We start from the raw sequence: 69,491 nt of genomic DNA, 5'->3' as shown, positions 1-69,491 counted from the left end.
AGTAGCATGATTAGGAACACTGCTGCTAGCATTATGTTGGCCAGTTCATGCATTTGCCAGGGTGTTAATTAGCTACTCATTATTTGGGATTTCTGCCACTAAATTCCTTGCAGGTTGACTCATACTGCTATTTCTTGTAGCGACATAATGTGCTTTACGTAATGAAAACACTAGATGGCGCAAGAGCTTCCGTGACGTCAGTTTTCATTCAATATATTCAGACTTTCATTCCATATATTCAGATTTTCATTCTATATATTCAGAGTTCATTCAATATATTCAGAGTTCATTCTATATATTCAGAGTTCATTCAATATATTCAGAGTTCATTCTATATATTCAGAGTTCATTCTATATATTCAGACTTTCATTCAATATATTCAGAGTTCATTCTATATATTCAGACTTTCATTCAATATATTCAGAGTTCATTCTATATATTCAGACTTTCATTCAATATATTCAGACTTTCATTCAATATATTCAGAGTTCATTTTATATATTCAGACTTTCATTCAATATATTCAGACTCTCATTTTAATATATATATGTAATATTTCCTAAATGGCATTCCATAATATATATATATATATATATATATATATATATATATATATATATATATATATATATATATATATATATATATATATATATATATATACATATATATATATGTATATATATGTATATATATATATATATATATGTGTGTATATATATGTGTGTAAATTATACATGCAATAATATAGGTGTACACAACACTATTTTTCCAAGAAACATTTGAAAAGAAAAAAGTAAAAGATCAAATAGCATTTTTGTGCTTTGCTCCGAGTATTTATGGATCTGTCAGGTTTCCGATATGTGTCCCCCCCAATAGTAAACTCCTTCCTACGCCCTTGGTTATAGTGGTGATACTGGCAGGGCTGTGGTGTTTGAATTTCAGCTGGTTGAGCAGACTGGTTGTGTTGCAGATGCTGCAGAAACCACTGTGGAGCAAATCTGTGTTCATTACCTGGTGGTCGTGCCCCAGTGTTTTACTTGTCGTGGGGCCGACAGACATGAAGAAAAAGCTGGGTCTCTGTTCCCTCCTGGGTCTTTTTTTTTTTTTTTTGGTGTGCACATAATTGTTGCTCAAGTTTTTCCACTTCTTTGTTCATTCCAATAGTTTCAGCAACTCCCTACAGGAATTTGTTGACATTTGTGAGTCCTTATATCAATGCTATGATCATTGTTCCTTATATTGAGACAATGACTGTTATTTTCACGGTGATAAATAAAAAAAAAAACTGCATCGTAAAAGTAGCCGGAAGTGCACGGGAGGAACAGATGGGTACTGAACAGGCCAATCATGATCATAGTGGGCTTTGTTGCCCTGATTCCTCTGCAGGTGATCAGTTAGCTGTTTTACAACTACTCTATCAAGAGAGAAAAGGAAGGTTGGAGATTGACCTACAGTAGCTGCTCTGCACTGTGTTGTCACATGGTACTGAAGAAGATAATAGAGGAATTATATCCTTGAAATAAACCTCTGCAATGATTCCTTGTAGTACTTGCTGTCCATTATCAAGATGCTCGTCAAGGTCTTAGGAGAAATTTAAGATGATGTAGAAACAAACAAACAAACAAACAATTAAAAGAAAAAGTCTCAGGGTATCATTGACCAATGCCTGAAACATGGCTGGAGCATTTGTGTGGCCAAAATGCATGACAAGATATTTGAAGTGGCTAAGAGGGGTGCTGATGTCTGTTTTCCATTTGTCTGCTTCCATGATCTTGACTAAATTGTATTACAGAGATCTAGTTTTGTGAAGACTGTAGCATGATGTATTGGTTTGAAGGCCAAAGAGATTAAAAGAACTGGATATTTATATATTTATTTTTTTACAGTGATTAGTTCCCAATAGTCTATGCACAGGCAGAGTTTTTGTGTTCCTTTTCCACAAAAGTAGAAGCCAGCCTCTACTGGAGATGAAGATGGATGAATGATATCTGCAGCAAGGGACTCCGTATTTCTCCATGGCCTGGCACTCCAGACCACAGAGGTTGTATCAATGACTTGAGGGAAGTGGAGAGCCCAGGAGAAGATCAATGGGACAATCATGATGAAGGGACGATGAGGTGGCAGGGACATGGCTTTTTCTTCACTAAACACAGGTATTCAGGAAGGACTAGTGTCAGGTCTGGTGGTGCTGGTGGAGATTGCTGAGTGATGGGAGGTGATGGTGCAATAGCTGAATGTAAACAATGGGATGAGCGGTAAAGACTCATTATGTGTTTCGGTTTCCAATAATTTGGGGATTATGGGTTTCAAACCAGGAAAAACCCTAAAATCAGTGGATTGCTGGGGGACTGAAAAACTAGGAAATGAAGTGACTTTCAGTGATTGCTAGAAAGTACAAGATTAAAGGCTTTTAAGCACCGGGCACATAAAATTTGTGCAAATGTTTCGTGTGTTAAAAATGTTTTTTGGACTCACCTATTCTTAATGCAGCCATTCACATCGACCACATAATTTCACAGGATGAATTTGCGATTTTTTTGATTTTAAGATCTATCAAATAAATAGTATTTGTTTATTTGAATATAGATCTATCAAATAAACAGAATAAACAGATCATGCAAATAAACAGTTATCCTATTTATTGGCAGTAATCCTTGTAAATCCCATTCAGATTGTCCACGGGGACTCTAATTGTTGTAACTCATAGTTGACTTACAACGAGCTACAACACCATGAACAGTGGTAAAGCACATGTCTGTGTGATAATAACCATGTTCTAACAAAGACATGTTTGGGAGTGGAAGGCAGGTACACCTGTACAGGTCTAACACCATACCTGGATCAAGTTACAGACAAATGTTTGGTGGGCCCTCCGCAGCTTGTTTATATAATTAGGGTTTTTTTTTTTTTTTCTTCAGTAAGCAGGCATATCACACAGGAATGTGGACATACACAGTGCACAGTACCTTAAAATGAACAGTAACAGGCCACACTTTTTACACTTAGCTCAGCACATAAACACTGAGGAACCAGACCAGACTGTAAACCCAGCATACAGAGGTTCAGTGAATGTGGTGTTGAAGGTGTGGAGGTGGATCAGAGTGTCAGAGGAGACTCTGTAGAAGGACAGAGTACCAGCAGGACAGTCCACATACACTGCTACTCTGTTAGAGTCAGAGGAGGAGGAGGAGATGAATGTTTCTCTGTTATTGTGACAGACAGAGTAGCCAATAGTATCAGAACAGCTCAGACTCCAGGACTCATCATTAAATCCAAACCAACAGTCAGTATTGTTTCCGCTTCTTCTGATTCTTCTGTAACTCACTGATATATAAACCCCTCCTCTCCACTCCACCTCCCAGTAACAGCGACCAGTCAGACCATTTCTGCACAGCAGCTGAGGATGCTCAAATCTGTCTGGATGATCAGGATATGGCTGGTACATCTCCACACGTGTCACCTTCCTGTTGTTATCAGACAGTTTGAGGTATCTGTTCACTGTGTTTGTGTCGATTGTGAGTTGACAGGAATCTGATGGAGAGAACAAACACAATCCATCATCTGTTCATTGATTGACACTTTGGTGATGACTCCTGACATCAGAGATGTGAATGAGTGATGTGACCGTTTGAAGATGGTTGAATGTGTGCTGCTTTGTTTTCATCAATCACATTAAAAACACACTTACACTTCCTCAGACCTCCCAGTGTGAACCACAGGACTCCAGCAGGCTCCACCCTGAAAGGAGGAGGGGGGTCAGACGAGCACAGTCTCTTTCACACATGGACATTACATCGCTCTCATACACATACTGTGAGACACTGATAAAGGAACTGTCCAACATTTGGTCTCACTCATGCTGTGATGGTGTGTTAACACATTCATGTTTTCATTGAGGTCACTTTTTATTTCTTTGTGTCGACCCCTGACAGCTTAGTTCTTCACTTTTGTGCTTTATTCATTTTTCCTAAATAGAGTAAATTTGTTTTCCTTTTTTGCATACATGTGTATTACAGTGTAAAATTTTTGAGCCACCCCTCATTTCTTTTTATTTTGTCTCCAAGCAGCTGGACTTTCTTGTATTTTTAAGTGGTTTTGAGCAACATTTCTCCAGACTTTCTGAAGATCTTTCACAAAGTTTTTCTTTGGATGTTGGCTGTTTTTCACTCATTTCAGTCCAACTATTTCAGAGGAATCTTTTTTTGTTTATGAAGCTGCTTCACACTGACCAATCAACCTAGCATGAATAGACACCTAACTCAACGGATGAACCAGTGTTGTATCCACACACAACAAAGAGACAATTTTTGTCTTTAGGGACTTTGTTACCAGCAACCTGTTGCAATAACATACAATTTGTTCCCATTTCTTTTGTTTAATCAATGAAAAATTCCATATAACAGATAACAGAGTTTGACAGGCATGAAATAGTATTGCACTAACAAGGTGATATCCAAAGAGCTGTTAACTGAAAACTTGGCACTCAGCTTGGTGTGCAGGACATCATGAAAACAAAAAACTGAGGAAACCAGACAAGCACAGGAAAAAAGAAGTGTGAGGCTTAAAACCTATTTACAGCAGATCAACAGTATCTGAAAGTCTTCAGTCATCAGCAAAGACCTGACACAGGACGCCTAATTATGGTAATTCAAAGTGCGTTTGATCAGACGTCTCAGCGGTGTTAACCAGCTGTTCACAGAAGGTCACAGGTGCATCAGGTGCGATCGCCGGCTGTTATAGGGTTAAAATCTTGGCAATAAAGCCTTTCAAACCAACCCAAACAGCCTTCTCATGTTCCTCCATCCAGTGTTATGTTACTCCCCTCACCCCTAGACCTTGCTTGAGATAACATAACTGGGGGCTCATATCCAGGATCTCTTATCCCAGTACTGGATGGTGAAAGTTTGGAGGCTTTTGTTTATGGTGACTGGTTGGTTGGTGGGTTTGCCATCAGTGGTGAGTATGGCAACTGGTGCTTTTCTGAAAGAACCTCCTTGGGAGGAATTACATCTGCGTAGAAAAGATGTTCTGTTGTCCATTGCAGCACATTTTAAATTAGATGTGGGTAAGCAAATGCTAAAGAGTCATTTGAAAAAGGTGGTTTTGAACAAACTGGGCCAGGAGGGGTTTCTTATTGGGTTTGATTCACTTTGTTCTTCAGCTTCTCCTGATCTATGGATTCACAACTGAAATGTGCATTGCTGGTGATGGATGGGGAATTGCCTACTGTTGGGAAACACCTAGAATTCCAAAAATAACCACTTCATCTAGTTTTGTTAGTCCCTCTCACTCCCCTGGATTGAAAGAGAAGTACTTCTCAAGGTACGCTTAGCAAGATTGCAGTTTGTGGACAAGCCCAAGCCTGTCAGGCAGAGTTTGAGCTTTGTAAGCTGGAGCTAGAGGTAGAAACAGAGAAATTCCTTAAACTCCGGAAACTGGAGCTGGAGTTGCAGAGTGATGAGGAAATAAGGCTGCATCAGCTAGAACTACAGGCACAGAGTTCTAACACTGTTGTTCAGCCTCAGCCTACATCTGTTATGGCTGGTTCAACACTACGTAATTCAGTCGCTTCCACCACAGGTTCTCCTGCAGGGTCTATGACTTCTTCAGCCAGCCCAGGTTCATGCAATGTGAGTAAACAGATTGTGTTGTGCCAATGTTTGGTGAGACAGAGACTGTTTGAACATTTTGCTACTTCATTGCATTGGCCCAAAGAGATTTGGCCTCTGCTACTTCAGTGCAAATCGGTAGGAAAAGCCCAAGAAGTGTGCTCAACTTTATCATTAGAGGATAGGTTGCAGTATGTCATCAAGTCTGCCATCAAGTCTATGAACTGGTGCCAGAAGCATATAGATGGCGTTTTCAAACTCATGAGAAGGCTACAAATCAAACTTTTGTGGAGCATGAGTTGGTACTAATGGAAGACTTCCAAAAATTATATTACTGAAAAGAAATTTTGTTCACTTGAAGGCTGCTGCAGTAACAGCTGATGATTTTGATTTGACCCATAAGAATGTGTCTGCTAATAAATGTGACCACCCTGCACAAGACATCCCTCAGAAGACAGATTCCCCTTCACAAAAGTATAACCGGTTTTCCTCTCTTCCAACAGTTGAAACGGCATGTTAGCAAACAAAAGTGGTGGGGTTAATTAAAACCATTCAGTAGAGACAGAATGAAGAGCCTGAGTCATGTTTTCAGTCAAGTGTGAGGGATCTGTGTCTTTAATGGGTAAACTGCAGTATGAGGGACCTATAAAATCCTACGGGGTACTGGTGGGTCTCGGTCTTTGATTCTGGCTGCTGAGTTGCCCTTGAGTGAGTCTTCTTCTTGCCATGCTTGCACTCTGGTGCAAACAGTTATGTGTTAGCTGCCCTGCATCAGGTGCATGTACGATCCAGGTTGATCAGTGGGTTATTTGATGTTTTAGTATGGCCCTCTTTTCCCATCAAAGGTGTTGAGTTTATCATGGGTAATTTAAACACAGCTCTATTCTCTGTGTCCTCCATAGTAGAGGGTGACTGTGCCTCCACCTAAACACCAACATGAGGATACTCAGGGGTTACAGTGGGATTCAGAAGGTGGAGGAACCCTAAGATCAGCTGTAGTGGCTCTGCATGGGGAGAAGAATCACAGCTTTCTATTGTAGCTCCAGTAAATGATGTTGGTGTGCAGGCTGTGATCAGCTGACCTGCTGCTGCTGCTCTGAGGTTTACTGCTCTGTGTGGATGAACTGAACTCACAAAGATGTAACCCAGTATTTCACAGCTCTCTGAGCTGATCTCCATCCCCTACACTGACAGCATACAGGCTGCATAAATGTTGGATTCAGTGAATGAATCTCAGCATCAGCAGCTTTGATTCAAACTCATCTCTGCTGCACTGATGTAACCTGTAACTCTGACCATGAACACAAACACTGTGCTCCAGTCCAACACAGAGCTTTACTGTAAATACAGTACAACAAGCTAACCTAAACTGTAGTATTTTCATACAATCTTTGAATTACACAACGTCAGCATACTTCAGTTTATTTTCCAGTCCTTGCCTTTAAATCTAACCTCTCTTCTTCCTCTCCTGTCCTCTTTCTCCATCTCTGAGTGAACTTCTCTCTCTTTGCTCTCCCTGAAATACAGCAGCTCTTCTTTTAGCTAGCTGTGTGACAAACTGCACACACTTTGTGTGTTTGCTGATATTTGTTGAGCATTTAGAAACGTTGCATTTACCTGCCACACGTTACTTCCTTCATGCTCGCTCCTCTTCAGTAGCGCTAGCTAAGCTGTTTATGTGCCGCAGCGCAACTTACGGACTCGGTCCGGCCCGCTGTAACCCCTGATTATAGCGCTATAAATGATACATTAATTATATGGGTTTGCGTATTTAATCCCTTTGTACGAGATAAGCCCCGATGATGGAGGATACGCCAGTACAATTGTCTCTTATGTGTTATTATTCCTCCGTTTAGGCTCAGATCGTTTGATGTTTGACGGCGCACTGACCGGAAATGCAAACTTCTCTCTGACGTGTTAAAAAGTAACGAGTCTGTTTGAAAATGTAAGAAGTAGAAAGTACAGATACTTGTGTAAAAATGTAGGGAGTAAAAGTAAAAAGTAGTCAGAAAATTAAATACTTAAGTAAAGTACAGATACCTGAAAAATCTACTTAAGTACAGTAACGAAGTATTTGTACTTCGTTACTTCCCACCTCTGCCCCTGGCACACCTTCATCAATACTGCCTGTGACACGTGAAGCACTCACTGCTGCCCAGAGAGCTGACCTACCTTTGACTAAATGTTTTGCCTCTATATCTCAAAGAGGCAACAAATGTTGCTCATGCACATACTTTTTGCAGGATGGGGTGATTATGTCCAAGTGTCAATGTCAATATCAATTTTATTTCTATAGCGCATTGAAAAACAACATTGTTGACCAAAGTGCTTTACAAGATTGACTACAAAAATAAGCAAGATAACTCCATAGGTGAATAAAATAGAATAAAGCATATAAAAAAAAAACAAAAAAAAAAACAAAACAAAACAAAGAAATACAATAAATACGTGCATTTTAATAACATACACCTGTGGTGTATGTTAACACACCACAACATAAAACCTGATGGGACTCAAACTGAACTTGAATTAAAAGCCAAGGTAAAAAGGTGAGTTTTTAGAGAGGATTTTGTATGGATTACGCAGTACGAATGTGCAATGGCAGATTATTCCTCAGTCTAGAGCAGGGCTCTTCAACTCCAGGCCTCGAGAGCCCCTGTCCTGAAGGTTTTAGATGTGTCTCTGCTTCAACACACCTGAGTCAAATATAGAAGTCATTAGCAGGACTCTGGAGAACTTGACTGCATACTGAGGACGTGATTCAGCCATTTGATTCAGGTGTGTTGGATCAGGGACACATCTAAAACCTGCAGGACAGGGGCTCTCGAGGCCTGGAGTTGAAGAGCCCTGGTCTAGAGGCTGCGACTGCAAAAGCCCGATCCCCTCTATGCCTAAAATGAGACCTCGGTTGCACTAAGAGCCTCTGGCTAGATGATCCCAGTGTTCTTTTAGGGTTATATAGTTTGAGCAGCTTAGCCAAATAGCTCGGTGCCGTTCCTTTAAGACTTTAAAAGTAAGTAAAAGAATCTTAAAATCAATACAAGATTGGACAGGGAACCAGTGTAGACCTGCTAAAACTGGAGTGATGTGTTCATGCTTTTAGTACCTGTCAAAAGAAGTGCAGCAGCATTTTGGACTACCTGCAAACGATGGAAAGATGATCGTTCAAGACCTGAACAGAGAGAATTTAAACCATGTTTCCGTCAAGAACATCAAAATCCAGATCTGAGGAGTTGAAAAGGTCATTTAAAATGATAACCTTGTTTACCAGTGATCTGGTGTTCAACAGAGCCATCCAAAGCCTAGTCGTGCTAGTACTAGCAGGAACGTGTTCCAACAGGCGAAGGTTTCCGTGATTCACGCCACCTCTAGAGCACTGCACCCACTACCAGACAGGAGGAGGCCCGGCATTCCCGGATGCCGCCCCATTTTCTCCGTCTTTTTTGAGCACTTTCTAGGGGGAAAGGGGAGTGGTAGGCAGAGTAGACACTCAGGTATGCCCGCCAATAATGGAGGAAGATTTCTTGGCATATTTCTCAGATTATATGTTTGCAGTTTAGTTGGACAAAGACTTATGCGATTATAAAGAAGTAGAGCAGAGCCATCAGGGCAATACAGAAGGAGAATCAACAACCGCAGACAAAGGAACCCAGGGAGACGGAACCGGCTTGCCGTGCACACTGGCGCCATTTTGGACAAAAGCAAGAAAGTGGACCTCACACTCAGAAAACTTAATGAAAGATAAGTCTGAGAAAGTGGGTCTGGAAGATGCAGCATGTGGTTCCTGCTGACTATTGCCTACATATCTTATCTCTTGCACACAATCACCCATTGTCTGGACATTTGGGGGTTACAAAGATCTTCAACAAAATCCTCAGTCATTTTTTTTGCCTGAGTTGAAAGCTGATGTGGTGCAGTTTTGCCAATCCTGTAAAATCTGCCAGATTTCAGGAAAGCCAAATCAGGTAGTCCATCCTGCTCCCCATCGTTCCATCCCAGCACTTGGCAAACCTTTTAAGCATGTTATTGTGGACTTTTCTGGCCCACTACCAAAGATAAAAGTTGGCAATCAGTTCCTGTTAACAGTATTGTGCACTTTGACACACTTCCCAGTAGGGTTGCAGCGGTAACCGGTTTCACGGTATACCATGGTATTAAAATGCACGGTAATCATACCGTGGGTGTTTGCTTATTACCAGTAATAAGGGAAAAAGGCAAGCTAGCTGAGAATCTCGCACACGCAGTTCCGCTCCGTCTCGGTGGCCCCTTGGTCAGCGGTGCCGCTTTTAAAAAGCTAAACTAAAATCAGCAGTGTGGCACTACTTCAGATACCCACCAAACGTACCTGAGGATGGGTATCCCGTATGCAGGGCTGGACTGGGGCAAAAAAATCGGCCCTGGCATTTTTGGCTTAAACCAGCCCACAACTATGTCTTAAAAGCATTTGACACTGTCTTACTCTTATTCAATGTGGCCATACCTTTTGCTAATAATACTTTTATACTTTTTTTTTACACTTAGTTTAGTAATGCTTAAATTGCAAAGCTTTTACTTAGCTTTTTTTAAAAAAAATCTGTTATTTTACTTGTTTGAGTGCTTTTTAAAACATGTTTAACCAGCATAGAGGCTACAAATTCAAACTACTGTGCAGCCTTTCAACAAACCTTTAACCTAATTATCTAAAATGCTATGATGTAGCCTAAAATAGACACTTGCTGCTGATCCAACACTTCTCGGCCTTGACCGTTTGCTATTTTATCATATTAAGGTGCCGTGGCTGCCAGATTTTGGGAAGTATGCAAATACTAATAAATATTGATACTAATCAATTGCCATTGCTCATCATTCTCATGTAACAGAGCTAATGTTACCTCCATCATCTCAAAGTCCCTGTATTATCCTAACGTTACTACCTTCTTACGTACTACACTTTCCCCTCACTCTGTCCCTCGGTTTCCAAAGCCTGCATCTCTGGCTGCTCCTCTCTGCTGCTGCTGTCTTCACCTACAGCAGAGGGGCCCTAAGCAAGATTTGATTTGGGGCCCCCTTCATACCACTTCATTGTCCCCTGAACTTAACAGTTATTAATGCTGGAGAGTTAAAGTTGATTATTCATTTTTTTAGGATGCATTACTGTTTCAGCCTTTTCAATTCAATTTTATTTATACAGCACCAATTCACAACAAACAGGCGCCTCAAGGCACTTTATACTGTAAGGTAAAGACCCCACAATAATTACAGAATAAACCCAACAGTCATCCTAATCTTAAAAATAGAGAGGGTGTCTGTCTCCTGAATCCAAACTGGGAGCTGGGTCCACAGAAGAGGGGCCTGAAAGCTGAAGGCTCTGCCTCCCATTCTACTCTTAAGTATCCGAGGAACCACAAGTAAGCCAGCAGTCTGAGAGAGAAGTGCTCTAATCAGGTGATCCGGTACTACGAGCCAATGAAGAGAAGCCAATATGGGAGAAATCTGCTCTCTCTTTCTAGTCCCTGTCAGTACTCTAGCTGCAGCATTTTGGATCAGCTGAAGGCTTTTCAGGGAGCTTAGACAGAAATATTAGAGTGTAGCCTACTCATTAAATTAGTGTTGTTACAAGTGTACAAATCTGGACAGTTAGAATAGTCTCTTCATTCTTTTAGGAAATTGGCATTTGTAAAAAATTAAAACAAACCGAAAAAATTTCATGACAAATGTGGGCGAGCTTGGGGGCCCCCTGGTGGTCAGCCGCATATGTCGCCTATGCCTCTGGCCCGCTCTGCCTACAACCTGCTGTTGGTGGAGCGTTGCTATTAAAGAGGATGTGGAGGCTACAGCAGCGAACATGTCTGTGATCTTTACACATTTTGTAGCATCTACAGTGACACGGTTCACTTTCATCGCACGTAAATTCTCTTCACCTCCTTTCTGCTAGCGGGAGTTACAGGGAACCACGCAGAGAAAGGGTGGGGCCGCTTTCATCCTATATCCTGATTGGTTCTGTCCACTGTCTGTATTGAAGATGGGCCAATGGGCCGCCCCCTCTAAATTGTGGGCCGGTCTCTTAGAAAAGAAAAAAAAAAGCAAAGAAAAAAGAATCCAACAGCATCGGCCCCTGAGGACTGTCGGCCCACCCGATTGCCAGTCCAGCCCTGCCCGTATGCAAACAGTGTGGAAGTAAAGTGGCCGCTAAAGGAGGGAATACTTCAAACTTGTTCTCACATCTACGACAACACCATCCCTGCGTGCACATTAAAGTAGGTATCTTGTTAATACCTGTCTCTCTAACAAAAATGTGTGAAATGTTCACTATAGACCCCGTCTATGTTTCCTCGTGCTCGTTCCACATGCTAACCACCAGCAAAAGTGCTGAGTCATCCGAACTATAGACACGCCGGTGCTCGTGGCCGTGAAGCGCGTACTGTGCTGGTTGCACATGTCCGTGTTAAGGGCCTTTCCGGACGTAATGTGAAATACGGCATTTTTACGTGCGTTCATTTTAAAACTTGGCGTGTCTATTTTTCATCCCTTAAACTCAGGCTCGGCATGAAAGAATGAAATCTGTATTATGAGGATCATGTAAGAAATAATCCCCTCTGTCTGCAGTATCTGGTTATTTCCCACTAACTTAGCAGCACAACGCGTGTTATAAAGCAGTCAACAGTAGTTGATCCGACACTGACCCAGGCTCAGCTTCTCAGATATTAAATATGTTTTTATGGTGATACATAATTTTACTGAACATTTTAAATGCAGGATGTTTAATTCTAAGAGTACATATAAAGTGTGTGTGTGTGTGTGTGTGTGTGTGTGTGTGTGTGTGTATTGTTGGAATATTCATGGTATATGCCACATACATTTACTTAAATACATTTACTTCCCTGAGAAATTGTCTGGAAAATAACTGATTAAAATACAGAAGCTTATAATGTTCTGTGTCATCATGAACTTTGTGTTCTGACTGTACAATGAACCACACTGATGAAGACTACACAATGATAGAAATGGAGACTTCGAGGTCACGCTGTTGTTGAAATTCTCTGTTTTCCACATTCTGTTTTGTAAATGATGTAATCAAGACTGATGTGCTGTGACTATATGAGAGATGGCATGAAGTACTGGCCCAGATTAATCTGTAAACTGTTTGAAATGGCTTTATTAAATGTAATAATTGGACTCCTTATTCCATTGTTTGTCATTCCTGTTCGATGAAACGAACACGCAGAAACCTAAAGGCTTAAACAGCAACACACACACTCTTATTATTTTAAATTCCTTCAAATGGTGACCCGACGTGATCGAACAGGAATGTTTTTGATTTTCAGATGTTTTTATTTGTTTCTTGAGTTTCTTGGGAATAAGGAGTGAATTGGGCCACCGATAATCGCCGCTTCGAGGTTCCGCGCGACAGTGCTGACTTCCAGACTCTATCAGTGACCAGGAGATCTCCACCTAAAGGTTGGCAGAGACCTTTTCTAAATATCTGCATACTGAATTGTATCAAATTATAATGGTCACTGGTGGTAAGACAGGAGGAAGGTGTAATTCGAGCCATTTCACACAGGTGTAAGAGTTTGAAAAAGAAAAGAGTTTAAGAGAATAAAGAGTTGAAAAGAAAAAAGAGTTTTAAAGAAGTAAAGGAAAATATAGGCAAAACGAATAGTGACAGTGAAGAGTCCAATAATCGTCTGATCAACGATCCAAATTAAAACCCTTCTCAGGGGGTTTTCAGGTTCAGAGGGCCTTTGGTTTTTCTGAAATCTAAAGCAGAACATTTGTCTTTTACTCATATCCTTTGGAAAGTTGAGCGGCGTAAACAGTGACGTATCTACTAAACACTTGTGATCTTCGCGGTTCTTTTCACAAACCGTGATTTCAGAAATTCATAAAAGCAACTAAAACCCTTTAAAAGCCTCAAAAGATAGAGATAAAGAATAAAGAGAATAAAGAAAAAGTAAAAGAATACAGAAAAATAAAGAGATAAAGAGAAAAAGGGATTTTGTAATAAAAAAGAAAATCCCTAAAAAAAGAAAAAATATAAATGGTTCCTTCTTAACATTGTTTTTGTTGTTGTAGTTTGGACTGACTGACTGACAAAATGACTGATGGCACTGGGTGTAGAAAAGGGGCTCTGATTAAAAAGAGGGTGAAACTTCAAAATAACTGGTGATGTAAAATTATTTTAGTGTAAACTTCCAAGCACAGATATTAAGCTGAAAGCTAATGTAGCACCGGTGTCACACCGCTAACTGCGCCACTGGACCAGTTCTAGGCTCTAAGGAGTGGGGAGCAAGAATAACAACACCAGAGACCGCTGCTTTAAGTGGAACAGGCCGGCAATTTACTGAATGCAAAAACACACACATAAAATACAATACATAAAACAAAAATTACCCTGCAGGTTCTTAATAAGGAGGCAAATATAATTGAAAAGGAAAAAAAATAAAGAGTATGTCACTCTTTCTTTTTGCTCTTTAGTTTACCTAGCTTATTTTAATAAGACTAATTTGAGTTAGTTAAACCAGTCTTTTTTTCCTAGGTTGCATCTATTTTAAGATTCCTATTTTTCTTCCTGAGTTAACTCAATCTCCTTTCTTTTAGAGGTAAGAAAAATACCTTCAAACACAATTAAATCAAAGTGGACCACAACTATTCAAATCACATTCAGACACATAAACATATGAAAATCAAAGTATGACACTTTAAATTCAAGTTCAAGTCAAAATGTAAATTCAGGTACTCAGTTCAGTGAAAAGCTTCAGTTTGACTCAGTCCAAAAAGGATAATAATTCAATCAGTTCTCAGTTCTGGTCAGTTCAGTTCGAACTAGTTCCTGATATTCCTACCGCTCCGGCAGCGAATCACCACACGCAGGAGAATCCCTCCCTAATGCGATGGAGAAGATGAATTGAAGGTCTGGGTCTGGCTCGCCATCTTGAATCCCGTCTGTGAATGTGCACGTCGCACACGGCAAACCAATCCTCGCTCCGACCGAGCTTCCAACCAAGCAAAAATCCTGACCTGTGTGACAGGTCACAAACACAATAAAACTCTTTTTAAATCCTCAAATTATACAAATAAACTCTTCTTCATAAACCCAATATATTAATCAGGTAACAGTTTATGACAGAGCATTTCTTTGTAACGGCTACATTTTTTAGCATTAGCCCTCCGCCAAAAGAAAAAGTACGACACGGTGAAAATGCAGGAAAATACACATAAAACTCACCAAACCCGATGTAGCTTAGTTCTCATAAAATCCCCGTCAGTTCCCGACCAGGTAGATTATGTTTTTTTCACTATAATATTGACTTTTTTCTGTTAATTAATCACCGCTCTTCTCTCCGACTCCTCCTCTGCTCTCTCCCTCCGGTCTGTGTACTGCAGCGGCACTCAGGTGCTGCGTCTGTAACGCTAGTTCCTTAAAGGGGCAGTGACGTTATTTTCTGTCTGCAGACTTTTAATCAACTGTTTATTCTTTTTTATGTCAGATTTTAACATGGGTTACATCCTCCCCTCTTTACCTAATGCACGTCCCTGTGCATTTTGAATTTATACTGTCATAACTCTAGGAGTTTTTGGAAAGCTAGGTTCTTCAAGAGAATCTGTAAACACATCACTCAAGGTTTGAAATAAGGACTGAACTATTGTAACCAACGGGTTTCCTAGCTCAGGATAAGTCAGTCTTTTAGTCGGTTTTCTGTCTCTGACAGGTCTTCCCGAACAGTCACTTTCATTTTGGTTGTCCGTTTGACCCAGATCACTTGTGTTTTCTTTGCTCTCCTGAGCAGGTTGAGTAGAAGGATGGACATTATCCAGGTCTTTCTCAGGTAGGCTTCCAATTTCCTGTTCAGCGATTGAGTTCCTCTCTTCAGGATCAGGTAGGTCTTTCTCTTCAGTATCAGGTAAGCCTAAATCATAAGTTTCTACTGGAGGATCTTCAGGGAAAGCTTTGGCTACGTCTGAAGGATCTTGCTCAACAGCAGTCAAGTCAGGTTCTGGTTCATTCCTTTCAGGTAAGTATTCCGTAGGTTCTGAAGTCAGGTTGAAACCTAGTGTTTCCACTCTTAGGTTTCTGTGATAGTGATATCCCTCAGAATCAGATTGGGATTCATCCCCATCAGCTCCATTTGATGTGTCATTTTTAGAATGTTGTCGAGTTCTTGGTCGCCTTACTGCTTTTGGTGGGTTAGTTTCGCTTTCGGCATATTTCGTAAAATGGTCGGTAATGACCAAAATGTCTTTTGTGTTACTTGAGTCCGGCTCCACACTGAGAAAATCCATGCACACGAGTTCAAGTGGTCTTGTAGCCACGATGTTGATGAGTGGTGCCGCTTTCTCGGGCATGGTCTTACGTCGTATGCAACGGTTGCAGGTTCTGACTTTATTTTCCACCTCAGTTGACATTTTGGGCCAATAGAATCGCTTCCGGACAAGATCTAGCGTGCGCTCCGTGCCCATATGGCCCATGTCGTCGTGGAGGCTCTCGAGGACTACGGATCTCAGGGCTTCAGGGAGTACAAGCTGGTAGTGAGTCTGAGCACCCTCTTGTCGCCTGCGATACAAAACACCATTTGAGACCTCCAGTTTGTTCCACTCCCTCAATAAGAGACCAAGCTCAGGAAGTTCTTTCCTCAAGGAGGGTGGAGGTTTCTCTCCTGACTCCACTTGCCTGATGACTTCACCAATGCAGGGATCAGCATTTTGTTTGTCTCTTAGTTCAGCTGGTGCTAATGGTGGAATGACAGGTAAGCCACCAAGCTGATCCTCCTCTTCAAAGCTTTGAGGGAGAGCCTTTGGGTGGTGGGCAAGTGACACAACCAAGGTGGTGCTGGGTGATGTTTCCCCAGGGTGATTGTTGATTACTTCATGGACCAAATGCTTCTCACAGATGGCTTTGATGGTGCTTTCATTCAGGTGTGCATAATCAGCCTCTGACAAGTGTCTTTTTGTGAATTGTTGTATTCTCTCCAACTCTTTTTGTGATGATGTGTCATCAGGTACTCTGCCGTGAGGACGTCTGGACAGTCCGTCCGCGTCCTGGTTCTGCTTACTGGCTCTGTACTGTAGCTGGAAATCGAACGTCGACAGAGCGGCCAACCATCTGTAGCTCGTGGCGTCGAGCTTAGCTGAGGTAAGAATGTATGTTAATGGATTGCGATCTGTGACAGTAAGGAATGTGTTTCCGTACAGGTAATCCTGGAATTTCTCTGTTACTGCCCACTTAAGGGCAAGAAATTCTAATTTGTGAGCGGGATACCTGGACTCACACCTCGACAGACCTCGGCTCGCATAAGCAATGACGCGCTTCTGTCCCTGTTGCTCCTGGTAGAGAGCAGCACCGAGGCCCGACGTGCTTGCATCTGTATGTAAAATGTAGGAGAGCTTAGGGTCAGCAAACCCGAGAATGGGTGCGGTTGTCAGCTTTTCGATTATAGTGTCGAACGCTGTTTGGCAAGCAGGTGTCCATCTGTCACCAAAGACGTCCTTTGGATTGAAATACTTCTCAGGGTTCACTGTGGTTTTAGCGTGCTTTCTTAGTGGTGGATAGCCAGCAGTGAGCTCGTTAAGCGGCTTCACGATCTTAGAATAGTCTTTAATGAACCGGCGGTAGTAACCGCAGAAACCCAGGAAGATTCTTAGCTCCTTCAAGTTGTTTGGTTTTGGCCAGGTTTTTAGTGCTGCTAATTTGTCAGGATCGGTCTCAATGCCCTTTTGAGACACAATGTGCCCGAGGTACTTTACAGAAGTTTGGTAGAACTTGCATTTCCCTGGTGACAGTTTCAAGCCAAACTCTTTCAATCGGTTGAGCACGTGCATCAACCTCTCCTCGTGCTCCTCCAATGTAGAGGAGAAGACGATGAGGTCATCCAGAAAAACTAGGACTTGCTTCAAGTTCAACTCTCCCATACAACGCTCCATGAGTCTCTGGAACGTGCTAGGGGCGTTGGTTATCCCCTGAGGCATTCTGTTGAACTCGAAGAATCCTAGAGGGCAGACGAATGCGGTTTTGTGTTTGTCTGCCTCCTCCATCTCTATTTGATAGAAGCCCGATTTGAGATCGAGCACCGAGAACCACCTGGACCCGGTCAATGCTGAGAAGGACTCTTCCAGATTGGGTAAGGTATATGAATCCTTTACCGTTTGTGCATTCAATTTTCTGTAATCTATGCAGAGTCTGACATCGCCATTCCTTTTCCTGACGACTACGATCGGCGAGGAGAAAAGTGACTCTGATTCACGGATGACTTCTGCATCGAGGAGTTGCTGGAGATGGGTACGCACAGCTTCTATGTCCTGCGGATGTATAGGTCTTGGCCTGTGTTTGAATGGTGTCTCGTCACCGAGAGTTATATGGTGTTTGATTTTGTCAGTGCGGCCAAAGTCAAGCTCGTGCATTGCAAACACCTCTGGCATGGAATTCAACTTCTCTTTTATCCTCTCCTTCCACTCGTTGGGTACAGGAGAATCAGTAAAGTCAAAGTCGAGATTTGGTTTTTTGTCAGATTTTGTAGGAGAGTCTGAGTCAGGGGTCTTGACAGGTTGAACACTCTTGACAGCATGTATCTCTGCTATCACAGCTTTTGGGGGCAGGGTGACGTCATGCTGTGACTCGTTTCTGAGTATGACTGGTATGCAGCGTGATGGCTTTGGTGGTAGACTTACCAGGCTATCTGTCACCAGGATGCCACCAGGTAGGGACGATGACTTTGGTGACTCCACCATCACCCACTTTCCAACACCAGATGGTGTGCAGCTCACTGATCCTTGAAGGACCTTAGTCTGTCCAGCTGAAATGGTCTCGAGGTCCCTACTATGAAGCCTCACCACTCCCAGGCTGGAATCAACAGACTGTTTTTTCCGGATTTCAAGGGTCTTTAAGACGACTTTGTAGCCATAAGGAAGAGACTCAAAGTTCTGAGGTGCGATCTCTGCATACTTTTCATAGAGAACATCCAAAGTATTTGTGCCTATAAGCACTGATGACAATGTGGAGCGCATGTCAGGTTCAACCAAGACCAGAGTAGGTACCTCGATGTCGACTCCAAGCAAGCTCTTTGGGAATCTGATGGTGGCCTCAACATAGCCAAGGTAAGGGACGCTTTGACCGTTGGCTCCTTCCACTTCAAGCAAGTCGTTCAAGGAATTGAGAGGCAAGTGAGACAGGTTCTCTAGATAGAAAGAGTTGGGGATCGTTGTTACTTGGGATCCTGAATCCAACAAGCAACTACAGTCTTTGTCAGCTATGGTCACTTGTGCGGTGCACTTGGCTCCAATCAGACCTTTTGGCAAAGTCACTGACTGTCTTTGTGTGTGAGAGTACACATGGGCTCTGTATAACTCCTTTCTGGGACACTTTGCCTGTGCTCCAGTCCCCGTTTGTCCCACAACCGGAACTGGGTCTAGTTTAAAGGATCAGGCTTTGAAGTGCCATGTTGACTGTCCCATGCTAACTGCTTTTCTTTTAGCTGCTTCCTCTTCTCAGCCACAAGAGATGGGTTCGGCTCACTTTCACACTGAGGCTTAATGTGCCCATCCTCTCCACATCTAAAGCAATACCAAGGCCTTGGTCTATTGCTTGTGCTGTCATTTGCACCTCGGCTGTGGGGCTGCAGCCTTTGAGATGTGTGAGTGATAGCTGGGGAATGTGTGTTAGCTGTTGGGGGAGCTAGTGGTCTGGTAGCTGATTTAGCTTTTCTACTGTCTTTCTGTGTGATACGTGTGAGCTGAGACTGTAGATCAGCTATTTGTTTCTTTAAGTCTTGGATTTCAGACCTGTGATCAGGAGCTGGCTGAGATGAGCTGCAGTCTTCTTCACCCTGCACATAAACACCTTGATAATGAGAAGACACTCTTGGCTTTGAAACATTGAAGTGCTGTTTCATGCGTGAAGCTTTGGAAGAACGTTTATCTTCTGCTGTGCGGAGTAACAGGAGAAGTTCAGCAAAGGTAGGTGGATCCTGCTTCTTCTGTTCTAGCTGGAGTTCAGCTATCAAGATGTTATCCCAGCAGCCCCTGACAAACTGCTTAAGAAGATGCCGGTCAAGGTCGCTTGCAGTTACACCTCCCCTTCTGAGGGTGGTGCTCAGCATCACCTGCAGCCGTTGTAGATAAGCTGAGGGTTTCTCACCATTATCCTGCATTGTGTTGAGATACTTTGCAAAGAGGTCGTCTCCATCTTCGACTGTGCTGAAAGCAGAGTCTAAGATCTCTAAGTACACACTAAGAGGAGAATCAGGTGTCAGGTGCTTCACAATATCAATGGCGGGTGATAAGAGACTTTCAAGAAGCTTTCATGACTTGTAAATATCAGACTGTGTTGTGTCTTTAAGAAGAAGTTCCACATTCGAACGCCATGTCTCATAATCCACTTCACTGTTGGGATGTGGGACACGCCCAGAGAAGGGTCTGAGTCTCAAGGAAGTGTGCACCTGCAGAGCAGAGTCTTCATTTCTCACTATGTGCTCAACAACTACTTTTTGTATGTCAGGTGGATTGACGTCAGAAAGTTTCAGAGCAGGCAGTGTCTTTTCCTTAGATGATGTCGACGGTGGGGACCAATGATGTTGAACATGCTGCTGTGGGGTCATACTGGGCAGGGAGCTTACCTGCGCAGCATTTTCAGGAGCATGTTGCTCTGGGGTATCAGGTGAGTGATCTAGATCGACAGTCTCACTGATGAGGGAGAGCTCCTCTCTGAGGACAGCTGCAAAGTCTTTACCAGTCTGTTTTGCAATGTCCTTTAACTCTGAAAGGTAAGTCTGTGTAGCTGTCTTGCTAGCTACAGGTGTGTAAACATTAGCTAGGGCTCTGATGTGGTAGGTGACGTCAGTCTTAGTCTTACTGTTAAGCCTGTATGGCAATGAAGGTAAGAGAGATTGCACAGCTGTACCATACACATACTCTACGATAACCTGTTTGGCTGAATCTGGTTCAGTGAGATCCACTGGGATTACTCTTTGAATGGAACCATATTGTTTCAGGAAGTCACTTAGTTCGTCATCAGTTTCTGTATCGGTCATGCCGCTAACTATGACTGAGTTAGGGATTTTTACACTACTGGTTTGAACGACATCCATTTTTTTCTTTTTTTTTTTTCTGATAACAATATTATACGGTCTCTGGTTTCTAGTTTAAATGCTTTAAGCCACTCCTGGCTGGCTCGCCACGTTTGTAGCACCGGTGTCACACCGCTAACTGCGCCACTGGACCAGTTCTAGGCTCTAAGGAGTGGGGAGCAAGAATAACAACACCAGAGACCGCTGCTTTAAGTGGAACAGGCCGGCAATTTACTGAATGCAAAAACACACACATAAAATACAATACATAAAACAAAAATTACCCTGCAGGTTCTTAATAAGGAGGCAAATATAATTGAAAAGGAAAAAAAATAAAGAGTATGTCACTCTTTCTTTTTGCTCTTTAGTTTACCTAGCTTATTTTAATAAGACTAATTTGAGTTAGTTAAACCAGTCTTTTTTTCCTAGGTTGCATCTATTTTAAGATTCCTATTTTTCTTCCTGAGTTAACTCAATCTCCTTTCTTTTAGAGGTAAGAAAAATACCTTCAAACACAATTAAATCAAAGTGGACCACAACTATTCAAATCACATTCAGACACATAAACATATGAAAATCAAAGTATGACACTTTAAATTCAAGTTCAAGTCAAAATGTAAATTCAGGTACTCAGTTCAGTGAAAAGCTTCAGTTTGACTCAGTCCAAAAAGGATAATAATTCAATCAGTTCTCAGTTCTGGTCAGTTCAGTTCGAACTAGTTCCTGATATTCCTACCGCTCCGGCAGCGAATTACCACACGCAGGAGAATCCCTCCCTAATGCGATGGAGAAGATGAATTGAAGGTCTGGGTCTGGCTCGCCATCTTGAATCCCGTCTGTGAATGTGCACGTCGCACACGGCAAACCAATCCTCGCTCCGACCGAGCTTCCAACCAAGCAAAAAACCTGACCTGTGTAACAGGTCACAAACACAATAAAACTCTTTTTAAATCCTCAAATTATACAAATAAACTCTTCTTCATAAACCCAATATATTAATCAGGTAACAGTTTATGACAGAGCATTTCTTTGTAACGGCTACATTTTTTAGCATTAGCCCTCCGCCAAAAGAAAAAGTACGACACGGTGAAAATGCAGGAAAATAAACATAAAACTCACCAAACCCGATGTAGCTTAGTTCTCATAAAATCCCCGTCAGTTCCCGACCAGGTAGATTATGTTTTTTTCACTATAATATTGACTTTTTTCTGTTAATTAATCACCGCTCTTCTCTCCGACTCCTCCTCTGCTCTCTCCCTCCGGTCTGTGTACTGCAGCGGCACTCAGGTGCTGCGTCTGTAACGCTGGTTCCTTAAAGGGGCAGTGACGTTATTTTCTGTCTGCAGACTTTTAATCAACTGTTTATTCTTTTTTATGTCAGATTTTAACATGGGTTACACTAAGTTTAATGGAGAAACGTCTCCATCTTCATCAGGTAAAAGTTGATCTTTGGGTCAGAAACTAATTAAGCAATCCCAAAATTAGGTCACTTGGGAAAGAAAAGTCTAACAATAATGAATATTGAAAAAAACTGATGGATGATTGAATGTGTGTCTGTGTGTGTAAGGAGGCCTCCATGTGTGTGTGTCAGTATGTGTGGGAAAGAAAAAGGAAAAGAGAATGGTGCCAAGGTTTTAGCATTGCTGTGTGTGTGTGTGTGTGTGTGTGTGTGCATTTTTATCTCAAGGAAGTTGTGCGTGTGGATGAGAGTTATAGCGCTAAGTTTTTTCCTCTTTTTTCTTTCCTTTAATTTGGACTGATATGGTTGTATAAGGGATTCTCGGAAGGAAGGTTTAGCTTCCGATACATATGAGGGATAAACCAACCACAGATGGATAAAAAGAAAAACAAAATTTAAAAATCATAAAAAAGGGAGTCAGAAGTTTATTGCTTTAAAAATAATAAATAATGAATAAACAAAGCCAGTAGAATAGATGCCTTGAAAATCTCAGGTTGAAGTATTTTTTGCAAATTATTAGAGGTCATTTTTCCAGAAGATTGTTGTTAAATTTCAAGAAAAAGTTTCCATGAGGAACTCAGTTTTAGTAAAACCTCAAAAGAAAGGTTAGAAAAAAAACAAAAACAAAGAGTGCATGTAAAGACTTTGAAACAGCCGAATCTGAGACCCGAAACAAAGTGCCAAACTTTGAGCTGCCGCTCTGTTACAGAGCAAAATATAGAGAACTAATAAACTTATTTGTTTGCCCATGTAGGATAAAATACAAGTTACTCATTTACACTTTTGTGCATTTACATTTATTTATTTGGTAGATTTGTTTAAAGCTAAGATTATAAGAGAAAAGCAGAGAACATTTGAATTTTGAATGTCTAAACAATTTGATATTAAATCAAGCATTAAAGGAAAAATCCCAGAAGCTAATAATACAAACATCAGTATGCCCTTTAGATAAATAACCTAAATTAAGGTAAATTATTGAGACAAAAAACAGAGTTTATGTCTCAAAAGGAGGATATGAACTAGGAGAAAAGTAAAGATTTAACTAATGAAAATCTCTCAGTTTTATTCTAACAGGAGCCTGAACAACAACACCGGCGTTGCAGGAGACTGGATCAGCTACCAGTAAAGAAACTGGTGCAGATCGAGGTGTTCAAGCTCATCCTAAGATCTCCTGAACAGACTGAGAGCTCCATAAACTCATATAAAAAGGCTCCTGGTTCCACAAGGAGGAGGAGGCCAACCATCTCACAAACAGGTGACCTGAGAGTTCTTGACCGATGATCTTTGTGCACAAGTCTGAGCCCAGAAAGAGGGTCATCAACAGGAGAGCTCTTTGACGTGGGGATTGATAACAACAGGTGCAACCAGTCACAGGGTCTCAGTGAAGAACCAGAGCACATTAGAGGGTCAAAGGTCAAAGAACTCCCAGGCAGAAAGCAATTCATTTCAATGTTTTAATTTCAGTTATGTTATATTCAGTAGTCTGACTCAACTACTATTGTAAGGCCACCCCTACAGGGGCCAGAATTTTGTGGTTCCAAGAGTATAATTTGTTTAATGCTTCCTCAACACTAACTATTGTTCTCTTATAAATTCCCATGAGGCCTCAGGGGGACATGCCCTGATTTCAGTTTAGACAACCAAAGATGACAAACCTGCAGTGAGCTGCATGTAAGGTCAACAAGCAATGGTGTTGTGAGTCCAGTAGAATACTTTGAAATGATTTTGATTGTCGATCTCTCTCAGATATTTTATTTCCCCAGATTTTCATGCCAAAGGAGTCAGAATTGAACAGTAATTTTACAGGTACAGACAAACTTATCCAAGAGCTGTTTAAGATCAGAGAACTTTAAAATTATTATTTTTAGATATTTTGAGAATCATCCCATATTTTATTTTTTGTTTTCTTGTGTTCTTTTTGTTCCACTCTAGCTCACATAGAAGGTGTGTCAAATTTTAATTTAAGGACATTAATTTGCATTTTGAATTTCTGATGAGTTTCAGACCAAAATGCAAAAGTTAACTTTACAATTGGATGAAAAATGAGAAGCTGACACTGAGCTTATAGAAAAAACACAAACACTTGCAATGAAGAAGCACTCACTCACCCACTCATTCACTCACTCACCCACACACTCACTCATTCACTCACTCACTCACTCACACTCACCCACTCATAGACAGACAGAAGCTCATAGTAGGTTTTTGCTTAATCTGACATTTAACTCTCGGTGCATTGAATCAGGTTCACTTTTGGTGGATTGAATCCACTTACTTAGTAAATTAGTAAACTAGTGGTATATGAAAATTGTAAGCTCATTTTTCTCAGGCTGATTAACAAAATAAAAGATTTATAACTAAGAGCCATTGAATAAATACATCCTTAGAATATTTATGGGCATTTTGATGTCCTGTCTTAGTTTGTGTAAATGTAATTATTGACCCACAAAGACCTGCAGTTCACAGTATTTTGTTTAATTGACAGGGAAAAACTGGAACTTTCTTCACTGGACTTTTTCCACAGGTACCTGAGATCATACCTGAGACATTATGCACCTTTAACAGGAAACTAACCAGGATGACGGCCAGATGTGAACAGCTGATGTCTAAAGAGGTGCAGGAATGCATCTCAGGGACGAGTGCTGACTGCTGTGGTTTGAACATCCAGGGCTTTGGTGAATATGAGCATGGTGTGCTGAAGGCTGAAAGAAGGCTGCATATATAACTATTACCTGTGCACTGATCAGTGATCATTTCTTTATGTTTGCAGTTAGATTTTCATCGATTGGAACTGGATTTAATCCTGAAGGGATGCAATCCACATTTTTTAATGAATTTGAGGAAAATTAGTAGATAGTAACTGTTTCATGTTACTGTTTGTCATGTGGGCCAATTGATATGCAGAATTTACTTTGGACTGATTAAATTGAAATACTAATCCACTTCATAAAACAACATTGACACATGAAAGAATAATGCTTGTTTTTTTTGTTTTTTTTCAGGCCATAAGAAAGTATAGAAAGTAGGTACATCCATTATAAATATGACATCATTAAACCCTGTCTTAATTTTTTGCTAAATTCACAATCACAATAGTATAAGATTAGTTTTCACAAGAATCCTCTTCTGGCTCTTAACATCAGTACAGTCCTGGCTGACCACCTGAGGTCAGGCTGGTGAAGTTGACCTCAGAAACTCTGAGGTCAAAAGGGGGAATTGTAGGAATATTCATGGTATATACCACATATAAATGCAGGATGTTTAATTCTAAGAGTACATATAAAGTGTGTGTGTGTGTGTGTGTGTGTGTGTGTGTGTGTGTGTGTGTGTGTGTGTGTGTGTGTGTGTGTGTGTGTGTGTGTGTGTGTATTGTTGGAATATTCATGGTATATGCCACATACATTTACTTACATACATTTACTTCCCTGAGACATTTGTCTGGAAAATAACACAACTGATTAAAATACAGAAGCTCATAATGTTCTGTGTCATCATGAACTTTGTGTTCTGACTGTACAACAAACCACACTGATGGAGACTACACAATGATAGAAATGGAGACTTCGAGGTCACGCTGTTGTTGAAATTCTCTGTTTTCCACATTCTGTTTTGTAAATGATGTAATCAAGAATGATATGCTGTGACTATATGAAACTGTAAGTTGTATTAGAAAGGGCCAGTACTTCATGCCATCTCACAGCATGCAGTCTGGTCCAGATTAATCTGTAAACTGTTTGAAATGGCTTTATTAAATTTAATAATTGGACTCCTTATTCCATTGTTTGTCATTCCTGTTCGATGAAACGAACACGCAGAAACCTAAAGGCTTAAACAGCAGACAGCACACACACACTTTTATTATTCCTTCAATATATATATATATATATATATATATATATATATATATATATATATATATATATATATATATATATATATATATATATATATATATATATATATATTCAATTCAATTCAATTCAATTTTATTTATATAGCGCCAAATCACAACAAACTGTCGCCTCAAGGCGCTTTGTATTGTGGGTAAAGACCCTACAATAATACAGAGAAAACCCAACAGTCAAAATGACCCCCTATGAGCAGCACTTGGCGACAGTGGAAAGGAAAAACTCCCTTTTAACAGGAAGAAACCTCCATCAGAACCAGGCTCAGGGAGGGGCAGTCATCTGCCGCGACCGGTTGGGCTGAGGGGAGAGAAAGACATGCTGTGGAAGAGAGCCAGAGATTAATATCAATTAATGATTAAATGCAGAGTGGAGTATAAACAAAGTAAATAAGGTGAATGAGAAACAGTGCATTATGTGAACCCCCCAGCAGCCTAGGCCTATAGCAGCATAACTAAGGGATGGTTCAGGGTCACCTGATCCAGCCCTAACTATAAGCTTGATCATAAAGGAAAGTTTTAAGCCTAATCTTAAAAATAGAGAGGGTGTCTGTCTCCTGAATCCAAGCTGGGAGCTGGTTCCACAGAAGAGGCGCCTGAAAGCTGAAGGCTCTGCCTCCCATTCTACTCTTAAGTCTCCTAGGAACCACAAGTAAGCCAGCAGTCTGAGAGCGAAGTGCTCTGTTGGGGTGATATGGTACTATGAGGTCTTTGAGATAAGATGGTGCCTGATTATTCAAGACCTTGTATGTGAGGAGAAGAATTTTAAATTCTATTCTAGATTTAACAGGGAGCCAATGAAGAGAAGCCAATATGGGAGAAATCTGCTCTCTCTTTCTAGTCCCTGTCAGTACTCTAGCTGCAGCATTTTGGATCAGCTGAAGGCTTTTCAGGGAGCTTTTAGGACAGCCTGATAATAATGAATTACAATAATCCAGCCTAGAAGTAATAAATGCATGAATGAGCTTTTCAGCATCACTCTGAGAAAGGATGTTTCTAATTTTAGAAATATTGCGCAAATGCAAAAAAGCGGTCCTACATATTTGTTTAATATGTGCATTGAAGGACATATCCTGGTCAAAAATGACTCCAAGATTTCTCACAGTGTTACTGGAGGCCAAAGTAATGCCATCCAGAGTAAATATAAATATATATATATATATATATATATATATATATATATATATATATATATATATATATATATATATATATATATATATATATATATATATATATATATATATACTAAACATGCTTACATTTCTGCATCATAACTTGGTTAGCATAGTCACCTCTCCCTTGGGGGAGGATGATGGGGTTATTATTGATCTCTGGCTCTCTTCCACGGTGTGCCTTTTGTTCTGTCTCATTTTGACTGTTGGGTTTTCTCTGTAATTATTGTAGGGTCTTTACCTTACAATATAAAGCGCCTTCAGACGACTGCTGTGATTTGGCGCTATATAAATAAAATTGAAATGAACTGAATCTCTTGCAACACTGAATAATGTCTTTAATCATTTAGCAGATGCTTCCCTGACACTAAACATGGCAAAGTGTGTTTGGCAAGGCCACTGTCACCTACCTTGGGAAGGAGGTTGGTCGTGGCCAGGTTTGTCCCATTGATGCTAAGGTATCTGCTATTGTTGCCTTTCCTGCCTTCCACCAGCAGGGATTGGCATAGATTCCTTGGGATGGTGTTTAGGATTATTTTATTAGGTCCAAGGATTTAGTATTTTAAAGGATTCTCATACTTTGTGTTGTGCTTAACCTCTTGACCCTGCACATAGTGGACGTGCAGGCATGTGGGACCTCCCTAACAGAGGGAGTCCTGGTTTCTGTCCTGGGACCAGGAGTGTCAAAGCTCGCAAAGCTCCAGGTCCAGATGGTGTCTCACCTGCCACACTGAGACACTGTGCTAACGAGCTTGCCCCATTGTTCACAAACATCTTCAACTCCTCACTGGAGGCTTGCCACGTGCCTGTCTGCTTTAAAACCGCTACCATTGTTCCTGTCCCCAAGAAGCCAAGGATCACTGGACTAAATGACTACAGACCTGTGGCACTGACTTCTGTGGTCATGAAGTCATTTGAGCGTCTGGTGCTGTCCCACCTCAAGTCCCTCACAGCCCCCCTTCTGGACCCCCTGCAGTTTGCCTACAGAGCCAACAGGTCTGTGGACGACGCCATCAACCTGACTCTGCACTTCATCCTACAGCATCTGGACTCCCAGGGAACCTACGCCAGGATCCTGTTTGTGGACTTCAGCTCTGCCTTCAACACCATCATCCCTGATCTCCTCCAAGACAAGCTGTCCCAGATGAACGTGCCAGATCCCATCTGCAGGTGGATCATTGACTTCCTGATGAACAGGAAGCAGCACGTGAGGCTGGGGAAGAATGTCTCGGACTCCCGGACCATCAGCACCGGCACTCCTCAGGGCTGTGTCCTCTCCCCTCTGCTCTTCTCCCTGTATACCAACTGCTGCACCTCTGACCACCAGTCTGTCAAGCTTATTAAGTTTGCAGACGACATGACTCTCATCGGACTCATCTCAGACGGGGACGAGTCGGCCTACAGGATGGAGGTCAAACGTCTGGCGTCCTGGTGCAGCCACAATAACCTGGTACTGAACGCCCAGAAGACAGTGGAGATTATAGTGGACTTTAGGAAGCACACAGCCCCTCTACCCTCCATCATCCTGACTGACACCCCCATCACCACAGTGGACTCTTTTCGCTTCCTGGGAACTACCATCACCCAGGACCTCAAGTGGGAGCCCACCATCACCTCTGTCGTCAAAAAGGCCCAGCAGAGGATGTACTTCCTGCGGCAGCTGAAGAAATTCAACTTGCCAGCAAGGACCATGGTGCAGTTCTATACTGCCATCATTGAGTCCATCCTCACCTCCTCCATCACTGTGTGGTACGCTGGAGCCACCACTAGGGACAAACATTGTGCACTCTGCTGAGAAGGTGATTGGCTGTAACCTCCCATCTCTCCAGGACCTGTACACCTCCAGGACACTGGGGCGTGCAGGTCGGATCACAGCCGACCACTCTCACCCTGGGCACAGACTTTTTGACCCTCTCCCCTCAGGCAGGAGGCTACGGTCCATACGGACCAGAACCTCCCGCCATAAGAACAGTTTCTTCCCCTCTGCTGTTGGACTCATGAACAATAACCCTAAGACTGTTACCACCACCCTCCACAAACGCTGATGACCCTATGTCTATGCACCTGTCTGACTGCACTGATGTACATATTAGTGGAATATAGTCTACATTCTTCTATCTTTTAATTAGTCTCTGCACTGTATATTTTGTAATTTTGTAATATTGTGCTATAGTTATAGCTCTAATATCTCTGTATATTTGCAATTTGTACACTTGTATATTGTCTTATAGTTTTTATACTTATTTGTTTTTTTCTGTAAGCACGAAGTACCGCAGCAATTTCCTAAGGCTGTGAACCTGTTCACCCATATGGCAATAAAAACCTTCTGATTCTGATTCTGATTCTGATTCTGATTTCCAACACCAATGAGACCTGTGTGTCCAAAATGCTGCAGCTAGAGTACTGACAGGGACTAGAAAGAGAGAGCAGATTTCTCCCATATTGGCTTCTCTTCATTGGCTCCCTGTTAAATCTAGAATAGAATTTAAAATCCTTCTCCTCACATACAAGGTCTTGAATAATCAGGCCCCATCTTATCTCAAAGACCTCATAGTCCCATATCACCCCAATAGAGCACTTCGCTCTCAGACTGCTGTCTTACTTGTGGTTCCTAGGATACTAGAAGAATGGGAGGCAGAGCCTTCAGCTTTCAGGCGCCTCTTCTGTGGAACCAGCTCCCAGCTTGGATTCAGGAGACAGACACCCTCTTGAATTGAATTGAATTGAATTGAATCTTTCTGAACAGTGTGTGACCTGTATAGGATGACTGGAAGGGGCTGAACAATGTAATTTATGATACTCTAAGATTTTGAATAAGCAAGGTCTGTGTCTTTTGTCTCTTTAAATTCCTCGTTGCACTGCTGCATGCTCTGTTTTGACCAAGTTCCTTTTTGCAAGAATACATTTTCTAAAGACAACTCTGCCAGTAGACTCTTTTTTTATTCAATGCACTAAAATTTCCACAACAATTTGCTGGCCACTACTGATGTTTCTGCAGAAACTTCTCCTAAGTAGTGGCATCTTTAACTAGTCTGTGCAGCCCAAAGCAGCTATTTATCTGGAACAATGAATGTCAATAGGCTTTTGAAGGTGCCAAGGCCCTCCTGTGCAGCTCACCAGTCCTTCCAGACTTTTCCAAGCCTTTTAAGTCAGAAGGGGATGTTAGTCAAGCCGAGGAGGGAGCTGTACATCTCAAGGATGATCCTAAGGGAGTAAGCCATCCGGTATGCTACTTCCTCCATAAGTTTAACAAACATCAAATGAAATATTCAGCAATAGAAGTAAACCTTGGCCATGCTTCTTACACTTCAACAGTTTGAAATCTATGTGGGTTCAAACCACAACCCATGGAAGTTTTTACAGCTCACTTGTGTTCCTGTAATGTATGTACAACAACCAGTGTCTGAGGTGGGCACTAATCTGTAAAAAACTATGAACTCAGAGGTCCATAAGTATTCCACAGCAGGCCTGTACAGGCTTTGATATATGCACCTCTGCCTAGATGATATCTTAAAAGCTGCTGTGCTTTCTGGATTGTGCTGGAAGACGGGGTTCTGCCTAGAAACGAACTGGAGCATCATGTAGAAACATGTTTGAAGCAATTTGAATGAAGTACGTGAAGTTATCCACAAAATCCCCAGAATTGTGGTTTTTGTTGCAGCTATGCTCACTCTCATCTGGATGGTACTGGTGGTATGGTTAGAATCATGTTTTTTGATTTTTCCAGTGCCTTTAATACCAGCCAACTACCTCTGCTCAGTGAGAAACTGCTCAAGATGGGTGTCAACACTTCTATTGTCTCCTTGATTGCTGACTATCTGTCAGGGAGGCCTCAGTTTGTATGGCTGGAGGAACCCTGTCTGATGTGGTGGTCAGCAATACTGGGCATTGCAGGGGAAATTCCTATCTCCACTCCTGTTTACCTTGTACACCTCAGATTTCCAGTACAACCGTGAAACATGCCACCTGCAGAAGTTCTTTGATGACACTGCAGTGGTTGGTGTTTTAAGTGTAGGCAGGAGTCAGAGTACAGGGAGCTGGTGAGGAGCTTTGCGGAATGGTCCAGCAGAAATCACCTCCTTCTCAATGTCAGCAAGACAAAAGAGATGGTGGTTGACTTCCAGAGGAATGAAACTGCAAATAAGCCCATCAACATCATGGGAGAGAATGTGGAAATGATTGACAGCTACAGGTACCTGGGCATTCACCTGAATGACAGACTGGACTGGAGGACCAACAGTGATGCTGTGTACAGGAACGGGATGAGCAGACTCTATCTACTCTAAAGAAGCTCAGATCCTTTAATGTGTGCAGCAAGATGTTGGAGCTCTAATACCAGTCTGTGATAGCAAGTGCCATCCACTATCAGTGCCAGAGATACCAGCAGGATCAACAAACTGATTTGCAAAGCTGGAACCATCATAGGTCAGAATTTGGAGGTGTTTGAGTCAGTGAGGGACAGGAGGTCACTGAACAAACTGCTCTCCATTATGGACAACCCATCTCACCCCCTCCACTCCACACTGCTGAGGCGGCAGAGCTCCTTCTCCCTCAGACTGATTCAATCATAAAGAACGCTTCAGGAAATCATTTCTACCATTCTCCATAAAACTGTATAATAACTCTTCTTTCTGTGACAGGTGAACACACCTGTCAGGACACATGATCTCATGCTCAAATTTTGTATTATATCCTCTTGCTGCTGTCTTCCAGATTCTTTGTGTACATATTCTGATTTATAGTGTATATATTATATATTATTTATCAGTGCAATGTGCACTTCTCTCTTGTACAATGTCAGTACTCTTCTTTACCTATGTTATTATATTTTATTCTATTTTTGTTTCTATGTGTAAGTTTTGCACTCATCGTTGGCACTCTCACTTTGATGTTTAGTTACTGTAGATTGTATTATTTTTATGCTGCTGTAATACAAACTGTTCCCCTGTGGAATCAGTAAAGTATCTATCTATCTATCTATCTATCTATCTATCTATCTATCTATCTATCTATCTATCTATCTATCTATCTATCTATCTATCTATCTATCTATCTATCTATCTATCTATCTTTCTATCTTTCTATCTTCCTGTACCCAAAAGATTAGACAGTCACAGTATCAGTGACTGCCACCTATCTCTTAGATGAAATGCTTTAAGAGTCTGTGTACAGAGATGAGATCCTGAAATTGTAAAAGAAAAAAACTGACAGTAAACACTAGCAAAACAAACAATATATTTGACTTCAAAAACAGCATAGACCCAGCCCCCTCTACATCAGTGGTGATTATGTGGAGCGTCCCAGCCTACAAATTCCTGGGTACCTTCATGTCTGCTGATTTATCCTGGTTTGCTAACACCTCAGCGGCCAGTAAAAAAGGCACAGCAGTACCTTTACTTTAGAACGTGCTCAGGAAGAACAACCTGAGTCACAAGTTCCTGGTGACCTTTTATCACTCCTCCATAAAGAGCATTGCCCTCTGGAAGGCACTAGAGGTCCCTCAAATCAAAGACAAACAGCTTCTTTTCTAGTACCATAACAACACTGAACCTGAATTACTTAAAACAGTTTAGTGAAAATATGTGATCAAAATAAAACCATTGAATAAACAGAACCATTACCAGTACTGGACTCTGAGATTCTGTGTTTTCACACACGAAAACAATTTACTTTCTTGATAGAGACCACTCAGCAATACTAATACTGACAATGACATTTAACGTGTAATGTTTTCAACTTCTCTTTATCAGCTGCAATTGTTATTGCTTATTATCTCAAATAATTAAAATTATGACTTGATCTGACCTGATAATTGTAGAGTTTGGAATCTTCAACTCCTTCACTCCCAAATCCTGCAGGTCATTGTTACTCAGGTCCAGCTCTCTCAGACTAGAGGACTGGGAGCTGAGAACTGAGGACAGAGCTTCACAGCTTCTCTCTGAGAGGTTACAGCTGCCCAGCCTGAAAAATAAAAATAATGGAAAACAAATAAAGGTATTAAAGTGTGACCATAAATGTTTGTGGTTCAATTGGCATTTCAACCTTGACATCTTGCCCACTGAGTGTATGAAGTATTTTTGATGCATTCCTGAATCTGTTGCTGAAAATTTCACAGAAATGTTGCAAAGAACTCTAGATATCTTTGATGATGTTTAACAGTGTGTTCTGTCCTTTAACCTACAATGCTGGACATTGTGGTTCATCTTAAACTTACATAGTTCAGCAAAGTTGTTGGAGTTATGGTATAAATTCCATTCTGTTTATTATAAATTACCATATCTTCTGTTTGTATATTTTCTATAAGTTGTTTTATGTGCATATGACTGTTGTTTTTATGTTTGAAATGGGAACACGTGACATTTCTTACAAAGGAAGTTGTAGTTACCTGCAGGCTGTTTCAAGCCTGCAGAGAACACATATAGGATACGTGTCTCGTATACGCCATGTTACATGCGCACATATCACAGTATGCTTACGACCATATATGGTAAGGAAAAAGCCAAGAATGTTGTTTATTACATGCTGTAAACTGCGTTTGGTGTAACCCATGTGATCTTATTGTGAAAGTCCGAATAAAAGCGCTGCGCAGGAAGCGGTCCCTTAGGACAGATAACTTCCACTCAGCCGCGAGCTGAGTTCAAGGAACGGATCTCTCCTCCTTGTGCAAGTTCAAAAGAGTTGTGTGTTTGTTCTCTGAGTTATTAAAATGATCTGAACCTATCAAAAGTTAAATTTCATCCATCTGCAGTTTTAGGTGCATTTGTAAAACAGAGCAATTGGAAAGCCACGAAACTTGAGATTTACCACTTACATATTAAGCTAGTCCCTTTAGTTACTGTCCCCCATATCCCATAACTATGGACTTTCTTCATCTGGTTTCTCCTGGAAGACATTTCGGAAATACCGACTCAGCAAATTACATTTCACTGAAACAGCTCTCCTTGAAGTCTCAAATGACCTTTTGATGGCTGTAGATAAGGGTGAGAGTTCAGTCCTTGTTCAGTCCTGGATCTTAGCTCAGCCTTTGATGTGGCTGACCATCAGATTTGAATCCAGTGGTTAAACTACAAGGTAAAGCTTTCTGGCCCTGACTTGGATAAGTTCACTTCATACCTTCCTGATATAAACAGCTTTGGTTTTGGTGGAACATTTTTTGTCACATATCGATTTTTAAATCACATTTTGCTGGACACCCAAAAGTCATTTGACATTTTGGCCTTGGAGACCCTGGTGTCTGACGGCTTCCTTTAGTTTGTTCTCTTTTTTAATTGGTTTGTTTGCTTTGCTTTTGGTAATACTGGGTTGGTTTGTAAATAGCTATTTGTAAATAAATGTAAATAAACCTTTTAAGTGCATGCAAGATCCTGTTTCTGGTTTGCGTGCGTTTCTGTGTTACACTCCCTTCAACCCTTAGACCTTGCAGGGGGCTGTAACAATGGATACTACTATAAGGTCAATGTGGATAAAACAGAATATGGATCTGAATGGTACAATTCCAAACAACATAAAATTGCAGAGTGGATTCAAATTCCTTAAAGAGGGCATCAGATATCTGGGCATTTATATGCCCTCCATCTCTGCACAGCCTATATGATGCAAATTACAGTAAAATACTCTGGCTGATCAATAATGATTTGGAACAGTGGTCCACCCTTCCTCTCTCTCTGATGAGATGTGTTGAAAGTATCTGCATGAATGTTTTACCAAGACTACTTTATTTCAGATGCTACCAGTAGAAATCTCAAAATCAACTTTTGACAATTTTGATAAAATCATCTCAAAATTAATTTGCCAGAAAAGATACCCTCGAACTTAAAACCTTGCATCTATCACCAGATATAACCTGTGGGAGCAGTGGATGATGATGATGGATGATGGAGAGCATAGCTTCAGGGCAACCGGAAGAATGCGCCACCCAACTTTCCTGGAAGTCATTGGATGGATCAACAAAACATGGGCTTCAGCGACAACCGAAACCATCCTGTCGGAATTCAGAAAGGCCAGAATAATTGGAACTGCAACTGACGACGAGTCTGATGAAAGCAACACAGAAGAGGAAGCGGCGCTTCGTCTACGTATGGAGTGTGCGGAGTTGTTTAGAAGTGACACTGAGGATGAAGAATTCAATGGATTGATGGTTTGGTAAACTTGTTAGCATGTTCTTTATGCTATGGTTATCTGAATAACTGTTAATGTTACGTTAACATAGCAGATACGTACTCAGTTCGTTGTGCGTCATGTAGCTGAATGTGTTACATTAGCGTACCGTAGGCGTAACCCTGCTCTTGGTCTCGGATTCTATCAAATAACCCCCCCCAAAATGCGACTTATAGTCCAGTGCGACTTTTATATGTTTTTTCTTCTTTATTATGCATTTTTTGGCTGGTGCGACCTATACTCCGGAGCAACTTATAGTCCGAAAAATACAGTACTTTACAGTGCTTAAGTGAAACCCATTTTTCGGCCAAGCACCGCTCTGCATTTAATGATTAGCTATTATTAATCTCTGTCTCCCACAGTGTGTCTGTTGTCCTGTCTCTCTCCCCTCAGCCCCCTCAGCACATGACCCCCTCTCCTCCCTGAGCCTGGTTCTGCTGGAGGTTTCTTCCTGTTAAAGGGAGTTTTTCCTTCCCACTGTCACCAAGTGCTGCTCATAGGGGGTCGTTTTGACTGTTGGGTTTTCTCTGTAATTATTGTAGGGTCTTTACCTACACTATAAAGCACCTTGAGGTGAATGTTGTTGTGATTTGGTGCTATATAAATACAATTGAATTGAATTAATAACAGAAATTGCAGAATCAGGCTCAGGGAGGGGCAGTCATCTGCTGTGACCGGTTGTGAATGTGTATTACTGCGGCCCCTGCAGTACCTTTGCGGCCCACCAGGGGCCCACACTTAGTCTATCAAAAATGCTGCTATAAGGCTTTCAACTCACTCTTAAATTATCACACGATATCCCACTTTTAATGTTTGTGCACTGGCTACCTGTCAGGTTTAGATTTCAGTTTAAAATCTTGGTTCTTACTTTTATAGACTTACATTATTGAATTGCTCAATCCATACAGTACAAATCAGATAATGGTCTTCTTAAGATTATGTGTGCCCATCTGAGAACCAAGGGTGATTGGGCCATCTAAACTTTAGCTCCAAAGCTACAGAAGAACTTCATGCCATTGATGTTGTGCTCTCTTTTAACCCCTTAACTGGCAGCAAATAAAATCACCTGAAACAACTACATAACACCCTCTGGTTATTATTGGCTCTGAACAACCCATTTCATAGCCTATTAATCGGCTGCGTCTGGTCCGCGGGCCGAATGAAGTGCATTTATATGGCAGGCTAGACCCGCCCATTTTGACTGACACCTCATTCGGCCAATAATGTTAAGAAATGGGTTTCCCAGAGCCAATAATACTCAGAGGGCATCACGTAGCTTTGTCAGGTGATCTGGTGCAGCCAGTTACATGATTGGCCGAATGACGTGTCAATAAAAATGGGAGGGTCTAGCCTGCCATATAAAAGGGACTACAAACTAGGGTTTAATCCCGGGATCCGGGATTCCCGGGAAATGCGATCAGAACCATTTCCCGTTTCCCGGGAAACGTTAGACGGGAAACCGGGAAAAAAGTCGCGCGCGTCGATTTGACTTTCAGAAAGAAAAGAAAGCTTCAGAATGTTAAATTTAAGGAAATATTGAGAGAAGGGTTCGTTTAATGCGAAAAGCATTACTCTTCATTTCAGGCACGTTCAGCCTCCGTTTAAGGCTTCAGCCTTCATCTCAAGCGTTTTAATAGAGGTATTACACAGTTGTGGTTTTTTCCTCTTTAATTTGTTGAAATCGTAGGCAATGTGTTTACCCTAAGGTATTTTGTATTATATAATTTTATATTATTATATATTGTTATATTGCATTATATAGCCTATAAAATACGCCTGCCCTGAACAATAAAGAAATATCTGTTTAACTTCGAGTGTTTCTTTTCCTCGTTTGCAGCCGCTTACTAACAATCATGAATTAGGATACGGGCCTAATGGGTGAAGAAATTATCATGAAATAGATTGCTTTAACATATTTCGCTTTTAAAATGGAGTTGAGTAAAATGTATATTTTTTAGGCTATAAGGATTGGCCAGTTTTTCAAAAGACGATTCACAGCGAACCTACTTTAACCCTCAGACACGGTGTTATAAATTTGCTGTTGCCAGAATGGCAATGACCAAGTCGTAGTGCGTTACTCAAGGCCCTGTGTTATGTCATATTATAGTGTAGTACGGTAGTTAACTTTTCAATGACTATTACAGCGTTCCACTGGTGGAGATATAGTGCAACAGATGTCGCCACGACAGCGTGGCTGAGCCATTATCAATGCTGTGGAGATGAACCGTATTGTTTTGCACCAGCAATTGTAAAATAGCTTGTTATAATTCCATGTACAATGGAGGAATATTCGAATTATATTTGTTAAGGGAGTGTTGAGGAACGATACAACACCGCATAGCTCGAGCACTCGAATCTCGAGATGTAGGTTTTATTGCGTTAATCAAGCCAACGTTACCCCCTACTGGGCATAACAGGACATAGCTGGAAAGCTACCTCTACAATATCACAATAGGTTAAGGCCGACACAGGCTACAGAAGGCCTAATTAAAATAAAAAAATAAATAAACTTTTTCCCGGGATTCCCGGGAAATGGCTCGTCATTTCCCGGGATTTGATTCATGTCATTTTCGGGAAAAATATTAAACCCTACTACAAACGGCCCGTCACCCGGCCCTTGCCAGTTAAGGGGCTACAAGGCAGCTTAAAACAGATCTCCTTAGACAGGCATCTGGATAGTGTTTGTGTTGTGTTGTATTTTATTTTTGCCTGTGTTCACTTCTTGTCTTAAACTTTTCCTGACTCACTAAATTAAAGCTTTTAATTGGCAAATGGATTTCATATACAACAATGTGATCTGACCTGAGAGTTTCCAGTTTACAGTGTCGACTCTGCAGTCCTGCAGAAAGCTGCTTTACCCCTGAATCCTTCAGCTTGTTGTTACTCAGGTCCAGCTCTCTCAGACTAGAGGATGGGGAGCTGAGAACTGAGGACAGAGCTGCACAGCTTCTCTCTGTGAGATTACAAATGTTTATTCTGAAAAAATTAACAATAAACAAAAAGACAAATAACAGCGATGTAAAAATTTAACCATGCCATAGTGAGGACCTGATCTGGTTATATTTAATCTTGTTTCAGGAATGGTTGACATTCTAATTTGCAGGTCATAAAAAAATGTATTTCTTGATCTGACCTGAGAGTTTCCAGTTTCCAGTTTGGATTCTTGAGTCTTGCAGACAGCTGCTTCACTCCTGAATCCTGCAGGTCATTGTTACTCAGGTCCAGCTCTCTCAGATTAGAGGACTGGGAGCTGAGAACTGAGGACAGAGCTTCACAGCTTCTCTCTGTGAGGTTACAACTGCTCAGCCTGAGGAGACAATAATAAGGAAAGAAGTAGAAAGTTACTAGTGGAAGTATAGCGTGGTATTTATTTATGACTACCTACAACAATCTGTGAACTTACAGAGCTTTGTTGGAGGCTTTGACCACTGGCAGCAGCCTCAGCAGAGCCTCCTCTGAAGCAGAGTATTTCTTCAGGTCAAACACATCCAGATCTTCTTCTGATGACAATAAGATAAAGACCAGAGCTGACCACTGAGCAGGAGACAGTTTATCTGTGGAGAGACTTCCAGATCTCAGGGACTGTTGGATTTCCTCCACCAGAGAACCATCATTCAGTTCATTCAGACAGTGGAACAGATTGATGCTTTTCTCTGCAGAAGAATTATTCTTGATCTTCTTCTTGATGTACTGAGCTGCTTCCTGATTGGTCTGCGAGCTACTTCCTGTCTGTGTCAGCAGGCCTCGTAGGAGAGTCTGATTGGTCTGCAGTGAAAGACCCAGGAGGAAGCGGAGGAACAAGTCCAGGTGTCCATTTGGACTCTGTAGGGCCTTGTCCACAGCTGTCTGATGGAGATGTTTTAGTTTAGATTTGGGTCTTACTTTAGACAGCAGAGATGTTGTTTGTGGTGCTTCCAGCTGATTGACTCCAGAGTTGATGAAGGTCAGATGGACATGAAGAGCAGCCAGAAACTCCTGAACACTCAGATGGATGAAGCAGAACACCTTGTCCTGGTACAGCCCTCTCTCCACTTTAAAGACCTGTGTGAACACTCCTGAGTACACTGAGGCTGCTCTGATATTGATGCCACACTCTGTCAGGTCTGATTCATAGAAGATCAGGTTTCCTTTCTGCAGCTGATCAAAAGCCAGTTTTCCCAGAGACTCAATCATCTTCCTGCTCTCTGGACTCCAGTGTGGATCTGTCTCAGCTCCTCCATCATACTTGACCTTCTTCACTTTGGCCTGAACCACCAGGAAGTGGATGTACATCTCAGTCAGGGTCTTGGGCAGCTCTCCTGCCTCTCTGGGCTTCAGCATATCTTCCAGAACTGTAGCAGTGATCCAGCAGAAGACTGGGATGTGGCACATGATGTGGAGGCTTTGTGATGTCTTGATGTGGGAGATGATCCTGCTGGCCTGCTCCTCATCACTGAATCTCTTCCTGAAGTACTCCTCCTTCTGTGAGTCAGTGAACCCTCTGATCTCTGTCACCATGCCAACACACTGAGGAGGGATCTGATTGGCTGCTGCAGGTCGTGTGGTTATCCAGAGGCGAGCAGAGGGGAGCAGTTTCCCCCTGATGAGGTTTATCAGCAGCACATCCACTGAGGTGGGCTCTGTAACATCAGTCAGGATCTCAGTGTTGTGGAAGTCCAGAGGAAGTCGACACTCATCCAGACCATCGAAGATGAACACAACCTGGAAGTCTTCAAAGCTGCAGATTCCTGCTTCTTTGTTTTCAGTGAAGAAGTGATGAACAAGTTCCACCAAGCTGAACTTTTCCTCTTTCAGCACATTCAGCTCTCTGAAAGTGAATGCAAACATGAACTGGATGTCCTGGTTGGCTTTGTCTTCAGCCCAGTCCAGAGTGAACTTCTGTGTTAAGACTGTTTTCCCAATGCCAGCCACTCCCTTTGTCAGCACTGTTCTGATTGGTTCAGCTCTTCCAGGTGAGCCTTTAAAGATGTCTTCTTGTCTGATTGTTGTTTCTGGTCTGTCTGGTTTCCTGGATGCTGTTTCAATCTGTCTGACCTCATGTTCCTCATTGACCTCTGCAGTCCCTCCCTCTGTGATGTAGAGCTCTGTGTAGATCTCATTCAGGAGGGTTGGGTTTCCTGCTTTAGGAATCCCCTCAAACACACACTGGAACTTCTTCTTCAGGTTAGATTTGAGTTCATGTCGGCAAACTGCAGCAAGATGTTCTGAATAAAAAAACAACAATGCAAATATCAGTTTGTTCTATAAAATTCACATGACAGTTTCATTCTCCTAAAGAATGACAGTTTGAACACGTTTGTCCATCTCTAACTGTCTCATTCATCCAGCAGCTTCAATCAGAGAAATCCTCTTACTGCTCTGCAGACGCTCAGCCAGCTCCTCCTGCTTCATTCTCCTCAGGAAGTGCAGTGTGATCTTGACAAATGCCTCTCTGCTACTTTTCTGCTCTTCATCCTCACCGCCCAACTCATCGTCATTCTCTAAGCATTCTGGGTAATCTGGATTCAGAACCTTCTGGATCTTCTTCAGCTCGTTCTTCAGAAAAGTGGTGATGTTGTCCTCCAGCAGCTGGAACAGAATACTAATACTAATACAAATACTAATACAAATAAATGATCCAGTCAATTTCTTCTGCTTATCCAGTTCAGGGTGGGGGTGCTGGCACCTACCCATCTGCACAGGCAATAGGCAAGGCACACCCTGGACAGGTTGCCAGGCTGCCGCAGGGCTTACACAGACATACAACCATTCACACCTACAGTAACGGTCAAAAGTTTGGAACCACTCATGGCATATGAATGGACGATTGTATCCAAACTTTTGACTGGTACTGTATATGTCTGCAAATTCTCAGTCATCCAAGTCATAGTAGTCTCTGGAGCTTGAAAAGACCCAGAGAGACCCAGGTATTTAAACCCCAGTGGGCATGGTCCCCTGGAGGTGGTTGTGACCCTCTATTGTTTATGTGCATAATCACATCCGCCAAGGGTTGAAAGGAGGCGTGAGTCATTACAATCAGTGGTTTCAGGTGAAACCAGTTTGGGACTTCGCTCCATTCTATCAAGTGACCTATTGAGGTCACCCAAACAAAGGTGTGAATGAGGGTTGAGGCGCCTGGGGAGGGAGCTCAGGACTGCATTGTAGATGGGGGAAAGCTGGTGCTGTAGTCCATCGCCTCTGTGATGGTTGTTCACAGTAGACATAGATGTCACCACTGGATGTGAACAATAGTTGGTCACCGCCACCTTCAGGGACACCCCCACTGGGGTTTAAATACCTGGGTCTCTCCACTTTCTGGTTTGAGAACTGAAGAAGTTGTTTGGATGAGAGGTGAAACGTCTTCAAGGAACTTAAACAAGTCTAGTCACCTTTTTTTCAAGCTCCAGAGACATTCACACCTATGGACGATATGGAATCGCCAGTTAACCTAACTCCACTAACTGCATGTCTTTAGACTATGGGAGGAAGCCAGAGTACCTGGAGATAAACCATGGAGACAAAAGTTATAATAGTCAAGTATAGGGTGGCTGTAGCTCAGGAGGTAGAGCAGGTCACCTACTGAGTGGAAGGTCAGCGGTTCGATTCAGGCTACTCCAGACTGCATGCCAATGAATCCTTGGGCAAGATACTTAACCCCAAGTTGCTCTCTGATGCAAGCATTGGAGTCTGAATGTTAGATAATAAAAAAAAGCACTTGTCTTGGTTGTGCATGGAGTAAATGTAAACATGTTTTATAAGCACTTTGAGTGCTCAGACAGAGTGGAAAAGTGCTATATAAGAACTAGTCCATTTACCATTTTAGTTTTGGATATTACATAATAATTTAGTTTTATTTCATTGTTTTTCTCTGCTTTGGTTAGTTTTAATTAGTTTTTAGAGCAGTTTTGCTTGTTTTTATTAGTTTTATTTTTTTAATACTTAGTTTTAGTTCAGTTTTCATTAGTTTTAATTTTTCCATACTTTGTCAGGTGCAAGATTCAAGGTGCAACAAATGTATCAGTGCATCCTACCGGCAGCAGTTATTTTGGTTCTCTGTGGGAGCTGTTCAAAGACGCCATCTTGGTTAGATACTCACTAATTAGACTTCTACACTGGGTGTTTGCAGGGCCTATGTACATAATCTACATTGATTTATTCTTGTGTAGCTGCATTATGTGTGTTGATTACCTTGTGGTCGTGTGCTGGTGTTTTATATGTGGTCCCCCCAACAGAAACAAACAATGATGGGACTTGTTCCCCTCCTGGGTCCTCACTCTTTTTGCTCCGTTTTTTTTTTTTTCGCTTTCTTCTTTCCCTCACATCCATTCCGATAGTTTCAGCAATCTCCCTCCAGGATTTTGATTTGAGTCTGTATGTTGATGCTTTGATTATTATTCCAGATTGTTATTCTCTCACTGATAAATTCAAAAACTGCAACAAAAAGTAGTCAGAAATTCACAGGAGGACTCGGCAGTGCTGAACAGGCCAGTCACAATCATTCAGGGCTGTGGCCCTGACGTGTAGTTACATTTCTCGAGAGGTGCAGGTCAGGTTACTGTGTATGTTACTGTACAGCTTCAGAGCAGTTTCTGTAGCTGCCTTGTGTGCTCGTCTCAGGTGGACTTCGAGGTTGGTGGTTTTTTCCACTTGAGAAGTGTTCCATTTTGCCATCATCCACAACATGACACTCACTTCTATCTGTCTCACTATCGTACTGAAAGAAATCCCATATGAGACTTTGCTGCTGCCGCAGTGAGCAGACACACACACACACACACACACACACACACACACACACACACACACACACACACACACACACACACACACACACACACACAGTGAGGTGCTGGATGGCACTCTCAGCTAAAACTGCTTAAGCAGAAAAAATGATTTCACATCAATCCACAAGGCTTTTAAGTAACATAGATTTATTACAAGAAAGAGCAGCGTCATATCGAACACTCCTGGATCTGCTTGGGAGAGACTGCCAGTCGTCTTCCCCCGAGCACAGAAAGTGATAGCTTATATACCATTCACAGCAGCTGTTATCTGTTATGTATGACATCACCTATAGGACTGACTGAAGCCAGGTCCAGAGGAATGTGAGAGCCTTGGTATCTCGTCCATTGTTCTCGTCTATCTGCAACTGATATATAAGGGGACAGAGGTGACCTCTGACCCTGGTCCTCTTATCTCAGGAAAAAGGTCTTACATTTGGAATTTCAGGCCACCAGAAATCAGACACCTCACTGACAAACAGGAAAACGAAGAACATATTATCTTTCATTTCAGTTCGTTTTAGTTAGTTTCGTAAACACACAGTTTCAGCTAGTTATCATTTTTTCCTTTTAATTACTGTCCTTATTTATTTCAGTTAACAAAAATGGTTTTTAAATTTTTGTTAACGATAATAACCTTAATGCAGACACGGGGAGAACATGCAAACATCTCACAGAACTGTCCCAGCCAGCTGGTGGATTTGAACCCAGGACTTGCTTGCTGTGATGCAGTAGTGCTAACCACTGTGCTACTGTACTGCCCAATCAGACTGAAGTCATGCAGCCAAAAATCAGATCTATGTTGGACATAGTGACAGTCCACTGGTCTACAAAGAGCAGCATGGAGGTGACTATGGACAGAATAGATGTCAAAGTAGTTGTTGTACATGTACAGACCATAAATATGGAGTCCAGCTGTGCTTGATGCTGCTGGGCAGACTGTCCACTGGGACCCTCTGAGCTCTCCTGGTCCACTCTGTGGAGGAACCATCAAGAATTATTTCAGGCACAGAGTAAAGATCCAGTACGAGACATGTGGACAAAGACTGTGATACTGTTCTTCATCAGTATCATCTTGGAACAGTTAATATGATCAGTTCACACACCCTGTCACGGCCCTCTGTCCTCCTGTGTGTTCCTGCCAGCTCGTGCTTTTCTCTCTCCTTTGCTTGTGTCTCCTGCCAGGTGGTTCAGGGGCGGGGCCTGGTTTTGGTCTCTGCCCTCTGATCGTACACTCACCAGGAAGTCATGAGACACACCTGCTCCAGATGATCTCGTCAAGACCACTATTTAAGTTGGTGTGCTGCCATTGGTCTTTGCTAGATTGTTGACTGGATAATGGTTAGTGTTGTGCCACATTTGCTCCAACCTGGCATTTGAGAGGAGAGGTTAAGGAGCAACACTCCTCTGCATCCCCAGTTGAGATTCATTCACCCAGCAAATAAGTCAAACTAATTGCTGTAACAACTCAGCCATGTGGACTCGCCCATTTTTCCCGGTCTCTAACTCTGGTTTCCCTCTCCTCCCAAGCAGATTCTGTGGACCCCTGTCGTGTCTCTCTGAGCCCTCCACGAGGAAAGTGTTTAGTTCCTTTATTTCTGTGTGAACACCTTTTTAAAAAACAAAGTCTGAGCTTTTCAATGTTGTCTGTCTGTTTGAGTCCTGTTGTCCAGGGTCCTACTCCTGGAAGCAGGTTCAACAAACTCTGAGTTGATCAACTCTGTGATCGGCAACTCTGAGTTTCCCGTTCCAGAACAGCTGATCAGAGTTGGTTCAATCAGCTCTGAGTACGATCACCCTGAGTTAGTGCGCGCGTCAGGAAAGAAAGCCATCATCAATGGAGCGCTGATACCAGGATTCACCATGGCAACGGGTAAACGAGCAGAGCCTCCATTGTAATCCGATGATGGAGGATCGCACGTGTCAGTGGGGAGCATGACGAGTCACTTTAATCAGCCTGACCCACTCTGACATCATCATAGACAGAATAAAAGTTTATCAAATATATCATTTCTTTTATAATGCCTGCTGTCATCATTTACACAACTTGAATCTCCATCAGATGAAGCTGAATCCTAACTTCACATTTGATTTATAAAATCTAATTTTCAGCCTGACGGACAAACTGCAGAAAGTGAAGATAAAACTGTGGAGAAACAGCTCAGACTGAGTTTACTGACCGACCTGTGTGTTAGAGACTGAGACAGCAGCAGACCCCGGGGGGAGCTGACCTCAGGTCAGTTTGTTACTCAATAAAAACTGTTTTTGCTCCAGTTTATGACCAGTTAATTGTTTAAATAATTATTCAGTAAAAATGGAATCTATTGATGGAATATCAGCCTCACTTTATTTTTTAATGGCGAATTTCATTATTTCTGCCATTACTGGATAAAAATGCTTCTGTTTTAATGTTTCTAATCTGATCTGATCTGAGCTTCAATTACAGATGGCGGCTCTCTGACAGCCACAGCAGAGATGTTTCACTGAGTCACTGTCAAAGGTCAGAGGTCAGTCACAGTTTCATGTTCTCAGAAATGTCTCAGCTTTATAGGTTTTAAATATTTCAGTTTGGGAGGATGAGACATTTTAATTAAAGAATGCAGATCGTGTCGGGAAAATGAATCCGTTATGAACGGATCCAGACTGGATGAACTGGGAAATGACTGGAGCCTGAACTGGATCTGGACCTTATCAGGTGTGAATCCCTGATCCTGATCTGTTTGGATCCTCCTGTGCAGGTGGACTCGGACATGATTTGCTGATCCATTATAGAGCCGATGATCACAGATTTAGGTGATTTTCAGTGAAAATATGTGGAAATTCATACTCTGAATTTCAGACAGCAGACCTTTCAAAATGTTGATTTCAGCCACTTTAAATTCATTTAGTTCAGTTTTTAAGTCTTCAAAATCATTTCAGCCTCATCTTCATGAACTAACGTCTAACTGGGATTTCAGTGCTTGTAGATGAATTCGCTCCTCTGACGCTCTGACAGCCACTTTATGAGGGAGGAAATTAATGGGAGTGTCAGACAGGTGGTTCAGGTGCAGCAGGAGGGGCAGAGGCACTCAGGGTTGGAGTTAGCTCTCTTTCTGGAACAGTTCCTCATTTTAGGGTTACAAACCATATTTAACAAAACATATTTAAACTCTGTTAAAAACTGCAACTAAATTAATTTTGCACCCACTGCAAGAGTCACAACCTAAAATCTGGTTTTAGTTCTCAAACCAGCTCTGAGCATCAGTATCATTCACTTGAGGAAACATCAAGAGGTGCATTCTGTGTAAACTTTCATTTCACCATGTAGGCAACTGGCTGCTTAGAACAATTTACAACATATGAAAGGTCTCCTCCATGAGTGACAGAAGAAAATGTATCACTTCCTGTTTGTTGAAGTGGACTTCCTGTTCTTTAGAAACCAAAGGCTTGTTTTTAAGAGGCAGTTTCAATGGGATTGAGTTAATGACATGTTTGCACTGCAGTTTCTATCCAACAACATCAAGCAGTTAAATCAGCTCTCAAAGAGTTACTAACAGCTCACCTCTCTGCAGCAGACGCCTGCTGGCCTTTAAAATTCATTATGTCCCTTTTAGACTGGTTACTCTTTAAGGACACACAGCTGGGTCCAGGTCCAGGTTCAGGTCCAGGTCCAGGTGGGTTCCTGTGAATAATGATGCAGCAGTGATGTGAGTGCTGAGCTGTGACATGGAGAAGAGTCATGGACAGTTAGAGATGGTCATCTCACCTCTGAGCTTTGGTCTGGCTCTCATGTTCCCCACACAGAGTGGTTTTAGAGGGAGGGACTCCCTCCTCTCTGTCCTCACACTGATCCATACTGCTGAATTCACATCAGCTCACACACACGTTCTACCTTCATCTGCAGAGGAAACACAAATCATTCATGTGCACATCAACTGAAATCCTCTTTTCCATGTTTTTTCTTCTTTTTCCTTTCAGCTGCTCCCTTTAGGAGTTGCCAAAGCAGATCTACCTCCATCTCACCCTATCCCAGCATCCTCTTCTGATCTCACCAATCCTCTGCATGTCCTTCACTACATCCAAGAACCCCCTCTGAAGTCTTCCTCTTTCCCTCCTCCCTGGGAGCTCCATCTTAACATCCTTTGTCCAGTATATCCACTATCTCTCTTCTGCAAATGTCCAGACTATTTCAGCCTTGTCTGTCTGACTTCTTGTCCAAATCATTCAGCCTGAGCTGTCCCTTTGATGTCCTCATTTCTGATCCTGGTCACTCTCAATGAAGATCTGAACATCTTCAGCTCAGCCTGTGACTTGTTACTGAAGCTGTCTCCACACCATCCAGCAGGTCTCACTACGATCTTTAAACCTTTTCTTTCACTCTTGCTGCTGTCCTGTCACAGATCACCTTGATACTCATCTCCACCCACTCTACCCTGCCTGCACACTCTTCAACTCTCTTCAATAACTCTTTCCCATATCTTTATGGTATGGCTCATCAATTCTGTTTTATTTATATTGTAAGGTAAAGACCCTACAGTAATTACAGAGAAAACCGAACAATCAGATAACCCCTATGAGCTAGCACTTGGCAGCAGAGAGAAGAGAGCCACACAGTGGAAGAGAGCCAGAGACAAATAATAACTTATGATTAAATGCAGAGTGGAGTATAAACAGAGTAAAAAGAGGTGAATGAAAAGAAATGCTCAGTGCATTATGTGAACCCCCCAGCAGACTAGGCCTATAGCAGCATAACTAAGGGAGGGTTCAGGATCACCTGATCCAGCCCTAACTATAAGCTTGATCATAAAGGAAAGTTTTAAGCCTAATCTTAAAAATAGAGAGGGTGTCTGTCTCTCGAATCCAAGCTGGGAGCTGGTTCCACAGAAGAGGGGCCTGAAAGCTGAAGGCTCTGCCTCCCATTCTACTCTTAAGTATCCTAGGAACCACAAGTAAGCCAGCAGTCTGAGAGAGAAGTGCTCTGTTGGGGTGATATGGGACTATAAGGTCTTTGAGATAAGATGGGGCCTGATTATTCAAGACCTTGTAGGTGACAGGAAGAATTTGACCTGCAGGCTCTGGCAGATCAGGTTGCAGTAGCTGGGGCTGCACAGCAGGGCTCACAGTCAGGCAAAAAGTCAGGGAACAGCCATGGGTGCAGGGTGCACAGTCTCAGGAGAGGCCCCAGGTGCAGCACACATGCACAAAAAACAGGTTCTGGTGAGGCCTCCATGGTTACTCAATACACAGTTTTAGAAACAGAAACACTGTTAACTATCTCTGACTGGCCAGGCTGAGAAACAAAACGCAGTCTGTTCTTTCAGGCTGAGATACGCTAAACGTAGTTTCTGAACTGGCAGACTGAGGAACACAAAATTCAGACAAACCAGCACAAAATTAAATTGTGCTCTGAGCTGGTTCATAAATACAAAGTTCAGTCTCGGGCTCGAGGCCTTCAGTCACAGCAAACACAGTCAGAGTGCACCAACTCAGATCCTGATCATTTGCCAACAGAAAGTACAGACTCAAAATTAGCAGTCTTATTTTGGCCAGCTAATCAGCAGCTGAAACTGGCTTTAAAAGGTTGATTCAGGTACAGAAAACTCAGTTTTATAATATGCTGGCCGGGAACCAGAAACCTCAGCCCAGAAATGGACTAGTTCTTATATAGCACTTTTCTACTCTAGCTGAGTACTCAAAGTGCTTATACAACACATTTGCATTTACCCATTCACACTCCAACAGTTGTATCGGAGAGCAACTTTGGGTTCAGTATTTTGCCCAAGGATACTTTGGCATGCAGACTGGAGCAGCCAGGGATCTAACTACCAACCTTCCGAGTAGTAGATGACCTGCTCTACCACCTGAGCTACAGCCACCCCAAAGTGCTGTTGCTGCTGGCTGACTGACTCTTAAATGGAAGCAGTTCAGTTTCATGGAAGACAAAAGGGAATAAGCCCCTCTTACTTATAGGGGGGTGAGTCTCAGAAAACCCGACATCAACTGGTGTGCGCAGAAGTGCAGGCTTAGTTGGGAGCTGCTGTCGTGGTGCTTTTCCTTTTGTGCAGAGCTGAATGCAGTGGCCACAACGAGCAGGCAGGCTGCAGTGAATCTAAGGAGCACAATGTCTGCAGCAAATGAATTATCTGAATTATCTGGGGTAGCTAGCTATCCTCAAATCCGCAAGGGCACCACTGTGGCGACAAGACATCTCATCAATGTCTGAGTGAGTATAAACCGCTAATGAAGTGTCACACAGTGAAATTCAAAGTAAGTTGATAATAAAGACAGTTTTTAATGGTGGAAAGTTCTTTAAGATGTTTTCTTCACTGAACCAGTGCCTTTGTTCCATATTTATGATCCATGTATGTGCATTTGGACCTGATGTTAGCCACCAATTTAGACACTGGTGCTGTTACAATATGGCGCTGTGAACATTCAGGGAAATATGTGTCATGGCTGCTCTGTGTGGGAGGTGAAGTTGGACCCAAAATGCAGGACTCACAGACTGAACTTAACCTTGAAGGGTGGTTTACTGGTGGAAGGACAGGAGACATAAAATACAAAATAAACTGGACTGGTGCCAGAACTAAATTTTTTAGACATCATGGCACCTCTAAAACAAAGCATGGCCCAATCTTCAAATTGTTGCCCTTGGATGAACGAAAATATTCGTAATTTTAGAAGATATTGTCGCAAGTTAAAACATTTATGGAAGGCTTCCAAGCTTGGGGTTCACAGGTTACATCTTAAAGATTCTATTTTCTTATTAAATGACATGTTGAAAAATGCCATAACAGAGTATTTTGCAAAGCTTATAGTTTCAAAAAAGAAAAATCCTAAAGTCTTGTTTGATACAATCAAGAATATTGTCTCTCCTAATATTCCTCATGCACCAGTCTATACAAAGTCTGAGTGCAATGAGTTTTTGAATTATTTTGTGAATAAGGTCGCTGCCATCAGGTCAAGTATTTCTCCATCATGTTCTCAGTATTATTCCTGCAATTTGCTTACTTCTGACACCTGGTCCTCTTTTGCTCCTGTTACCTTACAGGACATCAGTGCTTTGCTTGATCGTATGAAACCGACTTCAAGCCCCCTCGATATCCTTCCCACTTCATTGTTTATTAGTGTGTTTGACTCTATTGGCCCCAGTATAGTGGAGATGATAAATACTTCTCTTCAATCTGGCTCAGTTCCCAGCTTCTTTAAACAAGCTGTTGTTGAGCCAGTTTTAAAGAAACCTCATTTGGACACATCTCTTGCAAACAGTTACAGGCTAATATCCAAATTGCCTTTTGTGTCAAAGATTTTGGAAAAAACGGTAACAGAACAACTTAACCATTTCTTGGAAGAAAATAATGTTATGGACACTTTCCAGTCTGGTTTTCGCAAATTGCACTCCATTGAAACTGCATTACTTAAAGTATCTAGCGACATTTTGATGGCAGCAGACTCTGGAGAGTTCACAGTTCTGGTTTTATTCGATCTCACCTCTGCTTTTGATACTGCTGATCACAGTATCATATAAACAGGCTTAAGGATCTGTTTGGGATTACTGGTGTTGTTTTAGAATGGTTGGTGTCATATTTATCTGAGAGATCTTTTAGTGTTCATATGAATCAAGTGATGTCTGAAACAACAGTTTTGTCTTGTGGGGTACCTCAGGGATCTGTTTTGGGACCAATTCTCTTCTTACTTTATATATTTCCTCTAGGCCAAATTATAAGACATTACAATGATATTTCTTATCATCTGTACGCTGATGACATTCAGTTATATTGTTCTTTCAAAGCCTCTGAGTTTTATAAATTGTCCAGTTTAAGTAATTGCCTGTCAGAAATCAAGCAGTGGTTAAACGACAATTTCCTTCAGTTAAATACTGATAAAATGGAAACACTGATTATTGCTCCTGACCACATGATCTCGGAAATTAGGCGACATATCAGCTTCTTAGGCCCATCTGTGCAATCAAGCCTCAGAAATTTACGTGTCATTTTCGACAGTTCAATGTCCCTTGAGCATCACTCCAAACTGTTGGTTCGGAATTGTTTTTATCATTTAAGGAATATCTCAAAACTCAGATTACTGGTGTCAAAGGCTGAGCTTGAGATGATTATTCATGCTTTATCTCTTTCCGTCTGGATTATTGTAATGGTCTTTTTACTTGTTTTAACAAATCAGCTTTGGATCGTCTTCAAACTGTGCAGAATGCTGCAGCAAGACTTTTAACTGGCACCAACAGAAGATCTCATATCACTCCAGTTTTGGCCTCTCTTCATTGGTTGCCGGTATATTTTAGATTTCATTTAAAAATTTTAGTTTTAACCTTTAGGGCCTTACATGGCCAAGCCCCCGAGTATATCTCTGACCTGTTGAAATCATATTCTTCATCCCAAGCTCTTAGATCATCAGGTCAAAGGTTACTGTTGGTCCCTCACACTCGTTTCAAAACTCGTGGGGATCGGGCTTTTGGGGCTGTGGCACCAAGGTTGTGGAATTCGCTTCCACTGTCTTTACGCTGTACAGACTCCATTGACTCTTTTAAAAAGCAGCTGAAGACATTTTTACACAGACAAGCTTTTAATTAACATGTTATATTGTATTCTATTGTTTTATATTGTTGTACTTTTATTTTTGTCTTTTGTTGTGAAGCACTTTGTGATTTTTGCTATATAAATAAATTTTACTTACTTACTTAAATATAAAAATAAGTGGCAGGGAAACATAGATGATGACACAATAAGGAACAGACACAGACTGAGGACATAAATACACACAGGTGAGGGGCACAGCTGATAATAATTACACAGAGGCGACAAGGGGAAGCAAAACTAAACACAAAGCATATGGGACAAGGGACTGTCAAAGTAAAACAGGAAACAACTAGACGGAGACAGAAATACAGACTTGACACACTGCACAGGAAACAACACAACAAAACACATCAGACCATGATATATATATATATATATATGTGTGTGTGTGTGTGTATATATATATATGTGTGTAGATATATATATGTGTGTGTGTGTGTGTGTGTGTATATATATATGTGTGTGTGTGTTATATATATATCTCTCTGTGTGTATATATATATGTGTCTGTGTGTGTGTGTGTGTGTGTGTGTCTATCTGTGGTGTGTCGATCTCTATCTCTGTGTGTGTGTGTGTGGTGTGGTGTGTGTGTGCTCTCTTGTGTGTCGCTCTCTCTCTCTCTCTGTGTGTGTGTGTGTGTGTGTCTCTATGTGTGTCGCTCTCTATCTCTCTCTGTGTGTGTGTGTGTGTGTCTCTCTGTGTGTGTGATCTCTCTCTCTCTGTGTGTGTGTGTGGTGTGTGTGTGTGTGTCTCTCTGTGTGTGTCGCTCTCTCTCTCTCTCTTTGTGTGTGTGTGTGTGTGTGTGTGTGTCTCTCTTTGTGTGTCGCTCTCTATCTCTCTCTGTGTGTGTGTGTGTGTGTGTCTCTCTGTTGTGTCGCTCTCTCTCTCTCTCTGCTGTGTGTGTGTGTGTGTGTCTCTGTGTTGTCGCTCTCTCTCTCTCTGTGTGTGTGTGTGTGGTCTCTCTCTGTGTGTGTGTCTCTCTCTCTCTCTGTGTCTCTCGTATTCTGATGCTTGTTGTACCCAACATCTTGCTTTTACAAGAACAGCTCTATAGTGTTTCTATAGGCTATTCTTGTTAATGTTTGTAGTTTTATTTTTATTTTATTTGGTGGGCCATCCACGGCCCACCAGCAGCCCAGACGTCCCAAGGCCACACAACCTGATGGCAACCGTGTGCACACCCTAGAGGTGGAAGGAGGGAGACCCCAGACGGGGCCCCCCAAGGTCAAAGGGCAAGAGCACAGAGAGCCAGAGGCCCCCCCAATGCACGATCCAAGAACACGGCCCGAGGCCCCCAGGCGCCCAAGAATCGCCCAACACCCAGCAGAGTCCCCCCCCCACGGCCTGCTTGCAATAATGTTGCCCTTGAGCTTGTTGCTCCTTTGAGGTTATGCCGCCTTAAATTAAAGTACCATCTTTAAATGAGTCTACTCAGGCACTCACACAACAATGCAGGAGAGATGAAAGGAAGTGGGGAAAAAAAAAAACAGCAGGTGTCCTACAAAGAAATTAAGAAACGGTCTGAACAGATAGAAGCTGTGAAGGCAAAAACAATACATAAAAGAAACAAATACAACTGAGTTGCACTCATTCCCACAGACAATCATTTCTCTCTTTAACCCTCTCACCCTTTTTTCCAACCATGTCTCCTGCACTGTGTCACCTTACACAAATATTTATGATTGATAAGATTTTCAACTCAGATCAAATTCTAACGCCTTACAATTATAATACACTCAGTTCACTTACCTGTTGAGAAGGTCATAGGTTATTCATACTTTGATTACATTCAGACTGGATTACTGAAATTCCTTGTATATCAGACTGAGCAAAACGCTAAGATCATGACTGCGGTTGGTTGGTTCAAACTGCTGCTGCTGGACTCCTAACTGGTACACAGAAGTATCATCATATTTCACCAGGAGCAAGCACATAGGGACATGTATAGACTTGCTCCAGATTATCTGTCAGACCAGTTTCAGCTGGTTCGTCACACTCGACAGTCTGTTTTCCCTGCAGACATGCTGATGGATGTCAGGATTCCCAACCTATCATGTTGTAAACTGTTTAGGTGTGCTTGGAAAAAGAAAAACAATTTTATTGCATAAAATTGTACTGATCACATCTTGTGAACATCTGTTCCGCCAGCTGATTTCATCGCTCGGTCTGTACACCTGTCCTGACTCCAACAGGCTCTCCTCCACACAGTCCCCAAATGGGAGTGACCAGGATGGGCAGGATCAGCAATGAGGACATCAGAGGGACAGCTCAGGCTGAGAGGCTTGAGGAGGCATGTGGACATGTGCAGAGGAGGGATAGTGGATATATTGACAAAGGATGTTGAAGATGGAGCTGCTCACACGAGATTCATGAATGTACTGAAGGAGGACATGCAGAGAGTTGGTGTGACAGAGTAGGACACTGGGGTAGGACGAGATGGAGGCAGATGATCCTCTGTGGCAACCCCTAAAGGCAGCAGCCGAGAGATGATTCATGATTGTCAGCTGGATGAGTGTTCTGGAACGCAATTTCATTGTATGTCTTGACATATAATGACAATAAATTCTTCTAAGTAAGTTGTATGTTCTAATAGTAATTATTTAGATGATAACTATTCTGTCCTCGCACAAGTGTTCTGGACCATGCTAGACAGATAGCTGACAAAAAAGACTTCAGGCGTTGATAACGTTTTCATCTTTTATGTAAAACTGAAAAAATAGATATAAAAAAGATATGCATCAACATTTTGCAAACTTTACATGCATATTTTGCCTTTTAAATAAACACACGAATTAAAGAAAGAATGTGTCAACCTTGTCGACCCATTTCTGCTCACACAATCGGCTACAGACGTCTGTTAGCAATCAAAGTATCTCTTATTAGCATTAGCTTGCATGTATAGCTGTTAAGGCAGCTAGAAACACATTTAGCTAATTTATGGCTAACACAGAAACATTATGAACAGCAACATAACAGCTCGGTTATTTCTCATCAAAACAACGTTCAGATACAATAACATTTAGTTAACTTACGGACAAAGATACTCCAAGGCTTAAAAACGCTGAAAACACTGTCTCTCTGTCATGCTGTGAGAGTCCATGCTCGACTGACTGACTTTCTGACACAAAAACGAAACCTAACTCAAATCCGGCCACAAGGGGGCAGTAAATCAACAGAATACAGGCTTTTCTATATAAACATTTCTCAGTATCACAATACACTCCCCGTCTGGTATATTAATAAATATACCACTCTTTTTTTTTTTTTTTTTTTTTAAACATTAGTTTCAGCTTCAGACAAAAGTACTATTACATCAGTAACAGGCCTAAGATATGTTTTAATGGTACCTTGTTTTACGATTTTAACCTCAACTTTTCTCACTCTGTTGTCCTCACTGGGAATGGCCTTCACTACAATCCCAATTGGCCACTCATTGCGTTTTACTTGACTGTCTTTCAATAGAATAATATCACCCTGTTTGACGTTTCGCTTCTCTCCCTTCCACTTTTGCCTTGTTTGCAGTGTAGCAAGATACTCTTGCCGCCATCTTTTCCAAAAGTGATCCGCTAGACCTTGCACTTGCCGCCACTGGGCTTTGTAAAGGTCCTTGAGTTCAAAGTCTCCAGGAGGTGTTGGGACAGCACCAGCCTTCTGCGTTAAAAGCATTGCAGGAGAAAGAACCTCAGGCGCTTCCGGATCGTTTGAAACAGGAACTAAAGGCCTGGCGTTCATTATGGCCATGACCTCTGCCATAAGGGTGACCAAAACCTCATTTGTGAGGCGGGTGGTTGAGGTTTGCAGCAACAAGCCATCAAGGATGCGTCGAACGAGCCCAATCATCCTCTCCCACACTCCTCCCATGTGAGATGAATGTGGGGCGTTGAATGTCCAGGTGCAGCTTTGGTCCCTTAGATAGGCTTTGATCTCCGGGCCTTGAGTGTCGATTTGCAACTCTTTACAGGCTCCAATGAAGTTTGTTCCTTGGTCTGACCGTAAGTGTTTGACAGGTCCTCTGATCGACAGGAAACGGCGTAAGGCATTTATAAAACTCGAAGTTGACATTGCCTCTATGACCTCTATATGGACGGCCCTGGTGCTCAGACAGGTAAACATTACAGCCCACCTTTTACAATCAATGTTATTTGCCCTTGTGCGATGGGACTTGACATTCCAGGGCCCAAAAACATCCAGGCCTACATGAGTAAAGGGCGGGTCAACTGCAAGCCTGTCGGAGGGCAAGCTAGCCATTTTCTGCCCTTCTAGGCGACCTCTAAGTCTCCTACATGTGACACATTTGTGGAGTGTGCTGGAAATTAGTCTCTTGCCACCAACAATCCATAGTCCTGCTGAGCGCAGAGCACCTTCAGTGAACTGCCTGCCTTGGTGAGCTACTTGGCTGTGGTAATGTCTAACTAAGAGAACAGCTACATGATGATCACCTGGAATTATCAAGGGGTGTTTCTCCACGTCTGCAAGATCTGCTGCCTGTAAGCGTCCTCCAACCTTTAACAACCCACCATCAATAAAGGGGTCGAGCTTTCCAAGAGGACTGCGTGGGGGGATGTCTTTTCCTCTTTTAAGGCTTTCAATCTCTTCTTTGTAAGTCTCAGTTTGAACACACTGGATGATTGCTGTCTTTGCTTGTGAGATTTCTGTAGCATTTACAAGATTGCAACTGTGCCAACCTTTACAGGTGCTTGAAGCTTTAGAGAATGACTTAGCAATGTGAATGAGTGATTTGATTGCTCTTACCAGAGACTTCCAGCTTGAGAAACGCGCAAATCTGTGAGATCCAAGCTCCTTTTCCTCTGTTTTTGTCGCTAAGCAAATCACTTGAGGACGTATTTCAACATCCATTGAGGGCTGCACAAGGTCAAAAGTCTCTTTGCTCTGTTCTGGATCTCTTGGCTCATTGTCAGATAGTGTGAGAAACTGAGGCCCAGAGAGCCAGGTGGTCTGTTGCAGTTGAGCTGCCAATACAGCTCTAGTCCCATGATCCGCAGGGTTCTGGTCAGTAGTGACATAATGCCACTGGTTTGGTTTGGTAGACCTGTGAATCTGAACAACTCTGTTAGCCACATACACGTAGAATCTCCGGGTGACATTGTGTATGTAGCCTAGAACTATTCGGCTGTCTGTATAAAAGTTTACTGCATGAAACTCAATGTCACTTTCATCTATGATCACTTGGGCCAACTCCACTGCTAATACAGCTGCACATAGTTCCAAGCGTGGGATAGTGTGCGCGGATGAGGGTGCTAGCTTGGATTTGCCCATGATAAATCCAACATAACATTGGCTACCAGTGTCAATGACCCTGAGGTATGCTGCAGCTGCTATTGCTATTGTTGAAGCATCTGAGAAGATGCATAGTTCCCTTCTCTGAGCATGTGATGATGAAACTGGAACAAATGGTCTGTGGATTTGGAGCTCCTCAAGAGCGGTAAGTGAATCAGTCCACCTTAACCACTCTGCCTCCCGGTCTACCGGTAAAGGTTCATCCCAGTCCTGCTGTCCAACTGTTAACTCTCTGTACAATGCCTTTCCCTGGATTGTAACCGGAGCAGCAAATCCAAGGGGATCATAAAGGCTGTTGACAACAGAGAGTATTCCTCTGCGGGTAAAGGGCTTATTGTCTTTAGCAACGCGAAATGTGAAACAGTCATTTTCCAGGTTCCAGCTAACCCCAAGGCTTCGCTGAAGAGGTAGAGGGTCAACATCCAAATCCAAATCTTTGAGATCTGCTGCTCTTTCTTCTGGGGGAAATGCATTCATCACATGAGTGACATTCGAGGCTATTTTGTGGAGCCTTATATTTGACTCTGCCATCATGTTTCTTGCTCGTGTTAAGAGTTCAATGGCTTCACCTTCACTGCGCACAGAGGCCAGTCCATCATCCACATAGAAGTTGCGCAAGACAAACTGTTTTGTGTTGGAGCCATACTCTTCTTCTCCAAGTTCAGCTGCCCGTCTTAGACCATAGATTGCAATAGCCGGGGAAGGACTGTTTCCAAAAACCGGCACCTTCATGCGAAACTCCATGATTTCCTTGCTAAGGTCATTATCTTGGAACCACAGAAACCGGAGATAATTTCTGTGGCTTTCTTTGACTCTGAAGCAGTAAAACATCTGCTCAACATCTACGGTGACTGCAACTTGTTCCTGCCTAAAGCGCAATAGAACCCCGAGCAGTGTGTTGTTTAAGTCAGGCCCACTAGGTAGAACGTCATTTAGGGAAATACCCTTGAATGAGGCACTTGAGTCAAACACAACTCGTATTTTGCCTGGTTTCTGGGGGTGGTACACTCCAAATGTGGGTAGGTACCAGCATTCTTCCCCTGGTTTGAGTGGTGGTGCCTCTTCTGCCTGGTCATTATCAAAGATTTTTTGCATGAATTCAGTGAATTGCTCTTTCATGTCTTTTCTTTTCTCTAGCGTCCGTAACAGAACAGTGAGACGCTTCAAGGCCTGTTCTCTGTTGTTGGGAAGTAGAGGACGTGGTGTACGGAATGGTAGTGGCGCCACCCAGTGATTGTCATTATCCATGTAAACCTCTCTGTCCATAATTTCAAGAAAGATCTTGTCCTCAATAGACAAGGCTGTTTTGTCATCATCAGGGTTTCTTTGGAAAACATTAAGCCCCAGGTTGTCTGTTACCTTGGGTGGAGCTGTTTGTATGATGTCCGATGCATGATCTATAGATTGCTGGATGGGAGCACTAAACTTCTCTTTTACATGGATTGCACTTGGACATGGCTCAAGAAAGGAAGTGCGCCCATTGTTTAGCACATTTGTTTTGTAGACATTGACCTTTGTTCGTTTGTGTGCCCCTCCAAGGCACACCTCGCCTACAATGACCCACCCCAAATCTAACCGCTGGGCATATGGTGTGTTGTATGGACCATTGTACTGTTCACGTACTTTGTGCACACTCAGCACATCTCTCCCCAATAAGAGAAGGATGGGCGTTTCTGGCTCAATCGGTGGTATTTCACCTGCAACAGGAGCTAGGTGAGGGAAATGTTGCACAATGTCAGGCGTAGGAATTTCTGAGCGATCATCTGGCATAGTGTTGCATTCCAAAAGAGGTGGGAGTGCTACATGAGTCTTTCCATCTAGAGATGACACAACAAAATTGTGAGCTTTCCTTCCTGTTGCCTCCTTTATTCCTGCACAGGTTCTTAGAGTATAAGTGGAGGACACTGCATTAATGCCAAAGAGATCAAAGAAGGCTGACTTGGCAAGAGATCGGTTGCTTTGGTCATCTAAGACAACATACATTTTTTGTGCTTTATCAGGACAGTTAACAGGGTACACGTTCACTAAAGAGATTTTTGAACATGACCTGAGTCCATGAACTGTGTCACAGATTTCTGTACATTTTGAAGTGACTTCCAGAGATGGGCTATTTTCTTGCTCCCCGCCATGCTCTTGCCTTGTCGCTTCAACGTCTGTAACCCAAGGAGCTGGGCCAGGATGTAAAGCAGTAAGGTGCTTGTCGCTATTGCACTCTTTGCACTTCACGGCAACTTTACAGTCTTTGGCCAAGTGCTTAGTGGATGCGCAACAACGAAAACAGATAGAGTTTTCTCTTAGATAAGCTTTTCTCTCATCTAAGTGTCTGACTCTAAACCCCCGACACTTTGCTAAGGGGTGTGGCTTACTGTGAATAGGGCACCGCTCAGCTGGCTCCTCTAATTTCTTTTCCGACACACTATTGTTGACCGCAGGTGCAATTGCAACTTCAGTTTTTCTCACTGACACTGTTTTGTAATTGTTGTGTCTTAATGGTTTCTCTGGCTTTACATGGGTTGCAGTACTGCATGTAGAGAACGCAAAACTTGGATCATTACGGGTTTTTGCTTGACCATATATGAAGCTTACAAAGTAGCTGAAGGGTGGAAAAGGAACATTATGTTCTTCCTTGTACTTAGAGCCCTGTGTAATCCAGCGCTCTTGTAAGCCATAGGGAAGCTTTTCCACAATCGGGTTAACCCCCCTTGCCGTGTCAAGATAGGCTAAACCTGGTAACTTTCCACCTGATTTAGCTGACTGAACCTCCATTAAAATATCTCCCAGTTCTCTAAGACGCTGGTTGTCTTTGTTAGATATTTTTGGAAAAGTCTCTAGTTTTAGCAGAAGTGCATTCTCTATGATCTCAGGAGAGCCATATGTATCATCTAGCCTTTGCCACACCATAGCGACACCTGATGTTGGATTGTGGACATGCACTGACCTGATACGCATGGCTTGTGGAGATGAGTTTGGACCGAGCCACTTTATCAGCAGGTCAAGTTCTTCACGTGCTGTTAAGTTGAGCTCTCCAGTAATGTCTTGGAAAGATGTTTTCCAGGCCCAGTAATTTTCTGGACAGTCATCAAATTTCAGCAGTCCAGAGCTTACCATCTCCCTTCTAACAAGATATTTGGTGATATCCATTGTTTGTGCTAGTTCACATGGGTAATCTCTCAGACTGGATGTGTGAGACATTGGGGCAGGAACCCTAAGTGGGTAGCCTCTGTTTTGTGTCCCATGCATTCCTTCGTCATCGATGTGGAGCTTAGCTAAATGGGAGTCTTGGTCATGAGTTGGATACCGCTGAATCGGATCGGGGCATGCTCGTTGTGCACTCATGGGTATGGCAGGTGACTCCTGTGAGACCGGAGCTTGCTGCTGAGTGTTTGGTGTCACGTAGTGGGCCTGCACATACTCGTTTGTGCGTTGAGTGCGATCCTCAGGATATATCTGGGTCATTTCTTCCAGTGGAGTAGACTCTCTTGCTGCTGCAGCTTCATAAACTGCTGCTTCTGCTGAGGCTGCTTTAGCGCTCCTGTTTACTTTTAGGACATACAGATTTGCTTCCAACTCTGCTTTGCGCTGTTCTGCTTCAGCTAACATTTTTCGATTTTCAGCTTCAATGCGGGCCTTTTCTTTCATCATCTCCGCTTCTTGTGCTGCATACCTGGCTTCTACCAGGGCCGCCTCTGCTTTAGCTTTTGCCTTGGTAGCTGCTGCACTGGCTGAGGACCTACTTGATCTCCCAGATGACTTGGACCCTGCAATTTGTGACACGACCTCAAAATCTCCGGTTTGGTCTGCTTGCCTTTGTGGGTCCATGATGTTCTTGTCTTGGCTGCAGTGTGTGGTCGACAGTGGATCTGGTTCTAGCCCGCCGTGTAACTGTCCTTTTACTATTCTGTCCTCGCACAAGCGTTCTGGACCATGCTAGACAGATAGCTGACAAAAAAGACTTCAGGCGTTGATAACGTTTTCATCTTTTATGTAAAACTGAAAAAATAGATATAAAAAAGATATGCATCAACATTTTGCAAACTTTACATGCATATTTTGCCTTTTAAATAAACACACGAATTAAAGAAAGAATGTGTCAACCTTGTCGACCCATTTCTGCTCACACAATCGGCTACAGACGTCTGTTAGCAATCAAAGTATCTCTTATTAGCATTAGCTTGCATGTATAGCTGTTAAGGCAGCTAGAAACACATTTAGCTAATTTATGGCTAACACAGAAACATTATGAACAGCAACATAACAGCTCGGTTATTTCTCATCAAAACAACGTTCAGATACAATAACATTTAGTTAACTTACGGACAAAGATACTCCAAGGCTTAAAAACGCTGAAAACACTGTCTCTCTGTCATGCTGTGAGAGTCCATGCCCGACTGACTGACTTTCTGACACAAAAACGAAACCTAACTCAAATCCGGCCACAAGGGGGCAGTAAATCAACAGAATACAGGCTTTTCTATATAAACATTTCTCAGCATCACAATACAATAACTATACAAGTAATAACATTTTATAATTCTTCAGCCAGGAAGGAGTGCAGATAGGTGAGGAAATCTATGTAGAGTCCGGCAAGAGGCTGCCACAATGGTATGTTGAAGAGTGGAGAACTGTCTCTGGTTGCTTTTCTTGTGTGTGTGTGTGTGTGTGTGTGTGTGTGTGTGTGTGTGTGTGTGTGTGTGTGCGCACGCAGTTCACACCTTTATGTGTTCCATCCAAAAATATGGCATCTGACTGCTCAGACAGTGTCTCAGTCAGAGTAAAGTTCACATGCTGATGCGTGAAGACATGAAACCTTCTTCTAATTCTGTTACAACTCCAAAGTCTGTACTAAAAGAGGGCGAGCACAGACTGTAGATCAGTGAACATCAACTGGTGGCCCGCGGGCTTTCCATCCCCCCGAATATTACTGAAATCAAGACTAGACTAATGAGAAGGAAAAAATCTGAAGAGTACTGATTCAAAAGCCACTAAACACCACCTCCGTCAAAAATTAGATAATGATATTTAAGGAATCCTTTCCACACGTACTGTATGCCAATCAATCATGTAGCATCATAACCTGTTAAATACCCATCTCTGATGAGGCTGAATTATCAAAAACCTCAAAATGCCACTTCCCATTGCTCGTAAAAACCTCCATGTCCTTAGAACCAATCAGAATGCAAGATTGGACCATGTGACTTCAAGTATTTTCTGCAGTGCATTGAGGAGCCGGCTTTTGTTGGTGGTGATCAGATTGTAAACACAGCTGAAGGTGAGTTGTTTTGTGTTAAATGTTGGGTGATCAAACATGTCTAACTAAAGGAAGTAAAAGTCGTAACGAGATTTCCGTCGATGAACCTGTGGAAGGATCATTACTGGCTGCTGAGCGTTTTCACCGGCCTGCGCAAGGCTGCCATTTCCTTTGCTGTGAGGGTCTCTCACACGGTCTGCTCTCGGAGGAACGGAACAGGTATTTGGCTCTGCGGCTAGGCATGTACCCGCATGAGGGTGGGGGGCTGGTCACAGCCCCCTGTATGGGTCCCTCGGTTGTCACGAACCCTGGGGCCTAGTATCTACTATTCTGTTATTGTTAAAATAAATGTGCTGCCATTTTGTGCCATTGCAGTTGTACTGAGTGAATCTATAGCTGCGTTCAAATTCAGGGGCTTCATCCTTGAAAAGGCCACATTTGTAGGCCAATTACATCACAGTGAGGTGACGAAGGCTGTCCAAATGGGGTCAACAAATCCGTCCTTCTTTTCCCCAGATTTGAAGGATGGTCTAGTGTATTCTTTGTGGCCTACCATATCCCATGGTTCATTGTGCAGCAGAACTCAAACACGGCAATGGTGAAGAAGAGTGGCAAAAAAGTTTTAAATATGACTGTTTCTGTGACACAAAATAAACTTTTAGAATGTTTTCAGGCAAGAATGTAGATGTAGTCTCAAATATTTGCTCAATTTATCAAGATATTGCTTAATTGCAAAAGTACTCTGATGTTTTCAGAGATGTCCGTTCCCACTGGTCTAACAGCAGCTCACCTCGCCAGTTGTCACCTGACTGGGTGTATATATATAGTTAGCTATACCTGGAGAGAACTCCTGACTCCTGGCACAACCTTTTCAAATCACTGCTAGCTTTTGCCGCTGAGTGGAAGTTAGCTAGTCAGATATAATTCACTTAGATGATCTCTATTGGCTGATCTTTGGTTTATTTCAGTGTTTCATTTGTTCCTGAGCAAGTGCCCAGTGCAGCCAATCCAGACATCACGTGACTGTCCAGGGATCCTCAAATCCAGGCCTCGAGGTCCGGTGTCCTGCAGGTTTTAGATTGTCCGTGATCCAACACACCTGATTCAAATGGCTGAATTACCTCCTCAGTATGCAGTCAAGTTCTCCAGAGTCCTGCTAATGACTTCTATATTTGACTCAGACTACTACACTATGGTACTATAATGTCTTTGAGATAAGATGGGGCCTGATTATTCAAGACCTTGCATGTAAGGGGAAGGATTTTAAATTCTAGTCTAGATTTAACACGGAGCCAATGAAGAGAAGACAATATGGGAGAAATCTGCTCTCTCTAGTCTAGTCTGCAGCACGGGGGCGACACAGGGCACGGTCCTCTAACCCTTTCTGTTCAGTCTGTACACCTCAGACTTCAGGTACAATTCAGACCATTGCCACCTACAGAAGTTCTCAGATGATACGGCCATCATCGGATGTGTATCAGATGGGAACGTCCAGGAATACAGGGGGGGTCATCAGTGACTTTGTCGGCTGGTGTGAGAACAACGCACTGCAAATCAACGCCAGCAAGACGAAGGAGATGGTTATAGACTTCAGGAGGAAGCCACCCCCTACAGCACCGGTGAACATCCAAGGAAAAGACATCGAGACAGTGGTCTCCTACAAGTACCTGGGTGTTCATCTCAATAACAAGTTGGACTGGAGTACAAACACAGACGTCCTGTATAAGAAGGGCCAGAGTCGACTCCACCTGCTGAGGAGACTGAGGTCCTTTGGTGTCTGCAGGACTCTGTTAAAGACCTTTTATGACACAGTGGTAGCATCTGCCCTTTTCTATGCAGTGGTCTGCTGGGGGGGTGGATGCACCGAAAGGGACAGGAGCAGGATCGACAAACTGGTGCGGAGGTCTAGCTCTGTGCTGGGATGTCCTCTGGAGTCTGTGATGATGGTGGGTGAGAGGAGGATGGTGGCAAAGCTGACATCCATCATGAACAACCCCCATCACCCTCTGCATGAGTCTGTGGGTGAGCTGAGCAGCTCCTTCATCCCAACAGCAGTTAGACTGTATAACACATCATGATGTCATCAGTCACCTGACACTTTACCTCCTCTGCCATCACTTTATCCATACAGTCCAGATACATTTTATTTATTACACTCACCCATATAATGCATACTGTGTATGCTATGTACCTTACCGGCTACAAATGTATATAATATTTTGATATCTGTATATAGTGTTTTGATGTGTGTGTATATGTAAATGTGTGTATTGACATTGATATATATATTTTATGTATATAGTGCTTATGTATATGTGTATAGTTTTTTGCTATTTTATTCTATTCTATTTTAGTTTTAGTTTAGTTATTTGTTCTTAATCATCCTTTTCATTTTTTCTCTGTACTGAGCTGCTGTAATGAGCAAATTTCCCCGTTGTGGGATCATTAAAGTTTTATCTTATCTTATCTTATCTTATCTTATCTAGTCCCTGTCAGTACTCTAGCTGCAGCATTTTGGATCAGCTGAAGGCTTTTCAGGGAGCTTTTAGGACAGCCTGATAATAATGAATTACAATAGTCCACCCTAGAAGTAATAAATGCATGAATTAGCTTTTCAGCATCACTCTGAGAAAGGATGTTTCTAATTTTAGAAATATTGCGCAAATGCAAAAAAGCGGTCCTACATATTTGTTTAATATGTGCATTGAAGGACATATCCTGGTCAAAAATGACTCCAAGATTTCTCACAGTGTTACTGGAGGCCAAAGTAATGCCATCCAGAGTAAGTATCTGGTTAGACACCATGTTTCTAAGATTTGTGGGGCCGAGAACAAGAATTTCAGTTTTATCTGAATTTAGAAGCAGGAAATTAGAGGTCATCCAGGCCTTAATGTCTTTAAGACATTCCTGCAGTTTAACTAATTGATGTGTGTCATCTGGCTTCATTGATAGATAAAGCTGAATATCATCTGCTTAACAATGAAAATTGATGCAATGCTTTCTAATAATACTGCCTAAGGGAAGCATGTATAATGTAAATAGAATTGGTCCTAGCACAGAACCCTGTGGAACTGCATAATTAACCTTAGTGTGTGAAGAAGACTCCTCATTTACATGAACAAATTGGAGTCTATGAGATAAATATGATTCAAACCACTGCAGTGCAGTGCCTTTAATACCTATAGTATGCTCTAATCTCTGTAATAAAATGTTATGGTCAACAGTATCAAAGCTGCACTGAGGTCCAACAGGACAAGAACAGAGATGAGTCCACTGTCAGAGGCTCTAAGAAGATCATCTGTAACCTTCACTAATGCTGTTTCTGTACTGTGATGAATTCTGAAACCTGACTGAAACTCTTCAAATAAACCGTTCCTCTGCAGATGATCAGTGAGCTGTTTTACAACTACTCTTTCAAGAATCTTTGAGAGAAAAGGAAGGTTGGAGATTGGCCTATAATTAGCTAAGACAGCTGGGTCAAGTGATGGCTTTTTAAGTAGCTTTTTAATTACAGCCACCTTGAAGGCCTGTGGTACATAGCCAACTAATAAAGACAGATTGATCATTTTTAAGATTGAAGCATCAATAATTGGAAAGACTTCTTTGAACAGTCTAGTAGGAATGGGGTTGGGGTGGCTGTAGCTCAGGAGGTAGAGCAGATCACCCACTGATCGGAAGGTCAGTGGTTTGATTCCTGGCTACTCCAGGCTGTATGCCAAAGTATTCTTGGGCAAGATATTAAACCCCAAGTTGCTCTCTGACGCAAGTGTTGGAGTGTGAATGTTAGACAATAAGCACTTAGTTTAACTACATATGGAAGTGCTTGTGTGAATGGGTGAATGCAAATGTGTGCGCTTTGAATGCTCAGATAGAGTAGAAAAGTGCTATATAAGAACTAGTCCATTTACAATTCTTGAGTTGGTGAAACTATACATTAGGAACAACAATTTTTTTTTCTCTTTTAGTACATAAACACGATGTAGTGATAAGTATGAGGACGTTAAAGAGATGGTGCAGAAAGCTGCATCTGCTCAGAAGGAAAAAACACACAAATTGGCAAAGGTCAGACACAAGGATATCGATGGTTGGACCTTTGTGCAGTACATGTGGACTCACAAGACACAATATAACAGCTGATCAAGTTGCTTCATCTACCCGAGGCATTTTGTAGAGGGTACAGCAGCTGTGGCAGCTGTTTGACTTGAAATGACAACATTTATCTCAAAATAATACTTTGACTTTATTCTCAAAATGAACAATTAAATCATTTTTTTCTCAATGTGGCCCTAATACTCCTTTGTAGGGTACCATCAACTCAGGCACACTGAAGTCATTATGGCTCCTCTGATCAGTATCAGCAGAGAACAAAGACACTACAGGCTCCCGTACCTGCTGCACTAGAACATGAAGTGTTGTAATGAAACACTGTGTTATAATAAATGACACAAATCTACTTCATGTCTGAGTGACTTTTGTTTTTAAGATTCACAGTACAGTTCAGGGCACCAAGGTTTTTTTATTGTTAATGAAAACAAATGAAATAACAAAAACTGAAATTGAAGAAACATTTTCATTAACTGAAATAAATAAAAACTGTAATTAAAAGGAAAAAATGACACTAACTGAAACTGTATTGTGTGTTTACAAACTAACCAAAAACAAACTGAGATCGAATGTCTTCGTTTTCTTGTTTGTCAGTTTATTTAAAGCCTTCTGCACTGATATGAAATCATCTTTTCTGCTCTAACAGTTTTAGCTGACAGCACCACACGACACCTCAGTGTGTGTGTGTGTGTGTGTGTGTGTGTGTGTGTGTTCACCATGCCAGTCTGTAAAATAATGGCAGCAGTAAAGGTTTGCTAAAGCAGCTGTTGGGTTTTATTTTTTACTCTATGAACAAAATGATAATGCTTTAAGAGTAAACTGCAGGAACTCAATTAATAAGTAGTGACTGAAGCAAATAGTAGGTAATAAAATAAATACATTAGAGAGCAGACAGATAGCGGACCAGTGGTCACCAGACTAACATCATGGCCTTTGGGAAACATGTTTATCTTATTTATGGCCTTCCCGGTCTCTGGGAAAAATATGTTTATCTTACCCTTGAAGGTTTTCCTAAAACATGTACGTCTGTGTCTAAGGAGGGTGTGTACAGGCCACCACGCCCTGTTGCTAGGCAGAATAAAACTGCCATGTCATGATTAGGGACATGTGAGGGCAGGAAGGCATGTGTTTCTTTTACAGAGCTTTTATTGCTTTTATTGGACTTTTATCTCTTGACTCCTGAAAATCTGCCATACTGGTGCTGCTTGATCTGTCAGCAGCCTTTGATACTGTTGACCACAGTATCCTTATCTCACGCCTAGAATCTTGTATGGGCATCAGAGGAACTGCCCTGAAATGGTTTCAAGAGAGAGCAATTCATGCTTTCATCACCAGTCGTTTGGACTATTGCAACTTGCTTTATGTGGGATGTGAAGAGTGTCTTTCCAATGGCCTACAACTAGTTCAAAATGCAGCAGCACGGCTGTTGACAGGCACCAAACGGCGTGATCACATTTCGCCCATTTTAGCCTCTCTACACTGGCTTCCTATTTCTTTTCGAATCCAGTTTAAAATACTATTTCTGGTTTTTAAGAGTCTAAACGGATTAGCACCTGTTTATTTAACTGAATTGTTGAGGCCCTACATCCCGATAAGAGAACTGAGGTCCTCCAATCAAAAGCTATTGACCAGAAACAAAGCTAATTTGAAGAGTAGAGGGGAGAGAGCCTTTGCCGTGGTGGCGCCTAAACACTGTTCATTCCCCTACTACGTTTAAAAAACTTCTTAAAACTTATTTATTTGCTTGTGCATTTCAGACTGCTAGATAGACCTTCTTGGCATTATTATTGGCACTACTATTACTGTCCTTCATTGTTTATTGCATTCTTTATGGGTTTTATTGTGTTTTTATTTTGTTCTTTTGTTTTTATAATATTTTATTTGTCGTTTTATTTGTTTTTATGCCCTGTGAAGCACTTTGGTCAACGGCTGTTGTTTTAATGTGCTACACAAATAAATTGATTGATTGATTGATTATTGCTGATTGGAGGAAGCTGTGCCATGAGGCTGGAACCATGAAACCTGTGATTTCCTAAACCAAGAGTGCCCGTGTATATGTAATATCATCTGATTCTTTAAAGAATCAGAAGATATTACATACACAATACAATACACAATACACAATAGATGTCGGACTTGTGTACGGAGCCCGACAAAGACCCAGCACAGACTCATTCAGGTCAGAGTGAGTATCTAACTAAGCTCGCATCTCTGAGTAGCTCCAACAGAGAACCAGCATCACAGCCATGATGGAGCGTTTTCAGCTAAAAATAACTGCTGGATAGTTAATACACAGGAACACTGTGAGCTGGAGGATGCACTGATAACTGTGTTACTGAGACTGGGATGTCCACACCACTTTGTGACACACAAATACAAACACACAATCTTGAAAAGCTGGATTTGAGCTTTGATTCTTTCAGATGCTCAGAGTTCAGTTTGTTCTTGTTTCTGATGTTATAAACCACATGGAGCTGATGTTAATCTGCTGCTCTGAAGCTGGACCTGCATCTGCTGCTGGGCACTCCAATTTATTCCTCATTTATTCCTGAGATCCATATTTTTGTTCATATTTTTCCATTTTTAAGATAAGAGTTTATTGGGAGTTTAAGTTTATTGGATTTTTCTTTATGTTGATGTCTCAAGATGTTCATGTGTGTCCTTAATATTACACACATGTAGCACATAATGCTGCTGTCATGTGAACAATTGGTTGTTGAATACATTTTTTTTAATGATATAATTTGAGGTCTTATTACACAGTAGTCACTGTTGTACCTTGAATCTTGCAACGAATGAAAAATAAACTGAAACTGAGCATAAAAAAACAATAAAAGCCACTCTAAAAATAAATTAAAACTGAATCAGAGAAAAAAGTTAAAATGAAATAAAATCCAAAACTATTAGAACTGCGGTAAGAACAGAGCGTCTCCCAGAGGCAAACAGTCATTTACAGTACATGCAGTACTGTTGATTGTGTTAGTATGGGCAGGAGGAGTTTAAATGTACATGGCTGAGGTTGGAGCTGGTTAAAGTACAAAAACCAAACGATGGGATTTTTTGTAATAACTTATAAACTCTTTGCTTTGCCAGTATATCAGTTAAATTCTCTCTAATTTTGTTCGGTCAGTTTGTTGAATTAAGGTTTTGTTTTGTTATGCA

General features: G+C 42.0%; 1 protein-coding gene and 2 long non-coding RNA genes across 3 annotated transcripts; all 3 read right to left on the bottom strand.

The window, feature by feature from the left end:
• Positions 1-18,983: 18,983 nt before the first annotated feature.
• On the bottom strand, positions 18,984-46,940 carry LOC115774841 (NACHT, LRR and PYD domains-containing protein 3-like). Its single transcript, XM_030722288.1, has 9 exons — positions 46,852-46,940; positions 46,648-46,767; positions 44,004-44,082; positions 40,701-40,914; positions 38,750-40,550; positions 38,480-38,653; positions 38,149-38,322; positions 33,059-33,150; positions 18,984-19,771 (listed from the first exon to the last, which is right to left on the bottom strand). Exons 1-9 carry the CDS (start codon positions 46,938-46,940, stop codon positions 18,996-18,998), a joined length of 3,519 nt encoding a protein of 1,172 aa, XP_030578148.1. The 3' UTR covers positions 18,984-18,995.
• Positions 46,941-54,314: 7,374 nt separating this feature from the next.
• Positions 54,315-54,744, bottom strand: LOC115774899 (uncharacterized). Its single transcript, XR_004019223.1, has 3 exons — positions 54,712-54,744; positions 54,493-54,533; positions 54,315-54,387 (listed from the first exon to the last, which is right to left on the bottom strand). It is a non-coding gene; the product is annotated as an uncharacterized LOC115774899 (long non-coding RNA).
• A 6,150-nt stretch (positions 54,745-60,894) lies between these two features.
• On the bottom strand, positions 60,895-61,324 carry LOC115774898 (uncharacterized). Its single transcript, XR_004019222.1, has 3 exons — positions 61,292-61,324; positions 61,073-61,113; positions 60,895-60,967 (listed from the first exon to the last, which is right to left on the bottom strand). It is a non-coding gene; the product is annotated as an uncharacterized LOC115774898 (long non-coding RNA).
• Between the last annotated feature and the right edge of the window lie 8,167 nt (positions 61,325-69,491).

Source organism: Archocentrus centrarchus, chromosome 24 (assembly GCF_007364275.1).
Source record: "Archocentrus centrarchus isolate MPI-CPG fArcCen1 chromosome 24, fArcCen1, whole genome shotgun sequence".
NCBI lineage: Eukaryota > Metazoa > Chordata > Actinopteri > Cichliformes > Cichlidae > Archocentrus > Archocentrus centrarchus.
The sequence above is the reverse complement of the archived record's forward strand: the minus strand, read 5'-3'. Positions and strand labels throughout refer to the sequence as shown.

Bases quoted from the DNA above. Each gene is read 5' to 3' on its own strand.
- LOC115774841 (XM_030722288.1), bottom strand. From the start codon at position 46,940: ATGGATCAGTGTGAGGACAGAGAGGAGGGAGTCCCTCCCTCTAAAACC. The intron at 40,551-40,700 runs GTAAGAGGATTT...TTTTTTATTCAG, and splicing joins GGCTGAGCGTCTGCAGAGCA to AACATCTTGCTGCAGTTTGC. The intron at 19,772-33,058 runs GTAACAATGACC...GCACAGTCGAAG, and splicing joins TCTGAGAGAGCTGGACCTGA to ATGGAGACGACCTCTTTGCA.